Genomic DNA, 72,089 nt, shown 5'->3' on the forward strand with positions numbered 1-72,089 from the left:
TCTGTAAAGGAGTTTGAAAACGACAAGGATTTATAGCTGCTATGTGTTGGACTTCAGTGGGGCTTCAAGGGTCACTGCATGGAAAGCCACAATGCCATCCCCTTTCCCTCCCATAGGCAGCATGGCTACGAGCCGCACTGGAGCTGGGAGGGCTCCAGGGGCACAGTGCCATCCCTGGGCATGTGCCCTTGCCCAGCTGCCCCCATGGCTGTTTACACTAGAGCAGGGAGAGCAAAGCCCCAGAGACATCAATTTTATCTCCCACGATACCCATTCATCCCCTCATCCTCACATCACTCCCGAGCCAGGGAGCTGTGATCCTCCTGCACCCCGCTGACAGCAGGCAGGACTGAAGGACATTTGCATTTGCACAGCACTCTCCATGCACCAGCATCTCAGTGCTTTGATTTAAAAAAAAAAAAACATCACCAAAACACCAACATACAAACAAAGAAATAAAATAAATGCAACCAACCAACCCACCCATCCCACGGTAGAGATGAGAAACTACCAGTGAAAAGTGCTACCACTCCTCACAGAGCCATTCCCCTTTGCTTTCCCACTGTCCCACACAGACTCGCCTTCCACCTGCAGCTGGAAACACTTAAATTTGAAGTGCAGCCTGTATCAAAATAAAGCCCCAAATCTCTCCCTATACTAGTGATCAAACACTATCAAACCTTCTAGGAGGAACACAGACAAAAAGAGTTCCTCTAATCAAGGAAATACAGTGAATTATTGTGATAGAGCATCACCAGATGCAGTAGGACACCCCCCAGCTCAGACCACTACAGGGCCAGCTGCCTGTTTGACAGCCAGATTTTAAAGAGATAACGTGGCAAAGATGAGTATGATTAGCCCTGAAGTAAAGAGTTCCTGTGTAAGTGCGTTTTACTGTCACGTGTCTGAACGCTTTTCTAGATCCAGCTCGAACCTCTCCTTTCCCCCAGCGGGAACCCCCCAGTTTGTGTGTATTCATTAAAATCCTGTCCTAATTGCTCCCTCATCAGCTGTGAATCTTAAGAAGCTTAACTGCTAAGTGCTTAAACTGTGTTTACGGACAGAAAATAGAATATTCACTAATGACTCGATGGTGATGACGCAGGATTATTTCGGGGCCCTCACACCTAAGGCTTTGGAGATGCAGCAGTGAGGCTTGCGCTGGGATTTTTGTCCTTAAAGATGAAAGATGGGCTTTGTCCAGACTGTACAGCACAAAACACAACCCTGCAATGCTGCCGGTGTCCCCTCCAGCCAGGGCAGGCTGGAAAGGCAGCCTGCAACCCAAAAAAGCATCTTCCTAAGGCACCTACCTGCTCTGCAGGGACAGGGTCTCTGGCAGCTCAGCACAGGGTGCTCCTAGTTTGACACCACCTCTCCCGTTTCTGGGCCACACATACATCAATGAGCTCAGTTTTTTAAGATTTCACAATAAAAAGTCACTGTTGAACACAAATATTAGCTTCTTTTTAAAAAAATCCTATCCCCTGGCTTTTGCCCAGTGGCAGCTGCTGTAGGGCAGCCCTACGTCGAGTAGTTGATATATTTATGAAGTCCTAACTTCCAAAAATATTGCCAGCAGCAGCCCATAATTCTCTGACGTGTGACCCATGGTTTTTAAATACTGACCTGAACAGACTGGCTACTGGGAATAGATGTGTTTTTTCCTTCCCAAGTTCTCCTCCGAGACATATTTACTGAAATACTTTATTACCTCATCACTGAGCATAATTTAAAACTGCAGTTAAGCACTCAGCGTTTAAGTAAAAGCATGCATCATTCTGACAGCGTTTGGTTGCAAGGGTATAAAAATTTCACAAACATTAGCCCCAGAATTTCTTAAAATTCCCGCCTGTTTGCTCTGCAAAAGTGCTCTGACTTCAGCACCTTCACTGACGTGTATTTCGAAGCTTCAGCCTTCTGCCTTTCAAGGTAACTGTTGTGGATTGGCAAAACGTGTGAATTTAATTAGTGTAATCTAAACAAAAGAAGCATTTCAGGGCCGCTTTAATCCATATGAGACCAATATGTTGATTTGTCAATGTGAATTTAATTAATGTCTTTGAGTCTAAACTCCAACTCCCCCTTCTTTTATCTAATTATCACATTTATAAAAAACATTATCACATATTCGTTGGCCTAACTGTTTTGCCACGCAGTCAGACTGAAGTCCCAGAGTCAACATGCACTTCTAATAAGCTCAATATGTTTCGAGAGCACCGCGCTCGGCTCAATAGCATCCCATCCATCCAGCAACTACACGCTTCCTCTCGAGGGGCCGAGGACAACTCCGCCGTCATTGTATCCTTCCCCCATCCTTTGCCACGCAAAGAAAGTGAGATCCTTCTGGTGTAACCATCGGTGAAATGCATCAATTACGCACCATTCTGGGGACGACCACCATGAGGTATTCACTTATATATGACTAATTGAGCAGAGAACAATTGCTATTCATTTCACAAGTGGTTCCCAAGGGCTGTGAGGGGGCAGGGGGGACTGCATCAATTCACTCTTCATCAAGTAAACATTTGACTCATAAGCACGACCCAAATCTCTCCGGGGTGGTTAAAGATGTTCTCATTTCTCCCTGCAGCCCATATTTGTTGCATGTAGTGAGGGGGCCCCCAAGGCCAGCACTGCAGCTGCCAGCGGGGGGTCAGGCCCCTGGCAGGGGGTGGCAGGAGCCAGGGCTGAGGCTGGGATCCCACCGTGACCCCATCAAAGCCCTCAGCGGCCAGGGACCTGCAGGGACCCCCAGGGCGAGGTGCTGTACATCATCAACTCAGCTGACAGCAGGGAAGCTTCTTCCATGCAGAGGGAGACAACAAGGAGAGATCCAACCCGGCTACCTTGACCCCCAAGGGGTGGTACACCCACCCTCCATTTCTCTGTGTGCCAACAGCACCAGGCTCAGAAAAATTCTTCGACCAACATTTGCCAGAGGCGCCCAGCCTTTGGCTTTTAAGATGAGCAGGCAAACTTACATCACAGCGAGTAAAAAACACGGAGCTGGGCAAACGCACCTGCTGGAGCCGTGCAAGGACTGGGTGATGGCTGCATATCTGCACGAGAAGCAATCAACTCTGTTACCTGTGGCTACAACAGCCCTGTGCTGTACTTTTCCCTAAAGGAAAGAAACCCTTCTGCAGAGTATTTTTGAGGGAGCACAGTAATGTCGTTGAAGCTGGTTAGAAGTTCAGGCAATCCATTCTAGGTCTTCCAAGATAGATATATGACCAGCTATCCTAGATAATTTTGTTCCCCTTCACAACAGAAATGATGGAAGATCCTGAATTTCCCCCTTTCCCCCCCATCATAAGCTAAAATCCAGTGGCAAGGTCAAAGACTGGATTTCAAGAGCAAAACCAGCTCTCCTCCCCCATGCAGCAGCATCACATCCTCCAGGTCATTCTGCTGCCCGTTCTCTTAGGCGGAGCAGCAAGATACAGCACAACAACATGCCGAGTTGTTTTTCTTCCACATATAATTATTGCATTTGAAGATAAACTGGCCTTCTTGCTTACTCCGGTTGATTATCAGGCAGTTTGGCTAAGAGATACTGTCAAGAAACTTAACCACTGAGCTATTGAAGAAAATAGCACACCGCTTTACAAGAGCACTTGGATCAGGTTTCTGCTCAGAAACAAGTTGACAAGGGCTGCTAGAAGAGCAAAATCCTCGAAATACTCTTTACCGCACTTTAAAAACTAAAATACTGCTTGGACTGGTGACCATCTGAGATGCTTGGTTATCTCACCTGTGCTACCAGCAGAGATCTTGCAGTCCATACCAGGGAAGGAGAGGAACTGAGCTAATGGAGGGGAACTGCGCACCAACCTCAGGAACCAGATGTTGAAAATCAGAGAAGAAAATGTGAGAAAACTGGTCTGGGAAAGTTATTTGGGTCAAAATTCTCTTGACCCATGGAGGACTGAGGAGCTGTTGCCCTCTAGAGACCTTGCCTCATGCACGCGGTCCTTGTGAATTCAGTCTCCTGGAAGTCAGCCTAGGCAAGGGCATAGGGTAGAGCAGAGGATTTGGGGGAGCTTGCTTACACAGCTGACACAGAGAGCAAAAGCCTACTCTCACTTTGGATGGAGACTAAGAGTTAGGGAAGCATCCCAGAAAAGCCAGATTGAACCGATGAACAGCCAAGTCACCACAAAGCTTTCCGGAAAGCAGGAAAACTCCAGGACAAGGGCAGTGCTGGGCACAGGAGGGCTGTGCAGCCAGCCATCTCCTCCAGCAACTGAGCCCAAGTTGCCCGATAGCTAGCTTGAGGAGCAGGTGTCAGAAATCATAGGAAACAGAGCTAGAAGAGATGCCCAAGCCCGATCCCCAGCTTCAAGGCAGTTTGTACAAGCCTGCATGTCTGCAGACATACTTACTGTGCTGCTCTCAAACCCTCCAGTGCCACAGATGCCCTGGGCAACCCCACCCCCGGAGATGCCTTACATCTAGGAAGGGTTTCTGAGCGTGGAGCCTACCCATTCCTGCTGCAGCCCAAAGCCCGCACTTCTTGCCTTAGCCCCAGCAGATACAGGGAGCAAGTTACTGCCTGCAGCAGTTTTGGGTATTTGACTGCCACATGTTTCCTCTTGCGTGTGTGCGAGATGGGGTGGCAGGAGAGAGGGAATCTCCATCAGCGAGAGCCAATCTTTGTCATGCAAAAAGATGAAATTCTGCTTTTTGGCAAAAGTGAATTTTCATTAATTCCCCCAGCTGGAGGTTCACCATTTTCCAGAGGAATTTGGCCATTTTCCCAGCGTGCAAAGCCTCTGTGGGTTAGCACCAGCAGGGTTTCATTTTCACAAGATCAGCCTCCAAATATGCAACACAGCCTATTGTCTAAATACAGTATGAGCACAGCTGAAGCCACCTGATCGGGGCCTGGGTTCCTGGCATCTACTTTCCCCATCTGTTGGCTCTTAGCATAAACTAAAGCGCGAGTGCCTACTAATACTAGTCTCGCATTTGAACGTGCTCACAAAGCCATAATCTAACATGCAGAGAGCATATTGGACAGAGTTCAGTTTCTGTGAAACGCAAGGCACATCCCCAAGGCAGAACTGGAACTGCTTTGAGGGCGTGTTCTTTGCCCAGACCCCTTTCTGCTGCACATGCACATGCTGGAGACCTTTTTTTGGAAAAGGAGAAGTGCACGTAAATGGGAACTTTCCTCAGGCTAACTCTGATCCTGCTTCATTTCTCATCTGACCCCCAAACACATCCCAAATGAGCTTGGAGAACTCGAGGCCATTATGTGGAAAACAGAGTTTCGAGTGATGATCTCCCAAATTTCCTTGCACGTTAATGACTTGGATGTGCAAAGGAGTGACGCAGCCTTGCACAGCAGGATGGCTCCCTGCAAAGCCACACGCCATCCTAAAGCCAGGTTGGTGTTTCTAAGCTGTCCATGGCTTTTGCAACCTCCAAGGATCCTCTCTGCACAAGGGCTGCAATAAACCTGAGCTTCTGGACTAGGTGAGAAAGCAGCCCTCCTAAAAATGCAGTGGGTGGGTACAGCAACCAAAGCTACCATTTCACCATCGGTCATTTCCAAAGGGTCCTCTCTAAGCATCACGGCTCTGCCTTGTCTTGGGAAATCGGGAAACTGGGACTCTTAGCAGTCGGGGTTTGTCCTCTGCCATTGGCCATTTGCTTCACTCTTCTGCCATGTCACATCCCCGTGGAGCCGGGGTCCCTCGCGTGCCACCACACCGCCTCAGGGATTGCCATGCTCATCCCAGACCCCGGTTTCTGAAGGTCAGCTTCCCCGTAGCCTGGGCAAGGAAGGATCATGCTGATTAAGAAGCTTACCAAAATCAGCACCTAGATCTAACCCACAAGGCTTTTCTGGATTTGTGTGCCTGTAATTTCAATAAAGGAGCTTCTTCCATATGTGCACCTTCTCGGCACCTCAGTTTGCCTTTATCTCTTCGACTCATCCTTAGAAACAGCCATAAAGGCTTGCTTCGCATTTCATCCTCTGTTTCTCAGAAGTGCCTTCCAAGGACAGACACGCACCATCTCCCTGCTCAGGGATGGGCAGGGCAGAGCGTGACTGCACCGAAAGAGTTTGTACATCCACATATCTTGACCAAGTCAAGATATATATTAGATATGTCTAACATTGTTCTGAGGGCAGCCTCTGGGCACTGCCCTTTGAACATCCAAGCAGCAGCACTGCACCCTTGATGGGTCCCGTTCAGGATGTTTTGCTTTGCTTTCTCCACTCTCAGAAAAGCACGCTATTTTCTACTTTATATTGCTTGGGATTTTCGGTCAAGGCCTTACCCACATCCCTGTACATCGACAGCAGACAACCCCTTCTGAGCCTAGATCTCCACTCATGTCCTCCTCCTTCCAGTGCCACACGCACATTTTGTCCTCCATCAGTGTTGCACGTGTATGAGCAGCAGGCAGGAGCAGAAGCCGAGCAGGCACAAGACGAACAGGCACCATGGAGCTCGGCAGGAGGGGCGGCGCAGCATGGTCCCAGGAGAGCCGCAGCACAACAACGGGTATGATCTGGCAGCTCTTGCTGCAGACCAACCCCAACCCCCTGCCTGGGGCTTGCAGCCAGCAGAGAAGAAAAGCAACCCGGATCATCTGCCCCCCATGCCATGACACACACCCAGTATGCTTCGTCGCTGGGAGGTCTGACAGGTCCCGCTGGGATGGTGCTGTCCTGCCTGTCCCCAGCCCAGGCAGCTGCAGGAGGGGGCCCAGCCCCAGCAGCTCTGCTGCGTCCAGTCCCCACCACCACTTACTCCTTCTGTGGGATCTCCCTGACCCCTGCACAGCAAAACACCCTTGGAAGCACAGGCTTCGCAAAAAGGGTGTCAAGGCATCCCCAGCCTCCTAGCAGCCACTGCCAGACAGAGATACATTAAAAAAAAAAAAAAAAAAGAGAGGTATTTCATTGCCATCATTTTATATATTGCATTGCCATCAGGCTGCACCGTTGCTTGCATAAGCCTGACCGGCCTTATGCAAAAGGTTCAGGGACAGACCCAGCACCATGCGGGGGTGCTGGGGAGGGAAGCCTGTAACACACAGGGACAGCAGCAGTGGTTGCAACCATAAAGCAGTTCCGGGGCACTCCCAGGGCTGGGGCAGGTGAAGGAGCTCGAAGGGAGCAGGAATGTCCCCAGACAGTAACAATTATCTACCAGAAACCCCTCTCCCCTCTTTCTGCCCAGGTCCCTGTCTTTCCTAGAAGACTTCTCACACTAAAGCCGGAGAGAAAGGCAAAGCCACAGGTGCCTCGCGTCTCCCGAGGCTCTGCCTGGCAGGGCAACAGCACAGGCAGCTGCCTGCTCCTGGCACGGGGCCCCCAGGACAGGGTGTCATTCTTCCAGAGAACACTTCTTTGGCAGGGAACGTCCAATTCCTCCAGAGGAGAAACAAAAGGACACTGGTTTGAACAGCGGCACAGACATCTCCGTATATAGCTGTGTGCTGTTCTCACCACACGCGGTCCCTGCCTAGGGAAGCCTCTGCCTGACCCATGCTCGCATGCAGCATGAGGCGCACGGTCAGGGGCTCACCAGGAGCATGCTGCAGGGCACTGTGGCAAACCAGGAAAAAGCTCCGCAGGGTCAGGGCTGTTTCCCATGCCTATGCAGGGTGCCTCACATCCTAACCCTGCTTCCACCAGGAGCTGTGCAAACATTCACCAAGTGATGCCACATCCTGGGAGAGCCTCCACACGGGCTTTGCCTCACCAAAGGCTGAGCCCAACTCGACCAAGCATCTCTCCAGGCACAGAACTGGGGGTTTGGCCTCCCCATGCCCAGGGCAGCTCCCAGCTCCCCACAGTCTCATCTCTCCCTGTCGGCACAGACCACACATGGAAACAGCCACTGCTTTGCAATGCCAGGAGATTTGCTCACCAGCACAACCCACCCCGGGGAGGTTTGCAAGCTGTGCAAGACCACCACACGGAGGGCACACGCCACTTCTGGTCCTTAGCAAACTCCTTTTAAAAAAAGTAGTAATTCACCTCTTAAAGCAACAGCAAGCGCTAAGCAGTCTATTTAACACCATCATTAACAGAGCTGAATGGTTCAGTCTGCCCTGGACAGAGAAGTGCACAGGATACAGCAGAGGGCAAGATTCATTAGCCTCTACTTTGTTTGCTTTGGGTTGCTCAGCAGAAAAACTTACTAAGTTGGCAGTCATTGACTATGGGAAGTAGTTTATAACTCTTAACAACTAAGAAAAAAAACAATTTCCAGAAATCAGTGGAAGTAGGCTTGGTCACCCTCCAGGTGATGCAGACCCAGAGGTGCAGCCACGGAAGTCCATGCTGCTTTGCCATCAGGGAAAGCCCCCATCACCTGCCACAATCATGGGATGGAATCGCTCATGCACAGCCAAGAGGGAAATCCCAAAGAACCAGCAAAGTGGCAAATTATCCCCCAAAGCCTAGGTAGGACTCCAATGCCGTTGTAAAGCTGAGCTTCATCTCACAATGCCGGGAGAGAGCAAGGGTCTGCTGCCAGTTCAGGCCACAGGAGCCACCCAGCCAGGGTGGGACAGGAGAGCAGCCCCACGGTCCGACCCCAGCACGGATGGGTGTGGAGGTGCTGTCACTCCGTCTCACAGCATGGAGAGGTAACCATTGCTGACTTACTTCCCCCAGACCAACCGTTTTCATTGGAATTTGTCCATGTCCAGCACCTTTCTGACAGTAAGCCAAACACCAAATTTTCAGCTGCCAAAGTGTGTTTGTTTTTTTTTTTTTTAATGGTCAAACCATAAATTCCCCCCTCCCTTGAATTTCCCTTGTGCTGTTGCTGGAGCCTGCCTCCAAGAAGAGGTCTGCAAGATCTGCAGGGTTCAAGCCAGCAGGTTCACCAAGCCAGGGTAGAAAAGACTTTGCTGGTGTAAAAGGGAAAAAACAAGGTTCCACATTGCACCACCCTAGACCTCCCCAACTAGAATAAAGCTCCATTTTCACTAACCCATCTCAAAGTAGGTGACCTCCTCTCCACAGCCCATCGTGACAGCTATGGGCATCACAGCCCATGCCAAGGCGTGTGGATAAACCCCACAGAGGCAGGAAATTTCCACCTGCAAAACCCACCCGCTTGAGTGGGAATCTGCCCACAGACGGCTCTGGGTGAGGCTTTGGCTGTCAAGAGCAGTTGGATTCAGTTGTATCATCACCTCCAAATGCATCCCTCGCTTTTATCATTTTTCCTGAGCAGTGCTTCACCTGGACAGACACATGCATGTTACTGCATGCAAGCTCCAGCCCAGTAACAGCATCATGGCTTAGGAGGTACTTACGCTGCAGGGGATCCAGATGAGTATTGACACCGCAGCATTCAAAGTCACATAAGCTTAATATTTCTGAGTACATACACTCTCTGCCAAAAAGAAAACATCACTGTAAAACTGGATTTCCTCCCGGCTCTGTCCTTCCCTACCCCAGCAGGCAGCTTTGGCTTTTGATGGCTATCAAAGACACGCGCCCTGAAGAGGCAATTTCACCAGCACAAAGCCTCAGTGGGGACACAGTCCGAGCTGGCCGCCGGCTCAGGTACTGCTCTCTGCCTCCTCCGTACGCTATGTGCAGCATGGGGAGCCCCTTCCCACTCCAAACCACTCTGGGCTGCTGCAGCTCTCCCGCAGCTGGGAGCGACTCCACCACCCGCCCGCCGAGATCCGCATCCCTGCCTAGCACCGCGTGCTCAGAACTGAGCGAGGTCCATGCCCAGGTTGGGTTCCAGATGCCACGGCTGTCCCCTAGCAGCAGTCCCATGCAAAACACGCTGCCTAGCTGTCACCTCTGAGGATCCCAAGCTCTGGCTCAGCCCTGGGAAAGATGTTCTGAATTTTGGTCAAGGGCACCTGTGTTACCCTACTACGAAGAGGCTCTTCAGAATCTGACAAAACAGCCCTTTCCAGCAAAGTACAGCTGTGTCCTCCTGCAAGCACAGGTAAATATCGCATGCCTTTTAAACACAAAGCACAGCATCCAGCCCTCAGGTTGAAGTTTTTAAACTGGTACAGCGTGATGTGAGCCAATATGCATTATGGAAGTGTCATTCGATAATCAAGGCTAAGCAATGAACTTTGAGTTGAGCTATAAAGATAAAAAAACCCCACTTTCAAACAGCAGTTTTGTTGCGACAGCATCTTTCCACTGCGGCATGGGAAGAGGCAGCCGTCAGGCATGGGACTGAATAACTCACGTACTTGAGAAAGTGCCTTTGCACACATAGCGTGCGGAGAACCTGGGAAAGCCTGCTTCAGGCAGACAGATCAGACTTACAAAAACTCACTCCTTTTGGGGAGAGGGAAGTGCAGGGAGGGGGCTAATAGCTGCTTTATTGCATTAGGCAGTATCTTCATTAAGGCAGAGAAGAGTAACCAAGGGGAATGAGCACGTAGCGTGACTTCTTTGCTAGAACCCCACAAACCACCAACTGGCAGCTCCTTGGCTCCCAGCCACCCAAATCCAAGAGACCATCTGGCAACTGGTTCAGTTATCCCTCCCCAGTTAACAGATGTACACTAGATGGTGTGGGAACAGCATTTTACAGAAGCAATTAGTTTAATCCTCAACTAAACAGTTTAAATTCCAAGTAATTTGGAGCAGGGGAAAAAAAAAAAAAGGAAAAGAAAAATCCAAAAAACAAACCAACTTGCTTCCAGTTTCAGTGAGAATAACAAAAAGCCAATTCTGCTTTTGCTTTTTGGTTTTGCTACCAATGCACGCCCACGGGGCTTGTTCCTATCCCCGACTCCACGTGCTGGACACCAGAAAACCGCCAGATTTACTCTGAGGCTGCAACTGGGTGGCCACCACTCGCGTGGCCATGTGATAGCTGCACGCGCCGTCCCATAGCCAAACCCCAGCTGGGTAGGGGCTGATCTTTGAAATGCAAATCTGTGCCGACTTCGGCTCCTCATCTGACCTTGGGCAAATCATTTAACCTGGTTAAAATGATTTGCCTGGCTCATGCCTCCCTGTCTTCAGAAAATGGGGTAAATTACCTGGTCCTGCTACAGGGAATGGTAAGGTGGAATCAGTTAGGGTTTGTGAAGCACTTAGTCTTGAATGGGAGGAATCGTAGACATACAGAACATTGTTATTAATTACACTAACTGATTAATTATTATTAAATTACGACAATTTTGTTCTCTTGAGAGAAGAAAGATATGTTTTCCAGCCATTTCTTTTACTCACGTCCTTAAAAGAGTGACTTTCCAACTGAAGAAGACTGAATGAGGAGCTTAACCCAAATAAAATAAATTGCCAGTAATTTCTGGTATCCCCTATGCCATTATTGAACAATTTGCATTTGAATCGGGGCTTTTTCCATCACAATCCAGCTTCACCTGATCCTGCTCTATAATCACCATCCCCATTTATGAAATCCCAGCATGTTGCCACAGAAATTATGTCACAAATTCATCATTATGACTTCCCCAGCAGGAGCAATTGGAGCTGAAGATTGGCTATAAAAGTTGCCTTTTTACCAGTCCTGCTTTAAAGATATTTTAATATTTTTTTAAGGTACAGAAGTAAGATTAGCTACCATGGGGAATTAGGCGAACATGTCATGAATATCCCAGGGATACAAGATTACACCCATGAGTCACAGGAACCATAAAATATGATCAAGAGACTTTACGGAGGATGATCTTTGAAATCAACTCCTAATCTCCGAGCGGTTTACATAAAACAGACTATTAGTTTTTTTTAAAAAAATTGTAATTCAAAATTCAAAAGTGAACCAGACTGTTAATAGCCGAGTTACATCTATTTCCGTCAGGAAGGCTTATCTGTCAAACCACTCCAAACACCGAGGCTTACAGGTTTGCACGCTCCTTTGATAAGATGATAATTAGTCAGGTACTGGTGGCAAGAAACATTCAGAGTCAACTTTTGAGGTAAATAATTTATATTTAAATATTTTAGACTCTTCCTGCTAGGCTATGCTCCTCTCACTGCCACTTGTCAAAGACTGGCATGTGTTATATTTCCTAACGAGAGCCACTCAAGAACTTTGACACTGGGGAAAACCTTAAAACAAAGACTATTGATGCTATAAGGAATGCACTTTGCCAGCAATTGTCTTATTATTCTCCTTAATTATTGAAAATAAACCACATTGGAATAAACCCCTCTTTCTATCACTGCTAGGGCTGAGAAAATATTCAGCAAAAAATTAAAAACACCTTATAGGGAGTGTAACGCCTGGTTTGGGGACCACATGCCAGGTGGTTTGGGGACCACCAAGCTTAACATGTGTTCACGTTAAGCTTGGGGCTGGGCTGCCACCGTGGGATGCTCACAAGGCAGCCCTGAGGGGCTTCATGTTTGGTGCACGCTTTCTCCATGTGCTTTGTTTCTTCTCCACTAAACACCTCTCCATTGCTCTGATGGCCACTGGCATTTCCCGGAGGCCAGGCGAGCCCTGTGTGCACAGGGTGGGCACCACCATGGTGCCAGCACCGGTCCTGCCCCTGCCGCAACACTGGCGCCCTGCTCCAGTCCTGCTCCCATCACCTTGGGACTGGCCCTGCTCCACCTCCAAGGCATGATGCTCCTGCCCCAGCCTCTGCATCCCTTCAGAGTGGGGCACGACGGAGGTAGGGCTGGGTAGAGGGTTCCCAAATAGTCCCTTGGACATAAGCAAGGGAATGGAGGGGGAAACTTTCCCATTTTTTCAATTGTGCTGAAACACTCCAGCTCCTTGTCCAGTAGCCTTAGCATCACGATGATGCTTGGTGGCCATGCCTTGGTAGATGACTACTGTCCTTGGCTGCTTTATCCATGCTTGGAGGAGCAGCGTGCGATGCTGAGGAAGGACACCACACAGGGTGTGGGTGCCCTGGACAACAGAGGAGCACGGTGTTGGAAAGAGCGAGCAAAGAGAGAAATCCAAATTTCCTCCCAGCCACACCAGGCACGCACTGGGCTCTGCTGCCACAGCGCTGCCCCATTCACAGCCCTTTCCATGTCACGCCTGGATCCATTTGCACCTTCCCCCCTTTCTCCCAGGGGCCCACCCCTCCACGCAGCTGGAGCCCACCCACTCCTCCAGGTTTCGGCAGACGAGCCTGGGTGGTTTGAGAAGCGGCTGCTCCCGTGGCAGAGGAGATCAAAGCTACCATGTGCCAGCTCCTTACTGCATCAGCTATTAACTCAAACTGCCATCAATTCTCATTTGCACTAACACAAACTATGGCAGCTGGAAAATTACCCAGCCATAAATCACCGCCGGTTGCTTGTCAACCATCAGCCCTCCAGTTGGATGCACAGATTTCTCCCCACCAGCTTTCCACCTTTTCTAAATTAAAAATGAGCCAAGGAGATGGCAGATATGTCCTGTATTTAGTTACAAGAAATCTTTTTGTGATGTTGTTAAGCAGTCTGGCAGGTTAATTAGTTCTTTGATGTTGCCTAGAGTGCAATGTTTGACTGGTAAGGGAGACACCATCCATTTTAAGCCAACCGAAAACATTCAGGATGAGCAAGAAACCACAAGACCGCCCCCCCACCCCCAAAAAAAAAACCACCAAAAAAAGAAAACCAAGAAAGGTGTGACACGGGAGGCTCAGCCCTCCCCACGTCCCCAGAAGACCAGCACTACAAGCAGCAAGTAACCACCGGCCGTCAGGTCCCCACAGCTGTAAACAGGAGTTATTTAGCACCAGTAAGCCTGTTACACCGCAATTGAGCCTTTCCATTTCTGAGCAGCGACAAGCAATAATTAATTAGTAGCAAACACTCTAATGGCTATTTGATCCTTACTCCAGCAATTAGACTCTTTCAGCTGAGAGGTCTGTCCCAGCGCAGCACAACTCATTAAGGGAAAGAGCAGGAGGAAACCTGGGAGTCAATCAGAGCGGGAAGAAGAGGGAAATAAAGACCCAGTCCCACGTGCCCCATGGCAAGATCCCAAGGAGCTGGCTAATTGAATCACCGCTGGCGTGTGGTTTCATATGCAGTGAACACGTTTCTGAAGCCCGGACACCTCTAGTCAGTATGTAAAAAGAATTACGTATCATATGCAGGCATGGTGGTTTAAAGTTATTAGTGATGTGATGCGCAGGAAGGCGTTTCCTGAGGGACACCTGCATTGGGCCAAGGAAAGCATGGGTGGTCCTGCAAAGCGCATGCTGCAGCATCTGTCACGCAAAGAGGGAGCTGGAGATAACAGCTGCCTGCTGGGTTTGATCTGCAGCCCACGGACCTGTTCAGGGGCCTCAAAGGGATCTGCTTTCAGGCTGGTTTGGGGTTGAGTCAGAAGTCTGGGAGGTAAAAGGCATTCTCCTCCCTACATCACCCAACACAATGTTGTCCTGCAAGGTCAGCAGGAGTTCTCTGTGCCCACAGCCACCCCAGTCAGCCCTTTCACAAAGCACAAGCCCCGAACACGTTATGGATGTATCTCCACTGCCCACAGCACACCCACAGCATGACAGGAGCTACATATGGCACGTGGCCCTGAGGGCATCTCCCGGGCGAGCAAAGCCTGGTGCCACAGGCACCTTCTAGCCAACATGGCAGGGGCATCTTTGTCCTACCATCTCTGCTGGTCAAGCACTTTCCCCCAATTTAACCATGGGACAAGTGCCATCCTCCTGGGTTTACACCCGTGGCACAGAAACACCCCAGATGACGGGAGAAGCCCACAGGGTTTCATTCCCTGCTTTAAATTTCCCAGTTTGGCCACTTCACCGTGAAGCCATTTAGTCTCAGTTAAGCCTAGGGTAAGCCACTTCCCCACCCTGAGGTCTTGCTCTGTTCCAGAAAGCTCCTGGGGAGGTACCTGGCCTGGGGGTCCCCAAGCTTGCTGTGACAGCAGCATTGCAGCCTGGGGACTCCCTGTGAAGTAGGACACACCACAGCACAGCCCCTGCCCTGCCCAGAGACGCTCCCTGCTCCAAGGGAGCCTCAGGAACCAGCTCCCAGATGACCACGCAGCCCATTTTTGCCCAGGAAACCCCTACGCCAAGAGAGTGTCACCACAGTGACCACCACAAACACCCCCTTTCCCCCCCACTCCCTTCAAAGAGGGGAAGCTCAACAGCAGAGGTTTGCTGAACTCACATCGTGTCCTGCTCCTTGGGATAGAAAACCAGCAGAAGCTCCAGCCGACAGCCCAGCACACACACCCTTCCCCGACTCTGCTCCTCACCACACCTGAAAGCCCTAAAAGCGTCACAAGGTCTTCTCATTATCCCAACCTGGGCTCTCCACCAGGTGGGCAGGAGTGGAGGGATCTGTTTATGCATGTCTGCACAGACGTGGGTGCTGGTGGTAAACCCACACAGCCAGCACACCTCTGCACACGCGGTAAAACTTTTAATACGCTTTGAACAATTGTTTATAATTATGTTTAGTCACACTTAAGTGTCCTTGGTTCTTACCAGCCTGGTGGCCATCTAAAGGTACAGTGGGGTTTTTTTACACCATGTTGTGTGGGGAGGGGGCTTTGTTAGTAGGGGGGTCTCTTTGCTGGAGGTTGCATCTTGTAGTATGCTAATTAGGATAGTTCACACGCAGTTCCAGTAATTTTCTGTTTAGTCTCATTAACCATTTAGTTCTCCTTGAGCTTATCTTGTTGTACCCCAGCTCCACAGTTATGGCTCCGTTCCTTCTCCCAAGGCCATGTCTTGCTAACCATTTGTAAGGATTTAACGAACATCCTCTGTTTTTCAAATTCTTGTTTTTCACTACAGATGTTTACTTCCCCCCCCCCCTTTTTTTTAAAGTAAATACTTCTTATTATGGGTTTTGCTGCTTAACCACCCTCAGCTGCACAATTAATACCAATTCACTGCTTTCCCTCTTTGATGCTGGAGCTCACTCAGCTCCCCCAGCCCACCCTGCTCGAAGCTGTCCATGCAGCGTCCTGAGACACCTAGACCATTTAACGTGCTTTTCCTCAACCTCTGCTTCAGCCTCCCTAATTCCCTTGGATTTCTTCCTGCAGTACAAGCTTACCCTGCAATGCATGCAGGATGCTGCGCAGTTGTTTCATATAAAGTATCTGCCTTTTTTTTTTTTTTCCCCTTCTGTCTTAACCAAAGCTTCCCTGCTGATGCAACCTCCAAAGGAGATGCTTGGAGAGGAGAGGCAGGAGAAAGCTGGAAGCCAGCTGAGCCTGTGTGGAGCCTGAGGACTAGCAGTCACCTGCATGACCTGCATCCCTCTGCCTGGTCAGGAGCTCCCCACTGCCACCCCATCTGCACCCCTCCTGGAGGGATGCCTGGCCACATCTAGCCATTCCACGCTTCTTGACCATTACAGGACCCCTGCAACATTAGCAACCCTCCTCTTTCTGCTCACACACCACCACCACTAAGAAATCCAGAGGGCGTCTCCTGCTGCTGCCTGGGAGCATCAGAGAACATTTACTTGATGCACCCCACATATCCACAGCAAATGATAAGACCAGCCGAGAAAGACCGAGTGGAGTAGCCATAGCAGGCAGGTTGGGGATCAGCCTGAGATGCCCAGTGCCGGCATCAGTAGGAAATTTGTTGGAAAAAGTACCCCACACTAACCTGCAGGTGAAACTACACATTGGCCCCTGCCAGTCTGATGGACCGTCTCTTAATCTAGATTAAGTTTAACCCTGAGTGCGTGACCAGGCCAAACAAAGCGAGGACCTGTGAATGTAAAGGCAGGAGCAGCATCTGTCAGATGAGCCGAGCCAAACGCTGCCACAGCTTTTGCGCAGTTTGGAGAAACCACTTTCTCTCTGCTGGTCACAGCACCCCCGAGGTGACTGTGTTTCCCTGCAAACCCTCCCAAAGCACCCAGATGTTACTCACATCAGTACTGCAGAAAACCCAAAAGGAAGAGGCAGGGCTGTCGCAGCCGGTGGTCTCAGGATAGTGGTGGGAAAAGCTCTCCAGGCAGAGGGAGTGTCTTATTAAGCCATCTAAGACAGCCAGGACACCCGGCTGCAGGCTGCCCTCCACAGCCCCGCTCAGCTGGCCCGGCTGCCGAGGATGCTGTGGTGGCCACAGCCCCGCTCAGCTGGCCCGGCTGCCGAGGATGCTGTGGTGGCCACAGCCCCATTCGGCTGGCCAGGCTGCCGAGGATGCTGTGGTGGCCACAGCCCCATTCGGCTGGCCAGGCTGCCGAGGATGCTGTGGTGGCCACAGCCCCGCTCAGCTGGCCAGGCTGCCGAGGATGCTGTGGTGGCCACAGCCCCATTCGGCTGGCCAGGCTGCCGAGGATGCTGTGGTGGCCACCATGGCCGAACGCTCCCACCCGCTGGGTCTGGCACAAGCCACCAAGCTCCAGCTTCCTCTGCGTAGCCATTCCTGGTCCCTTTCTAAAAAGCGGGGTTTCTTTATTGTATCTCTTTTTGCCTGCAGCCATCATCCTTTGGGATGAGCATTTTTGAGGTGCCGACATCGCACCAGTAGCTCCGGCACAGACTGGGAGTATCAGCTCTCAATCCATCCACCAACTGCGCTACTGGGATTTCCTCCATTGCCCTTCTCCAGGAGAGGTTAAAGCCTCATTGACAGCTCAGCTGCATATGTCTCTTCTCTATTAATGATAGCTCAAGAGGGAGATAAACATCCTCTGGATGTACAAATATAATACTTGTCCCATAGAGTCCAAAGGACTTTTGCCAGGGCTCCCACGCCTTTTCATCTACTACAGAGCCTGTCAAGGAGCAGCACAGGAGGGAAACAAAACCAGAAAATATGGAAGGCACATGTGCACGTCTGATTAACCCGACTTTTTATGATAAACAAAGCAGCTCAAGGGCCCTGTTCTCTCTGCCCCTGTAATAAATCTCTGGGTTTTACTGTTTTATGATGTCAAACATCTGAGAGTTTTCCCTGAGTTGCAAATAGAACATAAATTACCTTGGGTAAACTCCGCAGACGCTAATGTTATCTATAAAAATCCTGGCACTAATAACTTCACAGAAAGTCTAAGGGCTTCCAGTTTGTATGAGCACAGCTAATTAGTGTGTGTAGCCTGTAACAAAGAGGCATCTAGATTAGGGAGATAAAGTACCATGCTGTGAACTCCCTAACTGTAGTTACTCTGGGTACCAAAACAGACCGTGACCCTGACCTGAAGTTTTGGGTACAGACTTGCAGCATCCCAACAGAACATGAAAGACATCCATCCTGCTTTTATCCCAGCAAAGTCAAAGACATCCCACCCGGGTGCAAACTAACCCTACTAAGAAGGATGCACCGTGTCTCCAGGAGAGTTGCATCACTGGTTATTATCCTAGGGGAAAGCCTAGGCTGTTGCTAAGCCTTTTCCCACCTGCTCTTTGCCATAAGAAAAAGTCTCTTCCCCTCAAGCAAATCACACTGCGGTCAAGTCCTGACTTTGGCCTTAACGGAGAGGCTGCAACAGTTTGGTCACTTCTCGTGTTCGTGGGCCCTCAGGCGCTTGCTGCAAGGGCTGCGCCCTCCAGGACCCCTCCTGGGCTCCGCTGCTGCAGGACTGCACTGGAAAGCTCTGGGAAATGGGGTCAGACCCTCTTTTTCACACCTCTCTGGCAGGAGGAGCTCTGCTCAGGGCAAAAATGGTGTCCCCAGATATGAAAAAGAAAAGGAAAAACGAAGGCCACCTAACCTAAAGCCACCCGCACCACCCTGAGTGCCTTTCCTAAAAATAATGGTTAGCACACATAGTTCCTAATTAATAAAACCAGTAATATTGAAATAACTCGGCTCCGTGACATGACTTTAGCAGACACTGTTTTAAAGACTTAAATCTAACTTTAGTTGAACAAGTCATAGTTGCAGGTGAAGAGCACAGCAGCTCTGCCTCGCTATTCTTAAGCCTGGAGGCACCAGCAGTTGTTCTGCAGAAAGGCTGTGATCTCATTCCTGCTTGCAAACGAAGATGCAGAGTAATATAGGAGAGCTCAGAGAAACGGGGACACACTTCGCTTTTTCCCCACCAGCTTCAGTGCTATAGCTCATGGGAATGGAACTGGGCATCCGAACATTTGGTGTAGGACTACGGAGGACAGATCTCTGTCAGGAAATCACACGTCTAAGAATCATCCCTTCTTTACGGTTTCTGACCAGCATGACCTTTTTCCATCTGCTTCAGCAGCCATTTGCCTCCACCCCAATTCTTACAATGCAGAACACCTAACATTGTTTCTTTTATGTGTGATTTTCACAGCCGGACCTTCATGTGGTCAGCGTTGTTAAAGATCTCACCACTTAGGTTCCAGAAGAGATCCCACGTCTACACTAGCATTTGACTGCAGGCAAAGTTTGGTTTAAATTTCCTCTTCCCCAGTTCTCTGCAACAGAACCCACTAAACATTTGAGCTATTGGCATAGCAAACTAAGAGACAACTTTTAAATATTAACTTGGCAAGTGTTATCGAACGCAAAAGCCCAACTGGTGTAAGGAAGATGAAGCAAGCCACTGAAGCCCAGGTTATTGCTGTTCATCAAACATCCTTCCCTCACAACTAACCATGAACATGCCACGCATCCCCAGCTCCTCCACCCTTTATAGTCCTCAAGGAGGTTTTCATAGGATGGGCATGAATCCCATATCCGTACTGCACCTGCCTCCCACCTGGCGGTACATCAGCACGGCCTCGTTCCTGGCATTTACATGCAGGAAAAGAAGATGAGGCTGTGCCTGTTCAGCACTGTTCAAGCAAGTGGAATGAAATGTAAAACAGCAGCACTGAAATCCCTTCTTCCTTTGAGGTTCTGTTGTAACTTGTCAAGTTTTACTTAAAATATGACAAACACAACATTTACAAAGTCTGCTGGATTTGGGTGGTTATTACAAGAAGAGTCTGACACGGGAGATGCTTTACTTCGTCTGCTGCGAGTCCATTACGGGGAGCATCACAAAATGCAACGTGGATGCCTATAGATCCACTTCGGTAAAACTAAAACTCCACCCGATTTTTTTCTTTTTTGAAGAGGGCGGGAAGGCTGAAGTGTCTGCAGCAGGATAGGGAATGCTTTACTAAGCCCGTTGTTCTAATGGGAGTAGACGAGTAACTGTTATTTCCACGTGACAGCCATTATTATTAAGTTAATACAAAATGGGTTAGAGATCAGACACCAGTTACCGGCGATCCGAGCACCTCCCACTCCCGTTTCCCCATACTGACCATCTCTTCTTCAAAGCCCATGGCTGATTCAACACAGAGCGGACAAAAATCTTTAACCATGGTGTAAAAACTCCTGAAGAACACCGAGAGTCACTGGAAAGCCACTTAATTACAGCCCATCCCTGGGCTCAATAAAATGAAAACTAAGAAGTTTGTCTACTGCTCCCTAGCTAGGGCTTACACCACCTTTAAATCGATCCGTGCTTCCTCTGTAAGTGCGGAGCAGAAGACAGCTTGCAACTTTTCCTCAGTCAAAAAAAGACGCCAGGAGATGCTGAGGGCTTATATTCAGATTCTCTGCAAACCGCACAAACCTTAGAGCTGGGGCCAGCAAAAATACTTTGATGTAGAAGACTTCAAGAGGCAGGAGGGGTAGTCGTCTCCTCGGCAGGGGAAGTGTAGCAGCAGCAAATCTCACAGGCATCCACAGATGGGAAAATAAGACTATTTTAGAACGTGCCACCATCCAGGTGTTAGTCAGTCAGGACAGTGCCTGCCCCAGCTCATCCCTGTAGCATGTAAAGATCGTCCTTAAAATTCACTCTAATTATACTCAAACGCAAAGCCCACGACAGACAGTAACAGTAGAGCGACGGCCCTTGCCATGACAGGATCCATCTATTTTGAAGAAATGAGACTAAAACTCAAGCCTTTTTCTGATTGTTTTAGATACACTCCGCTGCTCCACAACATTTTATTGCCATCACAAAGACTGCTGAAATATGAGTTACACCAGATTTGCATGAATAAGGGCCTAATTAAAAAAAAAAGTAAAAGTTCTCTGACAACCGCTTGAGGACGACTGGTTTACTTTCTCATGGCTTTGGCTCTAGACTACTGGCAAGCTTCAAAAAACTCACTTAACCGAGTATCTACTTTTTATCTCACTAGCAGTCACAGTAAAAGCCCCATAAATACAATTTTACACCTCATTTTACTTTTCCGCTTGTGAAATGCGTATTTACTAACCTGGCAAGATTTTCTGCTGGGAGTTTATGCCAACTGTGGCTCCAAATTCTCATGAATTCATTTCCCTTTGAACATGTAAAATTCAAAACCAGCTTCAGCCAACATTTTTTTTTTTTAAGTATCCAATAAAATCCCCCCAAAGTTTAAACACACAATTTAATAGGAAGAACCTTTTTAAACAGAGCAGTGCCAATTTCAAGAGTGTGAAATCTCTAGTAGAGTGAACGGTGCTCTTGAACCAGCAGATAACTGCAAGTTGATCTCTCTAATGGCAACTCTGTAGTTTTCCACCTCTGGAAGGGAAATGGAGATTTTGGTGGTAGGAGGGGAACACATTTGGGAGGCCGGGTTGCCATCAGGAGCACACCTGAACCTCATTTGAAACAACCCTTACTGTAGCCAGCTCCTCCTGGTTCACTAACACTTGGCTCTTTTTATTAAGTTGTCTAAAGCCTCATTTTTATGCCACAGGCATTGTTCAAAAGATGCAGGCTGGTACTCATCCCCAGCTTAGCCAGGTGATCTGTCCCACACTAACCTGGAACAACGACACATAGAAGTAAAACCTGAAATCCTCATACCAAAGATTAAGTTTTGGAAAGCATATTAAATATTTAGCTACAATAACCTGGTGCTTGTATGACGATGAAAAGATACAGAGTCATTTTGGGTCTTGTTAAATTGCGGGCTTAGACACCGAAAAGCAGCTTCCAGTGATGAATGTTTCCATATGCCAGTTAATAGGCTTTGAGTATTTTGCCCATTAATCTGAGAGAACATCCCCTTATTCATCTCCAACAGCATCAGTAACACAGCCATTTGAATTATACGTCTGCAGTGACTCCGCTCAGCTTCAAGTGCAATTCAAGATTTTGGGGAGCTTCTTTCTTTAAAGCCTTGCCATCCCTGAGAGAAGAACGCCTGCAAGCTTATAACTGAAGAGGCTATTAAGATACTCCATCTCATGTAATCCAGCATTTAAGCCCAAGCTCTGCAGAGCAGGAAGAAAGGCTTCGCCTTAAGAATCATCCATTCCCAAGCCCACTAGATTCATGGCTAAACTTCCTAACAAGCTGCATGCGATCTTTGCAGGATGAAGAACAACGAAGATGTGTGTTTTGGGGGGCTAGAAGAAAGAAAAGGTTTTTGCTCTTTGATAGAACGTAATAGTTTGCCCAGCAAAAAAATGTTTTGAGGAAAGTCAAAGTGCACAGCTGAGGCACAAGTAACAGCAGCAGCAGCTTCAGAAGCCCCTGCCCACCCTACAGCCCCATGGACTCAAGTGACCTACCAGTTCTGCTGCTTGCAGAGGCAATCTGCAGCCAGTCACAGCCAAACTGTTTATAAACTTGAATATATAATACAAATAAAATAAATACAATATAAAACTCAAAAGCTATCAACTGTCCAAACTAATGTGATCTGTGTCCAAGTGGTGAAGGTCTAATTAACAAGAAAGGAAACACATTAGAGTTGTGCAGTTTTATTTGAACAAAAACCAGTGTTGATATTTTTAATAAAGTCTACATTACACTAAATGAATGTACATTTTTAAGAAGATATCTAGTTGTAAAGAATGTGCAGGATAATATGTACAATCATAGTTAAGTTAAAAAAATTCACATTTTACATAGATTTACTTGACAGTCCTATGCTTTCATGGTACATAAATGTAACCAAAAGAGGTAACAAAAAAAACCCAAACCAAACCCAAATCCAAGGAATTTCAGCTGGAGGACTGTATAATGCATTCATTTTTCAAATAAACTAGGTAACAATTTTTATTTGTCCTAAATCGCATTTTGGATATAATTTTTTGAATTATTAGAATTAGCATGTTCAATGAGTACACCAATGTAAACATTTTTCCAATGGTGCTATTTCCTTCCATAAAAATCTGTATTTTATGCTGTAGTCTGCTTTTCAGCTTTTACAAATTAGAATAATTACACAGGATGTTTTTCAATACATGGTAAAAATTATCAAACAGCAAGGGAGATATGTTCTAAAGACACTTTGAAGCTTTTCAGTCCACTTTCACAACACTGTAAATCTTACTTACAAACCAGAAGCAGGCAAAAAATCCAATAGTCCCTAAAATGAAAAAGCAAAAATGGTTAAGTTTATCTTACAGTTTGCTCTGAGAGAAAAATCTAAGAAGTACTTCCCAGCAGGACAGAAAATAACATTGTATTCCAGCTAACTATCCAGAATAACAGTACTTGTTAAATTCGACAACACACATTCATCCCTAGGCTAAGTTACTGATTTAGATAAAAGATTACTTTTAGGACCAGGCTGCTTGATGTACATTTAAGGCACTGAGCGTGATGCTACTGCCACCACTAGCAGGCACACAAGCACTAGTTAAGAAACTGACTTTTATACGCACACAAAGTCAACCCCCACCTGGGTTTTTCAGGTCTACAATAGTTAACAGCCACCTAAGAATTATACCACAAAACACAGCCTTGAGAAAAAGTCACCTGGCCCAGTTTTCTGTTCATCGTGCTCTATTTATACTTAAGAACAGGAAACTTCTTACTCTGTATATCTTGTTGCTTCCTTTTGCTAAAATAACGCTCCGAGTGCTACAGCAGTTGGGAGCAAGCATCAAATGAAACTAGCAGCGACACAAACCAAAACATACTTTTGTGTAACATATACGTATTCAAGCTGCGGATTTTCTTGTCACAGGTCACTCTAGATAATAAAAACACACACTAGTTGGGCAAGTGAACAAGTTCACGAAAAAAGAAATCCAAAGGCTATGAATTACAGTGACACCATTTCAAGTGCTAAAAAAGCCCTTGAGCCACAGCTGATGGGAGGCTGGGAGAAAGTACCAGTGCATGCTTGTCCTGTTCTCATACTGCTTCCGACTGCTAGTAGGGTGCCTGGGTAGCGGACCTGTGGTCTGGTTTGGTAGAGCCTTCCTTTCTTTCTTACCAATCCAGTTTTCACTCAGCCAACCCAGGAGGAAAAAAAAAAACCAACAAACAAACCCATACAACTACCTTCTGGAGGCACTTTGGACCACGTGTCAAGTGCTGTGGCTTGAGTTAGTGCAGTGCAGAGTAAGATGAAGGAGAGCCGAGATCACACTGAATGAGATTAGCGTATACCAATTTTCTATTTTTACGCTGAAGAACAAGTCTAGGGCTTTCATCCCGCAGTTGCTATTCTAAGGCAACTGCAAAGACACTGTCCATCATATATACTTTAAAATTACTTTAAGAACTTAGTACACAAGGAGACATTGAGTCCCATACAATTAATTTAGTCTTAAGCCTCTAAGGGAAGCAATGCATTGTTCCTCATGCTTTTACCTAGGGGCAAAAATGCCACACAGATGTTGAAGCCCTACCAGCGGAAAAAAGGAAGGGTCTCAGTTTCAGCTGAGTTCACTCTACCTGCCAGCCCTGTGACAGCGCTTACCAGCTACACTACAGGCATTTGCAAAATCACACACTCTGCTTCTCCAGTTTTACATTCCTCCTTTTCTGTTTGTAGAGCCCATGTTTAACATCGGCTCCAACTTTTTTCACTATTTCATTGTGACTGGTTTATACTAACTAGAAGGTTCTTTATAGAGCATTATTCTTTTTTACATTCATTACTCTTCTGTCTTTCAGAGTACATCTACGCATTTCCCAAGTCAGGAGCCTGTCTTTGGATGCTTATTATCTATATGCCAATTCTTGTGTTCTTCAGGCTATCATGTATATTTGCAGTTAAAGGCTTTTTGACAGCCTACTATTATATGCCACAGATTACCCTTTCCCTCCAAGTTTGCAGTTATCATCCTCTGAAACAGTAGGAGACAGCAGATTTACTGCTGTTGATAGGATATCAGACACCAACCACAGAAGGAATTTAATTCCTTTGTAGGCTTGACATCACTAAGTCTTTGCAGTTTATGGTCAATTCTCACTCCTTCCTACTGTGTCCAATACTCCAATATCAGCATTGTTACTCCAAGCCTTACTCTCACGATTTTTTCCTAATAATGGTTTCTCATCATCTGCTTTCTAGTTGTTTTTATAATATAGCCTACTTTGAGCCTTTTATGGCTTTGAAAGCAATGTTTCTTCCAAATGTTTAACAGATGAGATACCTTACAAATCTATCTGCTGTTCTAGAACAAAACTGTCATATCATAACAAAAACATATAACTAGCACAAGAATGGGATTTACCACAGCTTTCTGAGCACGCCATAATTTTATATGGGAACACACCCTAAACCCACACTATTTTCCTCCCATCTTTGTCACTCTGAATCTTTGTGACACAGCAGCTTTCTATAAAACATGGCCTCATTCATAGCAGAACCTGAAGACTTCACACTGTGAACAAGCATTTCATCCATGAACAGATTTTCACAGGTTTCAGTAACATTGATTTTCAACTTCCCTCCTAAAAAGTCTGTTTAGCAAATCAAAGACCAAGTACCCCCCTGCTCCTTTTTTAAACTTTAACAGAATTTTGCCAATGTACTGGAATGAGAATAAGACTATATTTTCTAACACAAGTGGTAATGTTTGTCAGACACCAGATTTGAACCATGGAACTTACAAGCTCAGGAGAGCAAGTCTAGACTCATCACTAAGCTACAGCCTTAGGCAGTCAGTACCTTCTCTGGTCAGCAGAGATTCCTTCTGCTACTTCCACATCAACAGAAGGGCTTCCCTGTATTTTCATTTCTTCTTCCCTCCCATGAACAAACTGCAGATGTGGATAGCTCTATGGACCAGAAACTTCAAAATGAACATCAAACTAAGGACCTTATTACCCATTAGAAGCACCTCTTCTACATAGTATACATGACACGCAAAGATCAGAATGGTTTAAAGGTGCTAGCAGAAATACAACTAGGTTGAAAATCCACATCAAGAATCGAACTGCAAATTTAGAAGTGAGAATTAATTGCAGCAAATCAACTGGGTATTTTTAGTGCTCTCTTTTTAAAAATAACATGGGCCAAACAGACTAGAAACTTCCAAAGGCTCAGGTCAGCACAGAGTTGTGTTGCTACTACAAAATCAGTATTAATTGATAGAAATAAATGTAAATTAAAACAACATTATTTACAAGGCTTCCATGTGCAGCTACTTTACCTACATGATTGCTTGTGTTAATGCAACAAAAAACTTTTTTTTTTTTTTTTTTGAGAATGTAAACAGTACAGTGCCTGGTTTCACTGAAATTCAGTGGCTTTTTTCCACCTCAAACCTAGGGGTGCTTTCGATTCCACGAACCACTAAAAGGTCCACAAAAGGCGATTTAGAAAAAAGCTTCCAACTTTCTATACAGGAGTAAATATCCCAATCAGAAAGGGATCTGCAAATGAATAACGATTGCGGAAGAACAACTCTGAATAGTTTGGTTTGTTTGAAAATTCTAGCTTGAATGTGTTTTCTTCATTTTAGCCCATTTTCACAAATTTGCCATTTATTCCAGATTTTAGCACTTTAGATGGGGAAAGCATCAACATACTAGATCTTTACGCCAGCGCTGGCTAGCATATAAGGGTAAACTGAGAACCCGTTAACTACTTTGACTAAGGCCAATCTTAAAACACAGGTAAGTGCACGACCAGTTTCCTGCAACTGGTACCTCTACCCAGTAAAATTGCCATTATTAGTTATAGTAGTTAAACACAACCTTGCCATCTCGAGCAGCATGGCTTGAAATATATTTTCTTGAAAAGCCCGCTCAGCTCTCCTATCTTGAGCATTTTTCCAATCACATCTTGCACCAAAATTAGAATCATACTTTATTTAAAAATGTGCCTCTCATTAGAATAGTACGACTATTTAGGTAAGCTTTAGATAACACCAACCTAGGATCTTGTTTATATTTATTTCTTTCAAAATACATTCAAATTGAAACCAAAGTTTTGAAGCACTACCAACAAGGAGCGCACCTCTTCAGCTTACTGCTTCACTGATAGACATCAATGATCACTGCATGACAGAAAAGAGACACCAAAGGTGTTTGGTTTTTTTTTAAAGCTGCTAAAATACTCTAACAGTAAGTACTTAAAAAAACTCACCCACCCCAACCAATCAAAAAAACCCCTCTAGCTGAAAGAGTGGAGATCTAGCCTTTTTTTCCAATTTGTCTAAACTCCTTTCCATTTGTAAGGTTTTTACAGCTTTTATATGCACATGTCTATCAAATGACAGAGCACAAAGATACCAAGCCTGACACCAATTCCTCCCATGAGCATGTAAAAGCTGTTTGTTTTAATCTACTATTACAAATCAGTGTCATAGCTAATGTTTACTTTAACCAATCCTGACCACTCACCAGCTTAAATTAAAAGAAAACCCATCTGAACAGCATGCATTTAAGAACTTAAGTTTTGTCGGCAAACCTTTATTTTTCCTTCGTATTTTAAGATTCTGCCTTTCTAAATGACCTGTGCTAGTCTAGGAAAGCGATGCCATCCTAGGGTGCTGCAGCCCACTGTACATCACTGACCATCCTAGAGTGGCACGGCTAAAAAGATTGTGTTTGCAGGAGCTATTTAAAATTCAAAACCCCAGTTGTTAAGATGTCTCAAGTCATTTCTCTAGCCAATACATCCATTTATACTTACTAGGGAGACAGTGACACCTCAGTTTTTAAATCTTTTTGTCCTCCAGTTTATACACCATTGAATATTCTGGTCTGCGATATATATCCTACCACTCAGCACAAGTTTTCTTATACACAGAAAGATCTTCTACACAGCAAGCTAGCATCTGACTGGGTGAGAGAAAGTTATTAGTAAACTAGTTTAAACTCAAAATTAAAACCAAGGATTATTGCACAGAATAATGCCAAAATACATTAAGCAGACTGTTCTGCTCTATTTGTTTCTTTTAGCTTTATTGTTTAATGAAGAAAAGAGAATTCAAAGCACGAACAGATTGTAAGAAAGCAAATAGAAAGGCACTCTGCACTTGGCTGATACTTCTTATGTACCTTAAAAGCTCTCTGTATCATACTGGTTTCAATCACCGCACAGTGGTGGGTGCTTCAGAATCTCGGATTCTAAACACAATCTACCCAGAAGATCAAAACTCAATTTTGAAAATGGCATTAACTCACAAGTGAAAATGATGTTCAAAAATAGAGGTCACTGTAAAGCAACATGCTTTGACTATATTCAGCATTTTTTTTTGTCTCCTAGCATAAAACACATGTAATCATGCGGCTATCCCCATTCAACCGCATGTATTATTTCTTGAAAGATTAGCCGCACTTTGTACATTAAAATAAAATTGTCCTGTTTGGGTGTGCACATTAATCATTAGATTTCACCAGTCAGATTATATTATTGTCGTTGTTGCCATACAAGCATTCAGTTCCTATTTATGTATTCATTACGATCTCTTTTGTAATGTCCACAGTAACCAACACACTGCCATGTAGGAGGTATTAACGCTGCCCTTTATATTTCTGTCACAGTGGCTGAGATCTAATAGGCAAGAATAGAGAAAACCAAAATACCTAGTGCTAACTTAAGTGGAACAGATCAAGGTCCCATTTTGGAAACATACAGAAGAATGCTATTAATGCAAACAGTGTGTAAAGTTACATTAGCAAACTCCCTCACCTCCATAAACTTGTGAAGGACTAAACCCATACTTTCCAAAGCAAGTGCTATTAAGGAATATTTTACAAAACAAAGTTAGGTGTCTTCTGCTTGAGTAACCCATCTAAAATACTGTACATTTCAGTCCCCAAAAATCAATCAAACTAAACACGCAGAAGAAATTTATTACAGCACTTTACATTAGTAAGGATGTGTTACACACTCCAAATACCTATTATACCCTACTACCTTTCTAGTGATTAGGCATTCTATTAAACATTTTTTTTTAAAAAAAAAAAAGGGAATATTAGTAGCTTTCTTTATGAACTAGAAATGCAGCATAGCTATCACTATTGCAGTTCTATTTAAAAAAAAAGGAAAAATGAACAAAAAGAGAGACACTGCAAAAATACCAGCCGCACAGTTTATATAGCAGTACTTTGGGGCCTCACTGGCCTCCACATCAAGAACTCCAGGATCAGCACATCTGAAGCTTTTAATACCATTTCAGCAGCTGCCATGACAACTTCAATTATCATTTTATATATGAAAGGGATATTTTTAATTCTACCAATTTGCATCTTGTAACTGAAATTGAAATTGGCAGAATAGCAACTAAACTACGCTAAAATCCAGACACATATTAACATATTGCTTTAGTTTAAAAGTAATTAAAACATTTTAGACTATACTTCGGGAGGTTTTTTTAAAATATAGATCTATATTAGAAGGGACATCTGGAGCTTGTCTGTTTCACCAGGATTTAAACAGGGGTTTAACTGGCAACACGCCAACTTCTATGTTCACCTTCTAATAATTAAGAATTGGAAGAATTAAATCCTCCCTCCCCCACTTCTTTTTAAAACTTTTTCTTTTCTTTTGAAGAGACTTCTTTTGAAGAAGGTCTAAATAACAAACAACAATAAAAATCTAGCAGTAAGTGCCAGTTAACGTTATTAAGTATAATTTCTACAGAGTAATTGCTTTGTTCAAGCACATACAGTAATTTGCTTCAGTGTTCTATTATGAACAGTGTTTTTTTCCTCATATCAACCAGTATTAGAGGCAATAAAGATGAAAGAGGCCCTTCTCACTGCTGAACTGACAAACTTGAAGTCTGATGCTAAGACTTACTTTCATTACTTATTTTAGCAACTCTTTTTTAACTGCATCAAGGGAGTTAAGTGATGCATTTCATAAAGCCAACACAAAGTAATTACAGCAGGTTTCAATAATCAGGTAGAAGATATTAAGAAGTAATAATACAAACCATCATGCCATCCACAGCGAGATTCTCTATTATAAATCTTAGGAATGAACATAAACGTTGGTTTTATGAACAACCCATTGTGAACTAGCATTTTCTTTAGTTCTGCCACTGCAGTACTTCATGATGCTAAGCAGAGTGATACATAAAAATCTGACTTCATGTGTTAAAGCTAAATACACAACAGCAGCAGTATGACAAACACCAATATGAAGTGCTCCTGGCTATTTTTAAGGGCCAGTACCCTTCAAAGAGCTTCTAATTTCTTCTAACACATGCTGAATCTGGCACAGATTTCTCATCAAATCAACCTCGAAATTATAGTTTGAGTCAAGTGATTATGAACATTAGAGTTAATTCTGTAGAAGACACTTAGTCTGCATCAGTAACATCAGAAACGTTGGATGACTAAAAAAGGAGAGCTGTTTTTCAAATAGGTTCCTCCATTAAAGTACATTCCTGTCATTAATAAGTGGTGCTTAATGAGTAAGTAAGATCACCTCTAACAGTACCAGAACTCTCTATTGTCAACATTCACTTTTTTCCCCAGCATCAACCCGCCTCACTTGCTAACAGTGAAAGCAGAAAATATCTTTTCTTTTCCATATACAGAGGGCAATTGTCTCTAACTATAGAGCTTCTAGAACCAATTGTAAACTCCAGAATCAAGTTAAGCACGCAATATCAAATGAACAAGAACCACACTTTGAAAATGTAATGTTTTCAACTCACTCCTAATATAATATGCAATAAAGGAAATTTGTTTTACTGTAAATAAATACAATTTCAAGTCAGGAAAAACCAAACCTTAAAGAATATCTTCCTGTGATGTGTGGTGTCACAAACCAATACTGACTAAGAAGTCATAAATTATATTTAATGTTTCAGACAGTCTAAATTTCACCTGATGTTTCTCATTTTAAAACCAGAATCCCCTGCATTCATTCTACTTTGCACATTGTACTTACCTGTGAAAAGGAAAAAAATCAAGACCATGATCATTGTGTAACCGAAGTATAAAATGGTGCTAGCGGTTCCTGTTATCTGGAGTTTAGAGAAGAAGTAATGAACTGCATAGATAAAGAGATAAACTGCTGTAAAGCTACTCGTCAAGAATGATCGCCACCACCAGTGATAATCCTGAAAGAAACAATAAACCATTCAGTAAGACACATCACGGAGAAAACAGAATACAAATAAGCTAGTTAAAAAATTAACATTGTCTTAGGAAATAATTTAATTCTTCAAAATTTATCTCAAAAAATAAAAATTCAAACATAGCACATAGCTACTTTTTTTTTTTCTTTCTCAAAGCCAGCTGTATTGCTTCCACTATGAACATGAAATTATGCTATGATCAAGGCTCTTTATTTTTGCTTATCTGCTGCAAACAGTGGATTTTGAAGGAAAAAGGCACGTGTCAAAAGAGTGGCTAAGATAAGCATGTCAAGGGTTGACAATACAATCCATTCATAGTGTCCAGCACATCACAGCATATGTGAATATCTCAACTCTATTTCTAACATCTTCCAGCTAAAAGTGGTATCTGCATCAAAACTATACTTTATACCTCTGCACACAGATGGAAGTAGCACAGCAAAACTGTAGCTTCCGAACACGTAATTAGAAGAATTATAAAAACTAGGAACAGGAATCCAAACATATAATACATCTGATGAGACCTAAAATAAACAAACAAACAAAGTTTCATTTTTGGTTAAGTTCTGAGTTTTACAGTGTCACACTGCCAGATACTAAGCTAATCAAAAAATAAAAACAAAAACCGAAACCCAAACAACCCACACCACTAGGGTAACTTTGTCTATACCACTACTGGCTGATTCATGGAAAGTTTTGTTTACTTGAATGTACTCTGTAAATACCATTCATTTAAGCGGTAATAAATCCACTGCTTTACAGAGCAATGCTCCAAGTCTTCAGTTATACTTCCCCTGAAATTAACGTCAATAAACTTTCACAGAGAACAGTTACAGACAATTTCCACCAGAGATATTTATCACTTCAGGTCATTTGCTGAGAGGACCTTTAGCTTCCCTGCCTGCTGCATCACCTGCACCCTTCCCGAGTTACGATACCCATTCCCTTCCTCCTACTGCACCTAAGTTTTCCAGGTGTCTCTGCACGTCCTCACTAGATCCAACCAGATGCTCCTCCACTCCCGGTCTATTCCTAGACCAAGTCTGACTCCAATCCAAGGGTTAACAAAACACAAGAACACTCACAAAAATAAATGCAAAGGAAATACGTTAATTTACTTTTAATCTGGTCTTTCAAATAAGGAAAGTAACCAAATCTACTTATTGAGTGATGATAATAGGATGATTGATTATAAGCTTGGACAGAGGGAGTATTAATTGCACATTCCCTCCATGCTTCCCTTCTATAGGATAAATAATGAGAAAACAATTTTGGAATTCAGTAATTTCAAGTACAAAAGTCTAGAGTATACCTCTTTGTCAGCTGATTACGTTTTTCAGCATATCTGTATTACACAGTTTCTACTTTTGTTGAGGACTAATGTGAAAGGCTAACATATCCAACGTATCTGAGTTTAAGAACTGATTTAGAAAATTGTTCTGTAAGAAATCTCAACATAAAAGACAGGACACATTAAAAAGCCAGCACCTTAGGTTAACACTTCCCACTGACCAACAATATATTAAACATTTCATATTTACATTGTGAAAAGTTATGAAAGATTGCAGTGGTTTAATTTGCCATGCACCTGCTTTTTTGGCAAGGTTTTGACAAATTTAGGAGAGGTGTGGATGCTTCACAGGGGGTGGAATCTTCTTTTTGCAGAACATGGCATCCCAAGATCTTGAACTCATTCTTATTCAGCAGTTGAAACTATTACGATTTATGAAACTAATAATATTTAGCATAGTTACATAACAGATTATGTTCCACCTAACCACAACAGCATGAAACCATGTTTGTGCTGTTCAGAGCCAGAAAGATAAAATAAGGCAACAGAACTGATTTCACACTTCGCAGCTGTCAAGAAGAACAACTAGTTTTATAAGTTGGAATATATATGCAGATTCTAGAAATGCCACAGAAGTCTGCACAACGACAAAAATTTTAAAACTTGTTTTATTCCTTATATTAATTGGCTTGGGATGTTCAAATTCACCATGTGTTTATTAACAAACCAGCATAACTAGAAAAAAAAAAAAGTGGTACTCACCAAATGCTGTTCAGAATGAAGAAAAGTTGAATAAAAATACAGCCAAAGGGCAAGATACCACCCATTATGATACCAGGCAATGGCTTTGTGAAAAAGGACTGTTCAGGAATTTGGCGAGGAATCTGATTTGTACGAACCGGATGTTCAATAGGCTTTGGAAGAAATTAATATAATTAAAAGATAAGTTGTTACACCATTAATAAAATTATAAAATCTTTAATGTTAATATTAGGGAAAAAGTAAACAACTTTATTGTCATCCATAAGCCATCACAAGTTACCAAACCAAAAATCTACAAACTTAATATCCATCATTAGGAAAAACACATATACTTTAGACATTCCAAATACTAGCCAGTAAACAAGTCGGAACATGAGGGAAAGAAATTTGTTCAGTCTTTAATAAAAAAAAATAAAAAATAAGGAAACCCACAACACAAAGAACACCACCACCCACAGCTTGTACTTAGTTATCTGGCATTATCTCAGACTAGTGAAATACAAATTGAAGTACTTCCAAAATGCTACTTTTAAAAAAACACTGCTAAGGTATTGCTGAAGCACAGAAGGCAAGCAAGAGCTCCGAAAGCACTATTAATTTCTGATTCTAGTGAACAGACAGAAAAAAAAAGTTTAATGTGATATTACAAGCATATACCCAGTTTCAAAATCATGACAAAGTGAAACATCATTTCACAATAATAGGGCCACAGATGTTTCGATCCAACCAGTTCTTGCACGCTTAGGGATTCAGAGGCTCAACTACAGAGGATCGGTGTATTTCAAATTTGTATTCAGAGAGCCCTACCTTCTCTTTGAAGCCAAAATAGGCACCAACAAAGGTCAGTGGGACTGAAATTCCAAACCACATAGCTAGGATCGCAACCAAAGTACCAAAAGGGATGGCAGCTGAGGATCCTTTCACCCACAGAATGAGATTCATAATGAAGAAATCAGCGAAGACAATCCTGAAAAAATATCCGAGAAGATACTAAAATATTAAGGGAAGAATAAACATCAGTTAGCATTAAAAACGATAAACAGTTAAAAGCCTGCATCAGAAAAATGTAGCTTCTTGCTACATTAAGCAATCTTAATAATAAGCTTAATGCTTGCTACATAAGCAATTAACCAATTAAGAATAGAAGGAATCTTCCATTCCTTAACAGTGCTAGTTACTTTCAGCAATAGTGCAGTTTATGTAAAAATGCCTGCAACATCCAATGCTTCTAATGCAAGTTTCTATGGTAAAGCCACTGTTTAAATAAAGACTGCACATAAAACCAAAAAGTAACAGAAATATTCCATTGTAAAAATCTATACAAAGAATGCAAGAAGATAAAACTAATGAAAACCCTCTTAGCTGAATCACCTTTCCTATTATTGCCAGTCATTTAATTCTTTTATTATCAGTAAATTCCCTCTGAAAAAAATGCAGTGGTAACAAAGTCTCAGATTTAGGAAGCCACACATCACTCTTACAACAAACATATACCCTGCTGCAGCATGTGTCACAGCAACATGATAGCAGAAGCGTGGATTAAAGAGGGCTCTTTCCTACAACAAGAATTTTTGTATTAACACCTCACAGAGTTACAGCTAAGTAGCCCACACCTTTGGAGGATTTAAAGACAGCATCAGTCATGACATGTCTCCAGACCTGTTCTGCCCTCCCCAATGAAGCGCATCTACCTCACTTTCTAAACATCCTGGGAAAACACTAGGAAACAACTCCAAGACATATGATGAAGATTTCAAACACCCGTTCTGAAAACAAAGCAAAATGTACTGCAAAGGAGCCCCACATGAAAGCCTGCTTAAATTGCCATTATTCATGGATTCAGAGATGCATCACAGAAAACTCAGCCTCAGGAAGGGCCCCTGTGAAGTGCACCATTATCTGGGTTTTGTTAAAAAAAAAAAGTGTTCCTGAGGCAGAATTTAAACTGCCCTGAAGTGAACATGCATCCTCTACTGTATTTAATTTAAAAAGGAAGTATGGAGGATCAGAGCAATAGGCTCCTTTTTTCTTAGGAGAGGCCTTACACTTGCCAAAACTGTTTGGGGGAATAGACTTATTAAATAAGCACACCCAAGCGACCCCTGCTGTAAGCATCTTGTTCAACAAAAAATAAAAATCAAATCCATTTTTAGGAGTCTTGCTAATCTTTATCATCTATCCAAGCTCATAACACAGACCCCACTTTACCCCCTCCAAAATTAGAAAAAAGTACTGCAAATATGAATTCCCATCAGTCTACTGAGACTATAATGGCCTCAGGCTGTTTATGATATTATGCAAATTCACTGAACTAGCATAGCATAATCAAGACATCTGTTCCTATTCTACCACCCCCAAACATTTTACTTCCTCTGTGAAACTTAATTTATTTGGGAGTTTAAATAATCAGCATGATATTTTTCCACTGATAAATATTTTCTTCTCTCTCATGATAATATCTAAATGACAGCAGGGAGACTGAAGCACATTTTGTTTAGAAATAAGATTTCCTCATAGAAATACTACACTCAGTTGTTATCAAATGCATTACATTTAATTTGATAAAATTCTACTTTAGTTGAAACCAAGTCATGTTTTATTCATTCTGGGCTTTTGCAGGGCTTTTTCACCTTAAAAAAATATTTATAACCTTCTCCTCAACTTTTGTCAAGATCGTTTGTCACAAGATAGCTTCATGTACCCAAAGTTGCAACCAAGAAAAACAGTAGACTTGCAGAAGGAAGTTTCTGCTCCCTTTCTTCACTGACCTAATTCTCACAAAATGTCTAAGAGCTATGAGAAAACAAAAGGCAGGAGAGCTATCATCCTTCCCAAGCACAACAGTATTGACCATAGTATGATATACACTACAGTCATATCCAAAACTGGACACTACCTAAATTTATACAAGATTATTACCAGTTTAAGAGAATCTCTGCATCATTCTCACCCAGAAGCATAATAAACATCTACTGTTTAGTATAGCCATTTACTTAAGAAAAAAACCCACACCTAAATTATATTTCTTCTGTCCTTTTCCATAACATGGTTACAAGAAAACACTGATACTGTAACTAAGGTAACAGAGGTTCTGCCTAAAGGGCTGCCTCCCTACTTATAAGAAGAGCACTCCAGACACTACAAGGTTACTACAAAACCATGTACTTCCTAACAAGGTGTCCATACCTATTACCAGTTAAGACAGGATCACCTGGAACATACCGAGTGCTGTGATAACAAATTGGAATTACCCCATCACTATGCCTCATGTTCTGGTGCAGCAATTCTCAAAGGCTGTGACACTACCTTGCAAGAGCTACATCACCCCTCTTAGCCCCACAGCTGATTACAAAACAAGATGCTAAGAAGCTGTGTTCTAGAGTCCTGGGCTTCAGCTCCTCAGAATTCTTTTCTTTATATTCACAGAAGGGCAATACACAAAAGGAACAGCAACTTAATAACATTAAAGAAAATAATCACACAAACAATTCATTTTTTTTGCCCACTCCTTCCCACCTAGGATTCATTTATACTTAAGAATAAAGGAAAGAAAGAGAAGAAAATACTAACCCAGGGCAAAGCAGAGCTGTAAGCAAAACGTTTGTCTTCCACTTCTCGCCTCTAAATGCTGAAGGAAAAAGTAAAAACAATTTTAAGTTCAAGACTTTTTCCAACTGTTTTGCAGTATGGCAGCAAGATGCAGATTTGTTGTCTGAGACACCTGCTCCAGATTGAGGTTTATATTAAGCCCAAAAATTCTGAATTTAACATGCTGTGTCACATTAAACACACACATGTACTTACTCTTGTACATTCTAGCAGACACATAACCAGCTGGAGTTCCCAGTAAGACCCACAATACAACTGCACAGGTCATCAAAGCACCACGGTTGGCAGGAGAAAGAAAACCAAGGCAAGCTAGGACTAAAGAGACGAAAAGATTTAGTCATTTGTGGGCACATCAAAATTCCCTATTAACACATATGAACAGGTTTATCCCTTTCACTACCAGATATTTAAATTAAAACTACCAAAGTTTTATGTGCATAAGATCTCATACAGCCCTATCACATGATCATACTCCCAATGTCATTTTTTCATTCAAAATAATGTATTATTTATTTCCACCTCATCTTTTAAACAGAAAGTTTCTCGAGAGCAAAAGACGGAAAAATAAAACGCCACACAGAGATAAATAATGAATCTGAACCAAACTTCAGCCTGAAAAACTGTGCTTCCAAAATCTTACAGTCCTCCTGTAAACATACGTGGTCAATACTTACGCATGCTAAGTAACAACAGAAGTTTAATATGTGGCATAAAGGATACCCGAGGACAGCAGGTCTGAAGAAACCAAGAACTTCAACAGCACTAAGGGTTTTTTTGTTGTGCAGGGAAGTTGTTAGGGGTTTGGGGTTGGGGTTTTTTTGGGGGGTGGGGAGCAGAGGGGGGAATATTTGTTTATTGGGCTTTTTTAAGGTAGAAGTAAGTGTGAAGACGTAAGATCTTAGGAGGTATGAGTCACTTGCTTGAAATTCCACAAAAGACTCTCAGCCGCTATGATGGACAACACTCCAGTCAAGAATGCACTAACTTGAAAATAAGCCTCTTTTATTAAAGAAGGCTGCCCGTGCCCAAACTAATTGTAGAGGCCAGCCTGGAGATATTCTCAGAAAAGGAGTCCATCAGTGACCTCTAGTAGGGAGTTTTGTTTTTTAACAGAAAAAGGACTCCCACTGTCTAATTTCTTTCTACGCTACAGGAAACTATCACAGTTAAGTAAGTTACAAAGAGTTGTGATCAACACTGAAAGACAAGCACATCAAGAAAATTCTAATAATCTTACAGCAACACGTAACGAATAGAAATGAAGCAGCTCCTCTATGAAAGACCAAAAAGTCTGAATAAAACCTGGAGAGCAGAAATCAGAAAAAAAACCTTCCTTTGTAATAAGTATCAGTATACTTCCCAATTCTGCTGTACAGTAAGAAAATGAATTGTCATATACTTTATAGATAACATATAATAAACCATCAACCTGCGACAGGTTACATCATCGCATGTATATATAGCTATTTATGGTAGGCTCTCATATATCTCAGTTTTGTGTCAGTATTATTTCATTGGCATTCATTCTTGCTCTTATTTCTGCATGGCTGCAGACTGTTGTGTCAAACGTATTAGACAGAAAGTGTTCCGAGAACATTACAGCTTTGATTAGGTGTCTTGCACTACTGGATCCTTAGATAATTTACATCATGACAAACTGCTTCTGTTTAACAGTGTTACTAAAACTACCTAGATTAAGGTTAATTAATAGTACTACTATATATAGTGTATTAACAGCACTAATATTTTATTTTACTAACGGATGGACTTCATTTCCAAAAGAAGGCTTCTATCACCTTTAATAATATATTGCACCACAAATATCACCTTAATAAAGTTACTTACATAAAGTAATAAATGTCATAATGAAAATTTGCGTTCCTTGGCCCAAAAAGACAGAGAGTAACATTCCCTTCCTTGGAGGTCTAAATACATCTCCATGAACCAGCTTCCAGCCAAATTCCTCTTGGGCATCTTCCTGTATAAAATCAACAAAGTCTTTAGCAAAGATACATAATGCAGTAGTGAATTAACACAAACAAGATGTAAAATATACATTTAAAGTTTGATTGGCTTCCAGTTTAGATCCAAAGACTGACTAACTGCATCCAATGAATCACTCATTGATTTTATAACCCCCTAATGGTTCAGTGAAAGAAAAAGGCAGGATTTTTCAAGAAAATCTTCATCTCAAAGCAAAAAAAACCAAAACGTTATATGGTTTGGCTAATTACATCATTCTAAATTTAAACAAAAACAGCATTCAATTTAATTTAATTCAGATTATAGCATTGCAACGTACTTCAAGCATTTATCTTTTTTGCTTCCACTACAAAGAACATCAGTCTCAATGACAACATTGGAAAAGAATAAAATAGTCTCTGTACTCCAGAAGGAAGTTTGCTCCCTAGAATCACTGGGGGCAAGTACCAACAATCTTTATCCCACTGCCAGAGGTGAATGGATGGGTGGCACGGGAGGGATCTCAGTCCAGCAGCTCTAAGGAACCACTGCTGAAGAATAAAACTTTTAAATAAAGTCACTCGCACATCTTCCCTCACAAAAAAAACCCAAACACACACCCGTGACCACAAACAGTAAACAACATGCCAAGACTACCACTCTCTTCCTCACAACGTTACAAACTACACGTTCAATTCAACCTAGGAGTACCGAGTTTAGTTTAATGAACTTCTTACCCCTAGAATTACAGTACACAAAAAAATAAGGCAAGAAAGAATAAAGACCAAACTGGCCACTGACATAACAGCATCTTAACTTGTGACAGATTAAGTAATTTTTTATTTATTTTTTTTTTAGCAAAAGATTTCATTTGCTGGCTAGAATTTACTCTCAGAAGTCTGATATACTAATACAAAAACTGAAAACTATTAAACTAATATAAAATTTGATTAAAAAAACCCAAACAAACAAAAAACCCCAGACTGTGCCTGCAAAGACAATTATACCAGGTATCTAGGTATAATTTCAATACACCAGCACTCTTCCAGTAAAGGAAGGTTTGCTTGGTTAAAAAAGCATAAAGTTCAGATTTTTCTGAACTTGAACTAATTGTGACAATGAGAAAATTGTCAAAGTAAGACAGAAGAAAAGATTTTCCCTAGGTAGTTGTGAAGAATGAAAGAATTTAAAAGGTTACCATCTGAAGCAAATCTTTATCCGTTTTCAAAATGGTGAACACTAAGCAGAAGTAAATGCTTAGTACTTTAGTTCCTGACAGAACAAGGAAAGCGTTGTACAAATTTGGAATGGCTGGTATTGGATTTCTTATCAACACCTAATCTGGCAAATGCACTCAAAACACACCCTCTGGTTCTAACACAAACTTTAAAACATACAGCTACATAGTAAGTATCTTTGTTTAAGAAAAAATAGACAGAAAACAAGCTTGGCAGATCGAGACCCCTGATTTATCTTTTACGGGCCTATGGGCCACAGTGTTTGTCTCAAAGCCTGATTTTTAATAAAACTCTTCTATTACAGGCCAATTAGCTATGAGACAAAGTATTTTCCAGACTTTTGTTTAAAGAAATCAGTAGTATTTTATATTGCTAACCTTTAACGTTCAAAGGACAAGAACTGTACAACTAATCCAAGTAGGAAGCTATACTTTATAGTTACAAAAAAATACTTCAGGAAAAACTAAAAATACGCTTATGATTCTTGGCCAATATTTTAAAATTTAGCCTAATTTTTAGCAAAGTGCAGTAATCCTCATCTTACCCATAAGTTTAGCCTAGTTCTCAAAATACTCTAACAAAGATCTAAGTCCTCTACACTCAAGCAGTCATGGTCAAAAATTAAACAAACAAACAAAAACAAAACAAAAAAAAAAGAGACTAGTTTTACCTTTCACTGTTGAAAATATATTGACATGAATTCTCTGCAGCTCAGGAATCTTCTCGTAGTCCTAACACCCTAGAAGTAATCTAATGATTTCTAAACACTTCATTAATTAAAGTATGACTCACTAAATCTACATCTTGCTAAAAGGTATTAGCTGAACATTAAATGCATATACTTAGACCACAACTACTGGCTTGTGCATTGATCTCTTTTCAAGTAGAAGCACCAGCATTCCCTAAGTGTGAGATATTAACTTGCTTCACTGCAGCTTCCTCAGCCCAGGTCTTCTTCTGCACAATTACTTCACATCTTTTTAAATCAGTTCCTTGAAGTGCAAACAGGTCTTTAAGTGTCTTACAACTGGCAAGAAAATAAAAAAAGTGTGGTTTTCTGAAAGTCACACCTATCCCTGCTGTTAGCCATAAAAATGAACCAAGCTTCTACAGGTCATGTTCTTCAGCACGTTAAGAATGACCAATAAGGATAACACAGTATAAGATATTGAACATAATTTAATTGAAAGATCAAACAGGAGCTTCGCAAAAACGATCAGTTATAAGATGTGCAAAAATTCCTCCACTTTACTGAATTTGCATTAACAAAAGATATTAAATATCAAAACCACATAGAAGAATAAAATACTTTCAGATGGATGTTTTAGTTTCAATATGAAACGTTTTTGTGCATTTTAAAGTATTTCTTTATCCAGACAGATAGCAACAACAGTGAAAATTCAAGCCTTTCTAGTATCTGACATTATTTTTCATCTTTGGCTTGCAGATACCACTTTTACCAATGACAAAGAGTAATTTTTACTCGGCCTTTCACTCACAGTCTACTTACTGGTCAAGTCTTTAACGCACAGTCAGTTATATTCTCTTCCACCAAGGCAGCAAGCCACTGTAGAGGCCTGCCCCCTTCCCATTTTAAGAGGCACGTATTTCAAAAAAACTTCCAACAGGTTCAGTCAGATGGCAACAAGCTTCAGTCACTACCTTAAGTTAGACAAACCAGGCTCTGTTTGACAGTGATCACCAGGAGAATTGTATTTAAAAAAACCTCACAACGTAATTTACACACACACACAAAGTAGTTCTAACACAATTAGAGATCGTAAGTTGTCTTGCACATAAACTGCAATATTAGAATTTCCTAACTGCAGACAAAGTATATGATTTCATCACACTTTCTAGCCACAGACAAAAGGCAACATCAATTTGTATTAGTCTATCTTAATCAATCTCTCCCCTAACATTTAGCAAAACTACTGATATTCACACTGATTTCACTCCATTATTAGTCGTTGGTTTAATTTTTGATCCTTTTGCAATAATCATCTGTCATCGGGGTTTTTAAAAAAAACACTTTGCTTTATGAAGTTGCATAGCATCACACTTCTCATGAAATTTAGACCACAAACTTTCCTAACTTCACAAGTCACATGCTAACACACTTCCTTTCTGGACAAGGCACGCTACAAACTACTATAACGAAACACCACCTTGGAATCTGAAAAATTGCAGCAACTGAGCTTCCTAACACAGCTTCATTACAGTGGGGGGACAATACCTGTCTGCAGCACTTTTAAGCCTGATCTCCTAACAAGGGAAAAAAACAGTGATCAAAAATAACTGTTCTCCTCACAAGTTTGGTTGTTCAGACTATAAAATGCAGTTTTAGACAAATATTTAGACAAAATAGGCCAAAGTGGGTAGCAAGTCTTTGCTTCTGCATTACAAATGTCACTGCAACAGACACAGTGCAGGTCCTTTCCACTAAGGCTACATAACATTACTTAAAACAGGGCTGCGTTGACAAGGAATCTTACATATAATCCTAGGTGGCACAGAATCACTCAACAGATGATGATGGAAGGGACCTCTGGAAGTCATCTTGTCCAACTCCCCTGCTCAAGCACGGCCACGTACAGCAGGTTACCCAGAACCATGTCCGTATCTCCAAGGATGGAAATTCCCTAAATAAAACACTGGCTGCTTAGGTCAGCGTCATACCACCAGCTACATGACCTGACTGACTGCACAATGCAACCATACGACTCTGGAGAAACCGCCGCATCTTGCTGGTGAACCAGCACCAGAACACTTCTCAATGTCTGCACTGTGTCTTGTGGCTGTTGGCACTGTGAAAGTATTTATCAAAAAAAGAGGCTTTCCTTGGTTAAGGCCTTGGAACAAAGGGACTTGCATTTCAAATACAAGTTTTTTCACTACCAAAAAGTTTCTGTGAATCACTCCACATACTTCTAAAATCTGAAGTATGTCCTCGCACATTACAAGTTCATTGAACGATGCTAGAAAAGTACGACTGTCACATCTGCCCATGTATTCCTGCTTTAGAAAAGCTGAACTAGCAATAAAGCTATTTTTAACCCCCACATATATTAGCATGTATCAGATTCTTGGTATTTACACATCTCTTTAGACTGATTCAAAACTAATTGGTAGACAGCACTATTACCAGAAAAATGTGCTCATGTGGAAGCTGTAAATCTTACTCACAGAAGAGTCAATCTGGTTGTATCTTGCAATATCTTTATGAAGAGTCCTCAGAATGATCATAGCCACCATGCCAGATAAGAAGAGAACAATTACGAGGGAATTCATTATACTGCAGATAAAGAAGAAGTCAAACTTTCAATCCATATTCAGGTTTCAGGACACTCACGCCAATGCATACCACATACATGTACAGCTCAAATCTGAGGAATAAATAAAGTCTGAATATCTACAGTTAAAGTAATTCAGACCTTTTAGTATTTTCCCACCCAGAGACAGTAGACTGTTTTAAATTGTGTACATATATGACTTCTTAGGAGAAAGAAGTGAGAACAATATTCCATAATATATTGTTAATTCTCAAAACAGTTACATACTGCTTTTATTTTCCCCTTACATAGCTAAGAAGTGATTTCTCTAGTGAAACAGCTACAGCTCTTAAAGCAGACTTTGTCAAGACTTTATAACTATCAACTAATGAAATCTATATCATGCCATTTAATATTTTGTAGAGACATATTTAACCAGATTAGCCTTTTCAAACATTTTATATTGCAAAACATTAACATTTCAACATAAATTACATACTTGATATCATTTCCATGGTACAGAGGGAAATATATAAGAGCTTTTCATATACTTTTTACTCACAAAAACAGCCCTTCTTTTTACTGTAAGCAGCTGCCGAGTACAAAACACGCAGTACACATATGTACCTCTCACTTGGCAGAGAAAGCCAGACAGTAACAACAGGAACACTGCAGAGCAGCAATGTGTCAAAAGTTCTACAGAATGGAGATGATAAAATAAAACGATGGAAGCTGCTTTTCTTTTGTACACTAACAGTGCATTCCTTTGGTGAAATGCAATACTGCAGTTGCTCCCAAGAGATGGAAGACTGATAAAAGTTACTTCACATATGAAAACAAGAACATTTTCTTGCCTGAAAACTAACAGACTTTGTTCTACCACAGCTGAAGTTATACATTCCTAGCAGCACAAATAAGAAATCTCTGTGCTCCCCTACAGGGTTATTCACTGAAAGAATGCAAATCTTACCTAAACCACTGGATGTTTGTATGTGGCATTGACTCCAAAATGTAGTCCCATCTGGAAGCCCACTTAATATTATTCTTTTCCTATAAAGAAATTAAACGGCAATTAACAGAAACAAGTACAAGTTTGGTGCGGTCTCTGAGAAGGAATAAGCACATCAAATCTCCTCCACAAACCTTCCATTCAGCATTAATACCTAAGCTTGGTACCGACCCTGGATGTTAAATCTCCCTCTTGCATTAATTCATCTCTTGAGTCTCTCAAGGAATATCTTGTTCACCAAAATCTCCTATCCACATCTTCCACCCTCAACTGCAGCTTCTCTAAGCCTCATCTTTCCCTAATTTGGTACGTAGCTGCCTGCAGCTGCCAAACACATGCTAAAAACCAATCATGCCATCACTACAAGATACTCCCAGTATAGCACACTGATACTGAAACTTCAACTTTGTTAAACATACTCTATGAATATGTTTCTAGTTTCCCCTGGAATTTTTCTCTCTTGCCATCTTTAATGTATTTAGCACAGGCTTCTTTGCTCCCTGTCATAATGCTGTCTGATACAGACTACTTTCCACTCTGATTCCTGGCAGACAACTTTCATTTCCAGATACCCCTCTGAAGGATTTAAGAGGAAATCATTCAACAACTTTCACCTTTGAAAGACACTTCCATTCCCTTCTATCTCCTCCTCTAAACACTTCATGTGAAAGCTGTACAAGTGATGGTTCTCTCTGATCCCCAAGCCTTGCTCTCTACAGCTTCTCTCATGAGATGTACACCTGCTGCCCCGTTAACAAATTTTGTCTCCTCACTGGCATGAAGTCCTGCTGAACTTCTCCATTTATTCACCAGGTGGTAAGTTTGTACAGATAATTCTCAAAATTTAGACCATGTCTCCAGCCTAGAATTTTTTAGTTCCGATTCATGTTTTGGCTCAAGAACATGTAACAATGAAGAAATGCACCAACGAGGTAGTCGAAATGCCGTAAGTTGTTCTTTATCAGCCCAATCAGTAGTTCACAGGTAGTTGGGACAGTTTCAGAAGTGTGGTTCTAAAGCTTGTTACTTGAGTACCAACCTGCTCACATGCCTACATTTTTGTGTACTTGTGTATTAAACATTAGAGGCACAAACATGTATACTTTCCACATACACAGAGCTGAATACCTCACCCATTTCAATGAATTAAAGCAGACAATGTAGCTTTTTATCAGAAGTCAGCTGCCATACTGGAAAGGACAATGAAACAGTTACGCATTTTACTAGTTTACATATTTGGGCTTACTGAAACTAATGTTCTCCTATTTAAAGATACTGTGAAACACTGATAACTGCTCCCCTTTTAAGTTCTGTTGAAACTAGTAATGAAAAGTAAAACATAGCAGGTATTATTTCAAGTGCAGGGTCCCAGGCAGCGGAGAAAGCAAGCAGGGCTGAAGGGCCCGTGACCGAGATGTGCCCAGTGCCAGCCGGCAGCACAGGGCCCACGGCAGCTGCTCCCCACCCATGGGACAGGGAGCGGGGACCTGGAAGCCCCACGGGTGACACAGCACCGCTCACGCTGCAACTCCAAATGGCAATCCATCCTCATTTGAACACCAATGTTAAAAGACAGGAGGCTCATTCATGTAGTAAAACTGGAGAGTCTGAGGAGGACTGGGTGTCTCAAGGGAAAAGTAACGGGATATAGAGCCTCACACCTCCGGGTCACTGGTTCAAATCAAATTCAATTTGGTAGAATAAAAGTTGTTATCGTATGACAGCTGCTTGACTGCCTATACAAAATAAGCTGGTGGTCTCAAGCCAAATCCAGTAAGATTGGTGCGTTACATCAGAAAAACAACCATGCTTTTGGGACAGACTGGGACCAAAGTACCAAGGTTTGAAGCAGCTTGAATCAAATCTTTCGCATCCCCCACGGAGGCTCACTTTCCATGCTGGGGTAAAGACCCAGTTGCGAGAAAGTCTAGTTTCCTCCTAAGTCATAATAGGCTGAATAAAGCATGAGAGTATTAGTAGACATTAGAGTATTGACTCTGAAAGGCCACCTACTTGAAAAAAAGCTAGTGAATAAAAACAATGGAAAATGAGACAACACCTGCAACTTCACTACAAAAAAAAAGAGCTTTAAATATTGATCTTTAGCATATTGTAACACAAAAGTGCCTCCAAATATAATACAAACCTTTCTTCAACACAAGACTTTCAGTATCCTGACTGAACTGAAAAAAATAGAGCATACCTCAAGGAAGACAACTCTTGCAGTTATTCAACCTACTACCTCTATTTCTATTAGTAATAAAACAGGGCAAAAAAAAAAAGCACCTTTATTTATACATTCCAAGTGTCAAACTACATTAATAGAAAAGTAAGAGATTTTGGGGAAAGTGCTTCACAAGACCATCCTTATGGAATTTACACTGCTTTAATCCAGTTATGACTATTAGCAAATTATCCAATTGTCTTGATTTCATTCTTTTGGGGAATTACATATTCATGTAACAGATTCAATACTTACTTCAAATGTCACAGAGTAAGTGTAGATCAAATTCAGTTTGTTGGTGAATTCTCCAGGAATCTCCATAGGTGGACCTTCACAACTTAAGTTGTTCTCATCTGTATGTTTGTAGCTAAGGGGAGGAAGAAAAAAAAGTCAAATATAATTGCATATGCTCTACAGGATGAATTTTCACAAATTCTTTTCTGAAATAAAAACTTGCTTTAATTACTTAAAAGAAAAAAAAAACCACCAAACCACAAACCAACAAGGAGAGCTGTGTATATAATTTTGTACCAGCTATTCAAGTTCTTTGAGAATCTGTTTCCTGTTCTATCAAAAGTCAAAGATGTTAAAATATATTTTTATTAACACTTATGTTTGCAGCTAGAGATAATAAGAGATAAATAAAATCACATATACAATTAGGTATCATTATTCAGAATTTTTCTAACAGCCTTAAAGCCACACCAGAACTGAATACTATTTTTCACAAGCAAGAGCTAAAAAATCCACAGAAAGCACCCTAGTGATTTGGATCTTGGATCACTATCCTATATTCAATTAATATCTGTTCACACTTCTAGGTATTTGAGAACATTATAGGTAAAGTTGTTTGCAAAGTGTATGGGAAATGAGAAGCACAGATCTCTAAAGGTCATGAGATGTGGTGTCACCCTACCCAACCTTCTGCAATCATCAAAATGAAGTCCTAGCCCTAAGCTAAAGCACTGCATGGTTAACCGGGTTGCAGTCTGGAGATCTTTACCTGGTAAGATTGTAAGTTTTAACATAAAATATCCCTTTTCTGCCATCATTCCTCTCTTTCCCGTTTTAACAACACTGTGTTACTGGTGAGGGACTCAGCCTCACTGTGTGATCGTCAGTAAGGAAGACTGAGAATTTCTTAGCAATTTCCCACAGGTTCTCACCTTCCCTCAAGTTTCATAAGGAAAAGGGTGTTTATTTTATTTTGGTAGATTTGGAAGTGTCTTTTTTTTTAATTACTATTATCTTTTTTTTTTTAATTACTATTATCTTTTTTTTTTTTTTTTACCCTACATAAACTTCAAATACATAAACCCTTCCCTGTAGTATCTTAGAAATACTGCAGCTATAGAAGCACAGTGTCAAAGAAACCTTAAAGTTTGCTTGAATTTACTCCTGTGAACCTCCTCTAACACTGGAAAATAGCTTCCCTCTCACAGCCTCTTGGCCAAGTTGTATATACCCAATTTAGGTAATTCTACTTTACACGCATTATTGTATGTCAACAACTAAATCAAGCCACAAGGTAGCAAAAACCTTCATGAGCCTTTCAGGGTTCTCCAACCCTGGTGCTCCAACCACAAACACTCCCCATCTCAGGAGAGCAAGGCTGAAGCAAAGCAGCAAGCGAACCACCAGGTCAGAGACTGACAGAACTGAGGTTATGTGCAACCTAACTGTGCCCCCTTGTGGTCTGCACTACTAGTGAAAAGACAAATTCCCAATTTTCAACCACTCTGTATGCTATTGATAAAGCGTTAATCAGGAATGGAAAAGACTGGTAGAATCTTCTTGCCACTACCTCGGAGCATATGTAAACGGAAGGAAAAAACTTGCATAGCAAGTATAATTCACTAAAAACACACTGTACCATTGCAACAGAAAAAAACAGTATACCCGAGTCATATTGTACCATACATGACTGTATGACTCGCAAAACTGGAGGAGTGTAATTTAAGAACGTACTTAACTCTGTATAAAAAAGAGCTTAGCTAAAAAAACCAACACAACTTGCTTTGATATTTTATAAACAGATTGTAGTTTTCAAATACAGGTAAGTATGAACCAAGCATGAACAAACTGACAAGAGGCCAAAGCAATTGCTTCAGTCTGTTTCTGACCTCTGAATTGTTGCATCTCCTCCCCGACCAACACAGAAACTACTGTTCGAGAAAGTCTTAGGAAATCGGTTGTCATCTTCTGCTGTTCTGAATATCAGTACTAACCTGATATTTTACCTGTACTTTAGTATCTGAACTAACACAGGAAAAAGTACACCTGTACAAGTACTGTACACTCATACAAAGTACAACTGGGACACAATGCAGCAACGGTAAGAGAGATGACATGGGAAACTTTCTCAGTTAAAGGATGTTTCTCAGTGTATCTGAAAACATGTATTTTAAAAGAAAGTAATGCACACCCAGATGCAAATCAATAAACACATGAAAAAGCTTCTGTTGTTTGTGTCAGGTTCTAGGAGTCTGCATAAACAGTTTTCCCATCAGGAGAGACTCTGGGGAACATTTTTAAAAGCAACGTTAAGGTCGTGGAACTGCTCTCTTTGTAATAGTTCCAGCCACGAACCAGTATACTGAGAGTTTTATCAGAAGTCAAAGTAACCAGTTCCTCAGAACTTACGGACACCAAGTATCATTTCTAAGTTTACAACTACTATTAGGACTCCCTAGTACTACAGCTTGCTGCTTTAATACACATTACCTTTGCGGTCTCAGTCTTGCCATCACCAGTCTCGCACCAGGCCAGTTTTCATCCTTCCCACTATGGTACATGATCGTTATGTCAACGTGGTTGAAGAGGTAGAAAGTGTTCTTCTTGTTAAACTCTGACTACAAAATACCATCAACAGATTGAGAAACTTCTCCAACAAAGAGGGCATAAGCAGTCAAGAACTTTAAAATGAGACCACTGTCCAATGAAGGAGCAAGAAAGGAGGGGGAATACTTCAATATTTACTTTTAATACACCTGTATAAAATATTTATATATTTTTCTATGTATTATATAAATACAAATGTATATAATAAAGCATCACATCTGTGTTACTAGGAAAACTTAAATGCATTTGACACCATTTTTGTATTTACCACACAAGGCTGCCAAAACAAGTTTGAAGAAGTATATATTCAAGGTACAAGTAATTCAGATTCACCATTTCTCCCTGCCCCCTCCTCCCAAAATTTTCCTGGTAGACATTCCGGCTACCAAAGCTTACAAACCAGGTTCTGCTTAAAAAAAAAACTTTCAGTAGCTATTCTGCTTTGTCATTCCTATCCTTTCAGAATCTGGAATTATGAAAAACTATATAAAGCTCAGATGACACCAGAGTCAATTAAGTTGGCTTGGATTTTCTTTTCTCCTCGACACTGTCATTGTTAAAAAAAACCTTGATTTGTATTAGGGGACCAGGATAACAGACTGCTCATTGAGTTTCCAAGTAAAATAATTCCTCAATTTATTGTGTATATTAGCCATTTTCCAATTGCCATACAACCTCATCCCTTGCCCCCCCACCCCCAGCAAAATATGAAGGTGTCCTGCATTAAATTTATCTGGATTGCTCTTCTTTCACTATGATCAAGATTCCCATCGGGAGAAGACTAGAACCATACCTGTGCCATACTATAACCCTATCTTTAGCTACCTGTTTCCTCCTTTTCCAAAGCAGCAATTGAAGCAATAATATAGCTCACCAGCTGCATAAGTGTGAGGATGAACTGTAGTTCTGCCATTGCATGATGCCCCCATTTTTAAAGATAATTATGTCTGCTGGAATAGGTATTTGGGTATACATCTGAAAGATGACATTCCCCAACTCAGCCCAGAGGTTACACTTGTACCCACTGTGCTACATTCTTATTTGCCCATGTAACAATCACCCCTCTAGCATGGTGCCATGCAACATTCGCATCCCAATTAGAAGTCACAGACTAAAACTGACACTGGGTATGACAGCTACACTGGCAGAGCATCCACGCCACAGCTAGCATACATAATTTGCACAGCACTTCATAGATACGCAGTACAAGCTCCTTATGCACTCACTAGGGAATTCAACATTGATGCTGATGTACAAAAGCCTCCCCATAAAAAAAAACAACAAACATCAACTTCTCATTCAAGTTGCTGACTTTGCTGCAACTGCTTTCTGTGTATCAGATAGCTTCCAACACAACATACACTAGTATCAATTTCACATAAAACAACCTCACTTAAAGTAAGCAAGTTGAACACCCAACTGGAACAAGTTACTCAATTCACAGACCATTTTTAATACTCTAGGGAGCCTCAGGACTTCCAGCCTACCAAGCTGGAAGGTAACTGCAGAGTAAACTGAACATGCATGGTAATGCATCACTTCCAAGAAGCACCAGACCTGCTGAATACAAATAAATTGACTGCACTGCAAAAGAACACTAAGTCATATGGCAGAGCAGAGACATAGCACAAATGCTCCCCCCTCACTGAGAGGAGTGTGCTACCTCACCCCAAGACAGATAAAACTGTATCGCTATTATCTGTAACTGTACTAGTTCACCATGGAACTCCCAGGATGACTGACACATTTCAAGTTGTTGTCAATATAATTCTTTCCTTGTCACAGCTGTGTTTGTTATCTTCCAGCCATCTGGGAAAACCTCGACACATTTAACTTGTAAACTGTGCTAGACGTAACTTTTGCAACTAGAGCACAGCTCTCATTTCTAGGTCTTCACTAGAAAGCTTCTATCTGAAATGGGTAAAAGAAAGTCTTGCATGCAAATACGACAAAGAATGAATAGGTACAAGGACGGATACACATGAAATTTCAGAACAACCCCCTCAATTTTCTAAGGCTTTTAGACACAAATACAGTTGGTTTACATCTCTACCTATATTGCTCAAAAGATATATGAACTTTTTTTTTTGGACAATCGTACCAGCAAGACACCGCATACAGAAGCAGCACTCCATGTTGTCAACGCCCATGTCTGAACATTAACCATGTTTACAAGGCTATCTGTTCTTTCTCAGGAAAAGAAAACTTAAAATTAAAATTGTAAATGAAATTATGTCTGCTATACTAACAAAAGAAATTCCACCACTTACATTTATAACACAAGCATCTTTAACTCTACCATCTGGAGTAACAAAACATCCTATCGGAAATCCTGGATTACAGTACTTTTGTCCATCTTCCACATCATAGCACCACGTTACAGGCATGTTATCGATAATCCTAGACAGAAATCATCAAAGAACACGTCCTCAGCAAGGGATGCACCTTATTTCACATTGATATTTAACATTCATGTAACACACAGTTTTCAGTACTGCCCACAAGATGCACAGTAGAGGACAACTATCACATTGAAGGAAGAAAGCAACCACTTAGAACATAAATAACAATGTAAAAAAGCAGCAAAAAACCCCACCAATCTCAAGCACACAGCTTACCAGTGATGCTGATAATTCAGCTGCATTCCTTTCTTCAAAAAAGCCAGTTTGCTTTTATCCGCACTGTTTCCTGGGTCATATGATCTTGTGCAAACTTTCTTGCATGTTTCTTGCTTTTTGAAAGTGAACTGATTAAAAAAAACACACAAAAAGAGTAATTTCAGTTTTGCTTCAAAAATCCAAAGAGGATTTTTTTTAAGTAAAGCTGACTTTTTTGAGATACTTCACTTCCTTGCTATTAGAAGTTTCTAAAGCCAGAATTTCCCATATAACAGTTTTAACTTAAATGTCAAGATTTATGTATATCCAGCACCAGTAATCCCCTTGAATATTGCTCAAATTAATTCTCTTCAGATAAATTCTAGCCCAGATAAACCTTGAGGACTGTGCAACCTGCCCAAGGTGGACCTGCTTTAGCAGGGGGTTGAACTACATAATCTCCAGAGGTCCCTTCCAACCCTGACCATTCTGTGGTTCAGTGACTGAAACTTAAAAATTAGTAAAAAAGTTATTTTTTTCTTTTACCATTTTATTTTTGTAATTTCATCATCTGCTAAAACAGGATTAACTACACCCTTTTTGAATGTTTCACATTAATTTTAACTGCGTTTCCCCACCATGACTAAGTTATTAGACAAGGCTGCCAAAAATGCAACAAGTTGCACAGGATCTAAAGTCCGAGTGCAGACACCACCTAACACAAATGTGCTCGCATCTGTGTATCAGACTTCTAGTCTAACCCAGTTAGGATTTACCTGTTTGTGAGCTAACATACTTAAAATGTGACTTAAAATTCTAACATTATCAAGGCCTAAGTGCTAACCAGTAACAGCAATTTCTAATTCCTGCAGCATGCAGCCATTTCAAACAAGTGATTGTTATAATAATCTGTTCCATGGGTATCCAGCCCAAATGGTCCATCATGCTACATATTCAAAAGCTTCTTGTGGCCAGCAGCCATAAGACTTAAAATTACATTAGCTCAGAGCTTCAAAGAAAAAGAGACTTCTAGGAACAGTTTACACAAGGGAAGAGGCATCACCTCCTTAACAGTCCTATGAAAAGGTGTGACTAGGTCCCTAATGGCTGAGCTGCAGTAGACTCATAAACTCTACTGCCTCTTTTTCTCACAGGTATTTGGATTATCTAGCAACCCATGCATACAAACACAGCCCAGTTTCCAGTTTCACCATCAAATCCCAGTCTGGAAACTGCTTTTGAAAAGCGCATAGCTTTCAAGCATTAAGAGCCAGCATCTGACCATATCTCTTTACTGCTAATAATTTTCCCAAGCTGATTGTACAGCTTTTTTAGAGACGCTCCATTTGGTCATTGCTAATGCAGGGCATGAGACAGAAAATTATTACATACCTAATCTACAAAACACGTCCATATATTTATTTTACAGATTTCAAGTGGCATGCATCAACAATGAAAATTTGGTTTTAGACAACAGGTACTAAGTGTGTACAAACAGGGAAAAGCTGAAACTGAGCCCCAAATTCCACCTCCTACTCCAGAAGTTGCCCAATAGTACAACCAAGCATATGAAACAATTCTTGAACCACCAGTCACAGCCTCCAACATTACATTTTAAAAAATAATGACTTCAGATCACCTAACACACTATACAACCTGTACACAGCTGTTAAAGAATTGCTTAAGTTATAGTTTCTGAACTTCTCTATGACAGAGGAACAGGAAAGAACAGCGATTACTGGCTCAGCTTCCTAACTCTAATTAGCCACCCTAAGATGCCTTTGGGGTGGTTGGTGGGAGGGGTTTTGTTTTTATTACATAAACACTATAAGGCTGATATTGAAAAAAGTAAAAAAAAAAATATCACACAATCATCAAATATTCAGCTATGTCTGTATTACAGTCATTAAAATGACAGTTATCAAATTTAAACAAGATCAACTTCAAGGGATACAATAACCTTATATGGAGATGATGCTATTCTCTCCCCAAACAGCACTTGTCCAAGATTTTCTGATGGCCTCTTTTCTTCTGTATCTTGACAGAAGTCAAATCTGGAAAGAAGTGGAAAACATTACCTTTGATTTTTAATTGACATACAAGTCTAAAGATGAGCCTAAAACAATTTCTTGAGTTATGCCTTTAACATGGCAGTTTTCATGCTTCTTTTGGCAGGTCAGATACTGTTAGTAAAAATTTGAGTGCCTTTGCAAAGAAATTTGGTGTATATTACACAGAAATATATCTGCTTTGATATCTCTTTCAACCAAGATGTATCACAGCTGAAGTATCTTTAACAAAAGGTACAATGCTTGGTACAAGCACCCTTTTCAAATGGCAATCTAAAACAACAGAATGTTCCATAGTAGGAAAAAAGAAGACTATGCTACAGCCTGTCCATTTCACTTGCTAAAAGGTTTCAGAAAAACAACCGCAATCCTATCTTAAAGGAGTCTTTACAAATAGTATTTAACCAGAAATATGTTCCAAACAAGGGAAGCACTTTTAATATTGATGTGCCACAGTGCCAAACACCATTCAGCAGTTCTTTTCAACTACATACAGTCTGAAACAGCTGAATATGGGAGAGAGAACATGCCTCCTATTCTGGATATTCATTATTCAAATGTGAGTAGTAGTAGGTTGGGAGGTGCGGGGGTGGGAACCACTTATAAGTACTTTTGCTCCTTAAGTGGCCCTAAATTCATTGGCTTCCATAAAGCTGAATTAAAATAGAGACAAAATCGGCTTTTTGAGCTAGTCTCTGATCTTGCTGCTACTGTTGCACTGCACAGGATAAGACGTATACCACCTACATTTTTCTCTTTTCTGTATGCCCAAGAGCAAGAGTGCAAATCATGTTGTGTATCATTGCTTTGTAGGCCTATAAATATCTGAAAAAGCAGATAATAGTTTTCACAGACAAAAATCAAAACAAAAAACAATTAGACACAGAGCTTTGGTGGAAAAAGGAAAAAAAATAACAGTAACTCTTCTTCCAATTTCTTTTAGTTGCCAGAAACAAAGAACACAAAGCTCCTGTCTTCCCAGATTTGACTAACAGGAAGAATTTTCAACACTAATTCTAGTACTGGGCTCAAAAATACACACCCATCAGAAACCCAGCAGCCTTGCCTTTAACAATAACAGAGGACGGTCAGGAGGCACAGGTGTGGCCTTCATCCACTCCACACCCATGTATTTTGTTCCTGCCACCAAGCGCTGGATTTACTCTTCCGCCCCTACATCCAAAACACTGCTTGCAAGAAACATGCGTGCTGTATCAGGAGTTTCACTGCTGCACAGAGAACAGACTTTCCAAACGCTTCTGGAAGCCTGTTGCAACGTACTTACGCATCGTACTCGTAGGGCAGGACAGATTCAACCGAGTCCAGTCTGTTCACGAAGAGCTCGATTAACGACTGAAACAAGGAAGGGCAGGAGGAGGAAGAAGTATGAAAATACAGGCTTGTGAAAACACACGCGTGGCCGACGCCAAAGGCATAGCCAGCTGGCAAGCGCCTTTGCAAGTTCCGAGGCTATCCCACGGCGGAGTTACCACAGACCCGTGACAGGCCCCGGCCGCCGCGGCGGCGCTGGGCCGCGCCACAGCCGCCCTCCCCCGCCAGCCCCGCCGCCGCGGGGGGCGCAGCAGCGGCCAGCGACCCTCCCGGCGCTCAACGGAAAGCTCAGCGGCAAAAGGGAAAGCTTTCACCCGAAAAAAACACGGGGTGAAAGACGGAAAAGGGCGCTAGGGGTGGCTGGGCTCCCAGAGCGAAGGCTGCCGCCTGAGGGAGAACGCGCGGGCCCGCAGGCGGCAGGGCGGGGGGTACCCGGCGGTGCCCGCTCGCCGCGGGACGGGCCCGCTCCGGGCTTCCGCGACTGGGCGGGGGGGGCGCCCGAGCGGGGCCCTCCCATGAGGGCTCTCACCTTGCAGCCCTCGCTCTCCTCGCCCTCCTCACAGAAGCTGACGGGTGCCAAGCCGGGCAGGTAGAAGGCGGCGCAGAGAGGTGCCACCAGCAGCAGTCCGGCCGCCAGCAGCCTCATCTTCCAGCCTGAAGGAACCAAGGCACCATGAGCCGAGACCGCAGCCCCGAGCGCCCCGGCCAGCGCCTTGCGGAGGCCAGTAGCGGCAGCGTCACATCGCGTTGGGGCCACGGCGCCTGCGCGGTGAGGCGGTGAGGCGCTGGGCGCCATCTTGAGGCAGGGCACGCTGAGGCACGGCGGTTGTTTCCCTCACGGAGGCCGCCGTTGGCTTCGGGACGTTTGGGCGGGCTGTCGCCTCTGTCTCGCTGGGCAAGTGATTTCCCTTCTTGCCTTACACGCTCACCTCAGCCTTTTTTCCCCAAGTCCCCTGCAGTGACTTGTACCAGAACCTCTTGTCAGGTTTTAGCTTCCGGCGAAGCAGAGGAAGACTCAAATGGGATTTTACCAGCTGAGAAAATTAGGGGTGGAAATCCAAGATTTTGTATTGCAACCTTTATCTGCAATCCTGCAATTTTTAAGAATTTTATTTGATTAGTTTTTTGATGCCTGGTTCAGCAGCTTGTGATGTTTGCAGCCGACAACAGCAGGATGCGCACCAGCTCCCAGTGTCCCGTGGCTCCTTGCTACAGCACAGCCACTATGGTGCCACAAACCTGATGCCAAGCTCCAGGCCTGCTCGTTCAGGTGGCAATGGTAGGATCAGCACTCTGGGACAGCTGCAAAACCCGTCTGAGAAGCTGGGTAGATACAAATGACAGGTACGAGCTGAGCTCCGTTCTACCATGGCAAGACAGATACTACTGTCTAAGACATGGCTCTAATGGCATTGCTGTCGGTACTGGGTAGACACCACCTCCACCATCTTCTCTGTATTTCCTGTTTAGGCAAGCTGTTGCCACTCAGGTTTCCAACCTGTGACATTATGTTTGCATTACTCCTGAAAAACCTTCAGGTCCAACAATTTTACTCAACTCGTCAATCAGTAGTGAGTTGCTCTTACCATAGGACAGCACCAGGCAAAAGGGGAAAGACTAAAAGGTTTATAATAATTGTTTTGCCTGTGTCTTTTCAGCTGAGCCTGGAAAGCTGTAGTTATTTCAGGCAGCTCCAGCTATGTCTTAGTGACCTGTGGTCCACCTTCTATTGCTAAACCAAAAGGGACCACAATTAGATCCCAAACAAGTGATTTGGGAGAAGCACATGAGGGAGTTCCAGTTTAGAAATGGCTAACAAAGTCACTCTCAGAAACAATTACTTTGTGCTGCCCTCATCCGCTCTAGTCTGAGTTTTACAGAGGAAAAATGCTGAATTTCTATAAATACTTACCAACTGACAGCTGCCTAGTAAATTGCTCTTTGTCATGACAGTATCAAACTGATCTTTTCAGTTATTAGAGCTGGACTGTATCTCTAGAGGAAATTACATTCCCTTTTTTATTCATTCTGAATGAGTCTTATGTGATCAGATTATTTATGTATTTATTAGTCCTCATCCCCCAGCTCTCCTGAACCCTTTATCCAGTTTAAAGCCAAAGCATGATGAAGTTGGTAAAAGGCCAACATGGTTGATGAAAATATGCAGCATTGTACAAGGGAGATCCAGAGTACTGCCCACTGTGTGAACAAGTTTGTAGTGTACATTCAACTACATTGTTGAACATCATAGGATTTATTCAGGAGTGTGACATTTTAGGTGAAAGATAGCACAAAAATTCATGAAATATTACCCTCATGGAATGTTGTCCACCTCTCCCATCTAGTGGGCTCATTTTTATGGTTATCACTGAAAAGGTACGAAGGGATCAGTTTATATGTATTGGGTTTGTAAGTAACATACTTAATTGCATTTCTTCTACTTTAAAAAATGTAAGGAAAATTTTCTAAGCTATGATAATGCAAGGGCAAGTATATCTGTGCTAGTTAGATAGCAACTGTCTTCTCTGTAAAGGTTGGTAGAGTTTTCCTGGTCTCTGTTTCCCCAGTTATCCAATCTAAGTCTGTTCCCTATTCTGTAGGGACCAGTACTCAGACCTCAGAAAATTCAAAGTTGAGAGATCATTTGTGAAAGAAACTGTTATAGCTCTTCAGCCTTGAACTTCTTACTGAATGAAGCATAAGGATTAGTTTCTATTCAGACTGCAGTTTGTTCCCTGAATATTTCTATAGTTTTTCTATAAAAATTCAAATGTACAAAAAAAAAGGGGGGGGGGGGGGGAAGAGGAGAGGGAAGAATTAAAAGAATTATATAATCTCCATTCTAGGACAAAAAAATCTGTCTCACTAAACCTGGAGCAAGATCGTACTTAAACTATGTAGTAGAATAGATTAAAATACTGTTCCATTTTGCAATGGAAGTAAGGTTTTGATAAGAAGCATGATGAAGATACCTTTTAGGACAAAGGATAGAAAAATTTGTTCCTAAAACAATTATAGCAGTTATGTTCAAATGCTGTTTCCAATGTAATTATGTTCATGCTAATCCCATCTAGCTACATGTACAGTACATATAAACAGAATGTTAATAAATCCTGGAGTTACCAATTTTACTCTTCTAAGCAGAGGAGGAAAAAGATACTTTTGTTTACATTTGCTTATCTTCCCAATTATTTGTGAGGCAGTCAGCAAATACGCTACTGTAGGTCATAGAAGCACACAGAGACTTCACACATAGATTCTGTCTATTTTTAGCATGTGTCTTACAGGACTAATAATTAGCTTTAGTCTTCACTATCCATTCCAGGGAGGCTCTGATGTTTAAATTCTGCTGTATTGAAACTAGAATTTGAACCTTTTTTTCATATGATAATTGGATGAGTATCTAGCTATGCCATTCTTTGGCAACTGCATTATTATCACGTGCAGTGCCCTCCCACTTCGTTACCCAAGGTCATCTTTCCCTTTTCCCATGCACTGTAACAGCATCCAGTAACTCTTAGCATCTATGCAGGAAAGGTAATAATCTTTAACTATGTACTACAGTCTACAGAAGCATTTGAGAGCTACCTTCTTTTGTATTCTCAACAGATCTTTGAGGTAGTCTGAAGCAATGTTGCCTTCTGCTTTCCCTAACACAAAGAGCCGTTCAGTATCAGGATGAACAGAGGAGACGGAAAAACTGAAGATAAGCATGGAGTGTGATGTTCTCTTGCCAGAATGCAACAATTTTGCAGCTCTGCCACTGTAACGGCATTGGGCAATAGCAGTAGAGTCTGTAGATTATTCTGTGGCATCTCTCAGAAATAAAAGTCTGTAGAATACCACAAGGGAGAACAGAAATCACAGAGAAGTTGAGCAATGTCCATCCCATGCATTAAGTGGATAGGGTAATATGCTGGTGAACCATATTCTTTGTCTCCTGTGACTTGCAAGACAACACGGCCTAGGGAACTACACAGTTGCTGTTTGCTTCAACCCCACGCATACCATCCTACACACCCCCCTGTGCAGCTGGTACAAACAGCAGTGTTGGAAGGAGTCGAGGGCAGTAGATACATGTGGGAGAGGCAGCGTTTTTTTCTTCTTAGTGCCCTGCAGGTTCGTTGTAGAGCCTGTTAGCCCTAGGGACTTCTCAGTAACAACATGCTATGGTGTCTGGAAGGACATGCATCTGTGTATGTACAAGCAACAGACTGAATAGGTACCAGGCTCCGCTGCCTACTGTCCAGCATGAATATCCTTTGAAAAGCCCTAGGAAAAAATACCTGTTAACCTGCCACGGCTGATGCTGGTGCAGCACAGGAACATGGAGTGGCTCTGGGAACCAGCTCCTCAGACATGACAGGCATCCCTCAGCACCACAAACCCCCAAGAATGTGCAGGGACTGGCCTTTGGCATCCTATTACTCAAACCTGGAATCAGGGGATTCACTTGAAGTTCTAAGTCCTCTGGTCAATCCTAGTGGGATTTCACCATTGGAACAAGGTGTATTAAATAATCTACCTGTGATACATCTTGGCACTGTTCCCTCACTGCACAAGGATGAGTCAGGAGCTATATGAAATCCCCAAACATTCAACAATTCCTTAGCTTTTGCATCTTCTAGAGATCAACTCTAAGGGTCCTTCTTCAACGAGTGGGAATAGCTGTTATTTACAGGCCCTGGCTGCCAGTTTTCAGTGACCAAGCTACCATGCTTCTGGAATTTTGATAAAATGTAATGAATGGAGACAGACAGACTTGCAAAATAGCTGTCCTGTTGAAAAAGGACACAGGATACAAGATCAATTTCCCTTTTGTTTTGCCACTTAGTTTTTAAGAAGCCTACAGGAAAATTAGATTTTAGATTAAATCTAATGCTTTTAGATTAAATCAAAAGACTAGGTGGTGACTAGAGTGGGTGACTCGAAGAAAACAGGCCTCATTGACGGATCAATACCTGTTTAGATCATCTACAAGTTCAAATCATGAAAGCTTGGCCAATTTTTGTATGTACAGATTTCCTCCTAACTTTCCAGCTATCAGGTTTAGCCAGCAAAAGAAAATGGCCACGAACTTCAGGTATAATTAAGAAATGGAGTTAGTTGCACCAGTGCAAAACTTGGCGCTATGGACAACATATTTCATTTTAAACCGCGCTTACTGTAGTTTACTGTAAGTCTCCAAGGAAGGGGTATTGACATGCACAGCTATTAATTCAACTAACGACAACCACTTTTAAGATTGTTTTAACACAGGCACGTCCCCAACGTTAAAGTGACGCTACGGCGAGCGATTGTGCTCGCAGAGCCGTGAGGCAGCCACCCCCCGGGCACCCCGCTCAGCAGCGCGGCGCGCCCGCCCCCGAGGAGCCGGCAGACAAAGGGCCGCGTTGCCCGCCTTTCCTAGCCGGGAGGGTCAACCCGTGCTCCGCCATGGCGGCTCCCGCTCCCGGCCGCCGCACACCCCGGCCCGGCCCCACGCAGACCCCGGAGCGGCCGCTGCCGCAGCCGCGGGCGGGCCGAACCGGCCCCGGGGGACCCCGGCCTCCCCCTGCCGGGCCCGCCGCCGCGTGCATCCGGGGCTCCAGCCGGCAGGTGACGTCAGCGCTATAAAGGCCTGCAGCGCCTTTGTTCGCTCTCATTGCGCAGTTGCAGTTCGGTGTGCGCGGAGGTGAGTGCCGCCGGGCGAGCCGGGCCGGGCCCGGGGGCTCTGGGGAGCGGGAAGCGGCGCCCTGCGCGGCGGGAGCGGGCAGCGGAACGTGGCGGCGCGGCGGAGGGCCCGGGCGCTGGGCGGGGGAGCTGCGTTCCGGGCGCCCGCCGCTGCGGGCCCCAAGCGAGGCGCGGCGGAGCCGGGCCGGCCTCCCTGTCCGCCTGTCCCTGCGTGGGGTGGAGGGAGCGGTGCGGCTGCGGCGGGGCGAGCGGGGGGTCCCAGCCGCGTGAGGCGCGGTGGCCGCCATTTTAGGTGCGGAGGTTTCTGCGCGAGGTCCCGCCGCGTGGGCCCCCGCATCCCTGAGGAGGACGGCCGCCGCGCCTGGAGGGCCGGGCGGATGTGCAAAGCGGGGTTGAGGTGTGCGGCCGGCTTGGCGCCGAGGCGGTCCGTCGGCGCCGGGAGGGAGAGGAGGCCCTGCCAAAGGTGGCCGCCATTTTGTGGAGGTGTCTGGAGATCGCGGAGGGTCTGACGCCCCCCGCTCCCCCCGGCCCGCTGCGCGCCGTCGCGGGTAGAGCGGGGGCTGCCGCGCGCGCGCCGCAGGCTCCCGGTCGGGCCGGCCCCTGCCGCCTCCTGCGCCCCGGGGGGGGGGGGGGCGCTTTGTCCCCGCGCCCCTCGTGTGCGGGGGGGGGGGGGAGGGCGCCGGCCCCCCTTGCGCGGCGCTGCGGGCTTCCCGCCATGGGGCAGGGAGCCGGCGGGTAACGTCTGTCCACAGGCGCTAGGCGGTTTGCCAGGCACTTTGAGGTTTTGCTTTGTCTTCGGCTGCTTTTTTATTTATTTTTTTTTCTCGGCCCTCCCACCTTGTATTAACCGTGGCCTTGCTTTGTAGAACTGCCGCGATGGTCTGGTGTCCGTTCGGGCTGACGTGTTGTGTAGGCAAGCGCTTCCTTGTAGTTTCGATGTACTGTAAATAATTTAAAGAATGACCTCGATTTGGAATGTTGGTCCAAGATAGCATTAAAGTTGATATTTTGGGTTTACCTTGACACATTAAGTACTTGTCTTGAAACATGATGGGGTTTAGAGGGAGTAAGTGCTAGGATTGCCATCAAGGGCAAAAAGATGGTAACCCTGAAAGACATTCACCAATACTGCTTGATTTTAACAAGAATTCTTACGGGTGCTTTGTTCCGCTTCTTAATCTATTTTCAGTAGGCTGTGTAATGTGAAGTAACTGAAGGCAGTAGTGCTTCTAGTTGCTTCAGTATAAAAATGTGAAGTTCTTAAAGTTCTTTGTACTTAATACCTCTTAATTGACATCTTTCTAAAAAAAAAATTGCACGTTTAAGAAAAGTAATTTATATTCCATGTGGTGGTATAGAAGTCTCTTGCAGGCTGATGTTTTGTTAATAATAACCTTATGCTTTTAATAGGTTATTTGCAGAATCAAAATGGTAGAAGCGGATCGTCCTGGGAAGCTGTTCATTGGGGGCCTGAACACAGAGACTAATGAAAAAGCCCTTGAGGCTGTATTTGGCAAATATGGACGCATTGTGGAAGGTAAAAAGAAAACTCTATTTCAAGATAATAAAAAACAAACAGCAGCAGCATGGCAGTGATGACTTTTTTGGCATTGATCGTGTGAAATGATGGTGCTTTCATGTCCTCTAAGAAGTTCTGAGCTTAAAAGGTTAAATAAAAGTTAAGTGTTGGCTGCCTAATTGCAGGAAAGGGTAATGTGGCTTTATTTCTGCAGTCCTTCTGATGAAAGACCGGGAAACCAACAAGTCCAGAGGATTTGCGTTTGTCACATTTGAGAGTCCAGCAGATGCAAAGGATGCTGCCAGAGATATGAATGGAAAGGTAGGAATTACGACCAGTTATATGTTGCTGTTGCTACTGACCAGCAGAATTGATCTTTGGGGTGAATTAACTAGTAATAAAAGTTTGGAAGACAGTGGGTTAGAAGGTCCTTGAGACAAGTTGTAACTTGAGATTTGGCAAAATGTGTCTTGTCTCCACAAAGCTGGAATCACTTTCTCCTGATTATGGATTTGACAGTAGAAAGTGAAGTCTGGTTGTCAGTCACACTTGTTTTTTTTAAATTGGTTACGGAGGGCTTTTTAGTAGTCAGCTCTTCATTGTTGGATGTCTCATACAATGTTCCTGTTTTATCGTATTTTAATGCAGTACTGTGTAAATTACACTTCAGGGAAGTGATTTGTCTGAAAACTAATGGTTCCCTTAACATGGGTTTAATGTGACTTCCCTACTGTACTGGAGCATTGATGTGCTATCTGGTAATCTGTAGATAACCTCCTACGTTTGTGAGTGGCATTGTCAATCCACTTGGCATGTATGAGGAGCATCTTGCCAGTTCATGTGAAACAGCTTCGCAGTTAATAAATTTCTTGCTTATGTTCTGCAATGCAAGGATATGACTTTATGAGGGAATAAAAATGGAATACATATGTAATGTTTTCAGAAAGGAAAACTAGGAAGTGGGAGCAAAAGTTCTGAAATAATACCAGGAGTTTGTCAAAAGGATTGTAGGCTATTGAGATCTGTGTTCTGGCATGTGTTTGAAAAGCTAGGTGCAGGTTTTTTGCAATTTAATCATCAACAGCTGCATATCTTCATAGAAGTGCTGTCTCTTCAGGCAGTGAAAGCTGTCTCTTCTGGTCTTTTAATGCATAATCTGAGCAGTCAAGTTAAGGTCATGCTACAGTGGCCTATTTCTAAATAGTGTTTCTGAGATGCCATTCATGTAAGGTGAAGAAGCCTTTACTGTTTCTGGTTAATTAGCACTTGGGATTTTGATAGCTGTCATGTTAGTATAAGACATGGAAATGGAAGAAAAATGTCGTTTGTTGCAGTCAGTGAAGCATAACGAATACTTGCACATAAAATGAGCTTGCAGTAGTGTTCTCAGTGAACACAATTAGTAAATCTTGTATTATAGCAGGCTTTCAGCTGTGTGTACTTAGTTTCTGGGTGCATCAGGACAACCTCATGACAATTAGTATTACTTTCTTTGGAGACTTGCTTCCTTTTTAAACAAGTTTGTAGTTCTTGTAAAGGTAGAGTGACAAGTTGGATAATGTCCTTTCTGTACCAACCTAAACATCTTTAAAGGTACTCTTTCTGTTGAATTTCTCCATTGTGTGGTTTGCTACAGTTCTGAAGACTGACTTACTGTAGTTCTTAAATGCTGATTTCCTCTGAAGTAGGCATTACACTGAACCCTCACATAAGGTAACTTCAAGCACCAACAACTAATTGGCAGACTGAAAGGAGTTCAGTCACTAATCCTAAGTGTTTGTGGAGTGCAGCTTTCAAATGAAAATACCTCTGAAAATAATTGCCAGCTGTTCTAAATCTTGAATGTTGTGGCATGTATTTGATCATATCGGAAACGTTCAGGAGGGTAATGTCTGGTAAAGTAGCTCAACGAGACTGAGGTAATGTCTGCGTTCTGGAATGCACAGTCTGCAGCACTGGCAAGAAATGCTAGAAAGTACTGCCTTGTGGATCATCATGCTCGTGGTTTCTGTTTTCAACACTACAAATCTCAAAAGTTCCTTCATCTGCTTTGAAATTTGAACAGCAAATAGTGTATGAAAAGAATGCTATGTATAGCTCCAGTTCTATACTGGTCTAGCTTGGTTTGACCATGGATATGAAAGATGTGGAAGATGTTCATGAGGTAGTATCTTGTCCTCGTCTTCAGAAAGCCTTCTGGACAAGTACTGCTTGTACCTTAGAAAGACTCTGTGTTCTAGATCTGAGGAGGAGTGACATTTGAGGCATGCTGTGGGAAGAGATCATAGTAATAAATCTGCACTTCGGAGTTTCTGTCCAGTTGGAAATAATGCATTGGAGCACTCGTGAATTTCAGGCACTTAAGAAGCAGCAGCAGCAGAAGTACGGTGCAGACAATAGTTCAAGCAGTCTGCAAAGAAGTTAGTTGACCTGTCTAGCCGGTGGAAGAGTTCTGCGTTGCCAGTGCATTGCTTGTTCTGTCATTCCAAAAGAACTCAAAGTTGCAGCCAGTAGAAGAGGCTGACTTAGATTCTGCAAGAGTGAATTTGCATTAGATTTTTTGCTTTGTAAGTGTGCATGAAAAAGCATATAAAATATTTTGCTCTTTCTGGGTGGGGTGAAGGAAGAAGGTTAATTATATTCCATTCTAAAATGGGACAAGCATGGACTCCTCTAAGCTTGCTTGTTGAAGATCCATTTCAGTCCTACAGAAAGAGGTCAGAAGATAATGATTTTTGGAGCGGGGGTGGAGATTTTTCACTTAAATTACTTTCTCTGCAGAACTGGATCAATGTTAGTATGTCTGAGCAGCACAGAAGAAATGTTTAAGTACTTTATCATAGCAAATTACTAGCCTTTAAGAACCTTAATTCATGGCAGTCATCAAGTCCACATCCTGATGTCATGGAGTGCACGTGCTTACCTGGACACAAGTGTTAATACTCCCAAGTCTATAATGGCCATTCTGTGCAGTAGGCTGTTCTCAAGATCTTTTGATTTTTTTTTTTAAGTCCTGAGGACAAAATGGCTAATGAAAGAGAGGATATGACCTTAGAGGAAACATCCAGGACAAGCCAAAGATTTAATTCCAGTGTAGACCTGCCAAGCCAGCTGGACTGTGTTAAAAGGTTGGCAGCAAATATTACAGTCCAGTCAACAGTCTGATCTGTACTCAGCGCTGCAGAAGGTTGTTGTCCTCTAATCAACAGAATGTGTTACCAGTTCTTTTGGTGAAGAAGAGATGCAATATGTAGAAGCTCAGCCTTGGTAAGAAGTGATCTTCAGTTCTTGAATATATTTGGTGAAAGGAAGCCCATTTGATGTGTTGGTCAAGGAACATGCAGAAATGGAGTTACTGCAGCATCAACAGTAAAAGATCCATTGGAGAGGAAAGCCCTATGTGGTGTTAGGTTGCAGATCCATGCAAGTTTTCTGTAACAGTTTCTTCGAAGTACTTTATTTCTGCCCTACTCCGAAAACTTTCCAAATTTCATTCATCAATTTTGTTGGAATGTGGAATAGTTTGCAGGACAGTTCTCTGATTCTGTTTGGTTAAGGTTCCCTGGTTCACACTAAAAAGCTGTATAGATTGTTCATTCCACATACAGGAGTCTTTATGATTGCCAGTCTATTATCCTTAAATGACTTGACTTCAAATTATTTCCTGCTTTGTAGCACCAAGGTGATTCCCACTTCATGGTGGCCATATCATACTAAAAATGCTACTGTAACACTCTGAATCAAGGTTCTAAACACCAATGAATGAATGTTTGTGTTGACAGCTGGTGTTTTGGGCTCTGAAAAAAAAAATCCTTATTCTGAGATGGCTTGTGTAAGTTTCTGTTTGGTGAGATGAGAAGTTTCTTCTTTGAGCTAAAAACCTGTAACATGAGTTTTCCCCCTCTGCTTTAAAATAGGACAGACAAGTATTTTCTGATTTACAAAGGTAAATACTCATCTTGGACCTATTGAAAGGTCTTTTTGGACCTTGGGCATAGCTTTTTAAGACTGCTTGTATAAAGCAGTTTCAAAAGAAAACCATCTTTTGCCTGGGTAAGATAACGCAAGTGCAAGGCAGAAGGAAATAGGAGGAGAAATAATAAGGAAAACACTACCTCCTGCATAAAAAAAGGAAAGAACTTGGACCTAGCATCCAGGTTTTCAAAACCCAAGCCTAGCAGAAGGGGATGGTGTTTGGTGTCCAAACTTCAAACAAGCTGTCAAGAATACGCCATGCAATTGAGGATAGCAGTGGTCATGATGGTGAACCTTAGGGCTTCAGGCCCACTAATTATTCCTGTTTTGAGAAGGATGACTGAGGCAGATGAATGATGATGAATATGATACAAACTGAGAAGTTCCAGTGATTAGAGGTACTGATGCTCGCTCCAGGAATGTTTCAGATTGTCATGCCAAAAGGCTTTTTGAGGAACCTTCCATATGTTAATACATCTTTATTAAGTCAAAGCCAACAAGACTAATATGATTTTGCTAGTATTTTTTTTCCTCACAATGGATCGAGTTGGACCTGTGGGTATACACATAGTTTTTTCAGACAGTAGCTATAACTACATATGGTGGCAGAATACATAAGCTGCTGAAGTGGATGATTTCAGAAAGACCTAGTTTCAGTGAAGAGCAAGAAAGACTCAGTACCTCGGTAAAATACTGTCGGCAGTTCAGAGGAAGGGCATTACTAGCAGTTAAATTTCTGTTTGCTCATTGCAGCAAAATAGTGCAATAAACAACACTTTTTGCCTGTATAATTCATCAGTTGTTACAGCAGAGTTAAATATTTAACTGCTCAAAATGGCAAGTAAACTGTGCCTGGATAGATGTGCAGTAACTTAACTTGAGCAGAGCTTGTGATCTTGGCTTTGCTACAGTTACTAAATGTGTGGTATCTGAAAGAATATACAGAAATTTGATTAATTAGGTTGAGCTACTCAGGGTGTCTTAACCAGCTGCACATGTTTGAGGTATAATTGTTGGCTGCAGAGTTCCTGTTACTGCAGGTCCATGTTCCAGAAAAAGATTCTACTTTTTTTCCACCAAAAAAACCCCACCACCAAAAAAACCCCACCACCAAACCCTATACAACAAAACCCCCAAACAAAAAGACCCCCAACCCTTAAACCACAAAGCACCTCCACTGTGGAAAAGCAAGTAATAGAGTAAATCGTGACAGTCACCTTTTTTGAAAACCCAGCTTGAAACAGTAGGAAGGAGGGGTGAATTACCATACTCAGTCTCCTTTATAGATGCTGAAATTCTAAATACTTCAGTGATCACCGTTTTATGAGGACATCAAGAGAATGTACTAAACGGCCTCCCCATTGCCAGAAATCCCAACTGAAGCTAAGATATCTTCAGCTTAATCCTGTAACTACTGGTGCGGTCCTAGTTTGGTACAAAAGTCCGTGGCAATTGAAAAGTAAATTGGAGATCATAAATCGTGTTTCATTTACAGAATAAATGACATGGGGCTGCCGTAATCATTGGACGCTTGTGTTTTCAGTGAAAGTCCTTTCTGATGCTGCTCTGTATTTTTTTTTCGTCAATACCACAAGAATGAAGTACTGTAGAAATTAGGTCCAACATGCCGCTGAGTACATGGGGACTAATACTGAAGACTGAAATCAGTTCTAGAATTGCTCTAACTTTATAAAATGGAAGCCCTGTAATAGTGAAGCAAGAGGGGCTTAATTTAAATACAAACATGACTGAGCAGTAAGTAAAGCAGCTTCTTCTTTAGTCATTAGATGGGAAAGCAATTAAAGTGGAACAAGCAACCAAGCCATCCTTTGAAAGTGGTGGTAGGCGTGGGCCGCCACCCCCTCCACGAAGCAGAGGTCCTCCCAGGGGCCTTAGAGGTGGAAGAGGCGGAAGTGGCGCGAGAGGACCACCTTCAAGAGGGAGTCACTTGGGTATGTATTTACCTCTCTCATTATATACTTGGACAACATACAAGAGAATCCCATTGGAAGATCACAGTAATCCTACTGGAAAAAAAAAAAGCCAAACAGCTGAATAGTGCACTCCTTGTTCTTTGTTAAAATGATGAAATATGATCTCGGCAGTTTAGTCAAATTTTTGATTAGGCAAGTACTCCTTAAGAAAAGGCTTCCAAATATGAAGATTCCCTTCTACAACTAACACTCCACTTGACTTTTGGCTATGAAAGAAAAGCAATACTCCTGCCCTGCACGTGAGGAAGGAAGCTTTCTGGTATTTCAAGTTGAAAAAGTGATTCTCTTCCACCAGGGAAAGGGAACTGCCTTTCGTTCTTACTAGCAAGAGGTCTAAACTTACTAAATTCTAGGACTGATCCTTCCAGATTATAATGGGAGTTAGGGAAGCTAAGCCTTGTTGTTATAACATATTAGTGTGTTGAGTTGAAGCTTTCTGAAGTGGAAGAATAGTATACTACTTGATACTGGATATTTTTTAACTTAAGATATGTCTATTTATTCGGAGACTTTTCAGTATCAAAACAAAACTCTTGCTTAACAGAAAAAGCACCTGAGGTATAACAGTAAAAGCTGTAATGCACAGAAAGAATTGCAAACTTGAAATAGTGAAAACTCGTGTCTTGAAGAGTCTGTGTAGTAGGTTCTGCAGACTCTCTAGTGCCTCTGTTACCTCTCTAGGATCTTCTCTAGTACATCTTCCCAGGTGGCTCTTGTCTTCCGAGAACAGTAACTTGTTGAGCATTTAAGCTGTGACTGATTACATGTGTCAGCTGTCTTTCTGCCTTGTGTCACGTGCTGTGGCTTTTGGATAAGTTCTAAAAGACAGTTCTTGACAGGAATTTAGGCTGTGGAAAGTTAACTTGGTGGGCTCTCAATTCTGCCAATAGCATCAAATAGTGACCAAAACACAAGAGAATGCTTTGAGGTCTTAATATTAGAGATGTCTTGTTGATCACATGGTGGTAATAACAAATAATGCCTAGGTTATTGCAGCTCAGGCTTTAGGGGTGTGCAGGTAAGTATCATAGAAATAAAAAGTTGGTTCATGGCTTACTCTTCTAGGGTCTTCTCGAGGGCCACTTCCTATGAAGAGAGGTCCACCTCCACGAAGTGGAGGCCCTCCACCTAAAAGATCTGCACCTTCAGGACCAGTGCGTAGCAGTAGTATGGGAGGAAGAGGTAAGGACTTGCTGAATTACTTCTGTTGCTTGGTCAGCTGTAGCACCATAGTCTCTCTTCAGGAAGTGTTGCAAGTCATTGATTCTGACTTAAATGTGCTGTGGGGTAGTGTAGTGTAGCGTGGTGGGGTTTTTTTAATCTTATCAGTTCTTTTCATGCCTACCAATGTAATTTTGTAGCTGTGTGGAATTTGTGATTCAGTGAGGGTTCTTTCTAATGCTGCTTCAAAACAGTACAAGCAGAAACGTATTACAGATGTAGGCTGGAGATAGTTTGAAATAGCTGTAAACAGTCTGATAATACTTCTTTGCCTTGAAGAGTCTGTGTGGCTAAATGGTAATTAATTTTAAAAACTTGGGACTGTTTCTCTTAAGCTCCTGTGTCTCGTGGAAGAGACAGTTACGGTGGTCCTCCACGCAGAGAACCAATGCCATCACGAAGAGATGTCTACATGTCTCCAAGAGATGATGGCTATAGCACTAAAGACGGGTAAATTATTTTTCTAATTTAGTTTGACTTTCTTTTTGTTCAGAAAAGGATGTTGATCCCTGATATTTTGAGGTGTGACGTATGGCTAACATACCAATTCTTGTTCTTTGTAGTTACTCAAGCAGAGATTATCCCAGTTCCAGGGATACACGGGACTACGCGCCACCTCCACGAGACTATGCATATCGTGATTATGGTCATTCCAGTTCACGTGACGAATACCCATCTAGGGGATATAGGTACCTACTACTGGATTTTTCTCTCTGTCACTTTATTCTTGCTGTGATCTCACTGATTTGTACTAAGTCTTAGTAGTCTTTCCTCTTACAGTGATCGTGATGGATATGGTGGTGGACGTGACAGAGACTACTCGGATCATCCAAGTGGAGGCTCCTACAGAGATTCATATGAGAGTTATGGTAAGAATCCATTTTGAGGATTATGTAGTAATCTGTACAGGTGTCATAAAATCTGACTTTTACTAGGTTGCTTATGTTCTAGGGGGAAGTGGCACACTTTTTTTCCCCTACAGTGAAAGTGCAGTTGTTGGTTATCATTTGATCATCTTGTTAAATAAGCTGTAAGCTAAAGAAGCAAAGTCTACAGTTCAGAATTGCAACTATCTCTGGAAAATAATGGCTGAGTTTCTTCTCTAAAATAACAAGCTGTTCTGCAATACCCAGTAAAGAGCCTGCCTGAATAAACACCGTCTTCATTCCTTCAGAGTCTTTAAATCCACTCACTGCCTGATATGCAGTCCTCACTTTAAATACCATAATGTGGCAGATTATATTAGAACATCTCAATACATACGAAAGAGTAGCAGTAAACATTTAAATACAGCAATTCTGTAAATTCAGGTTGAAATTGTTATATATAACTTATGGTGTTGCCATATTACCTGACCATTGACCCTGCAGGTAACTCACGTAGTGCTCCACCTGCACGAGGGCCCCCGCCATCTTATGGTGGAAGCAGTCGATATGATGATTACGGCAGCACTCGAGATGGATATGGAAGCCGAGAAAGTTACTCAAGCAGCAGAAGTGATGTCTACTCAAGTGGCCGTGATCGTGTTGGAAGACAAGACAGGGGTCTTCCCCCATCCATGGAAAGGGGCTATCCACCTCCTCGTGATTCTTACAGTAGTTCAAGCCGCGGAGCACCCAGAGGTGGTGGCCGTGGCGGAAGCAGATCCGATAGAGGTGGAGGCCGAAGCAGATACTAAAAACACTCTTAAACTTTTGGACCAAGACAGATTACTTCTCAAAAAAACGAAAAGTGGAAGTTGTTCTATCTTTACTACCAGAGAACTACTAAAAGGAAACGTTGTTTTTACCTTTTTTTATTGTTGCCTGTTAAGTTTTCCCCTCCATGACTTTTATGCTTTTGTGAGGAAAAGTTAAACCAATGTTTAATTTCATTTCAAAATTGTTAACATTTCTTTCAGAAAGCAGATGTTAAATGTATAAAACTTGAGCTGTGTACTAGTGTTGTAATTTTCAAAGTAAAGTTTCCCTGAAATGCCACACTTCCCATCTGATTTTCCTCATGAATGGAACAAGCAGTTCTTAAGATCTTCCACACAACATCCAGCCATCTAACGTGGAGATGGATTGTTCTACATGTTCAGCATCTCATTCTTTAACAGAGTATTGCTTGTGATGTGGAGGGTGGTGGGGATATTCCACACTAAGTACAGTTGTGCCTAGAATTTGAAGTCACAGTTTTCCCAGTACAAATTGCCTTCAGATCCTTGTGTAAAGAAAAATAGAGGATATCATTCAATTAACCTGAGAAAGCAAGTGGATAATACTATTTTCTGCCTTTCTACTGTTTCATGGGGAGTTTGAAAAGGTCTCCCCTTCCATAAATCATGTACATGTAAGTGAGCTACAGAATACTGTAAAAATAAAAAAAAAAAAGAATTTGACCAATTCCATCAAAGAA

At 42.5% G+C, this 72,089-nt stretch overlaps 2 protein-coding genes and 1 non-coding gene across 4 annotated transcripts; 2 read left to right on the top strand and 1 right to left on the bottom strand.

Annotated features, from left to right (window-relative positions):
• Positions 1-22,556: 22,556 nt before the first annotated feature.
• On the bottom strand, positions 22,557-56,118 carry LOC130158708 (transmembrane 9 superfamily member 2-like). Its single transcript, XM_056359621.1, has 17 exons — positions 55,837-56,118; positions 55,261-55,328; positions 53,867-53,960; positions 51,928-52,055; positions 51,580-51,709; positions 49,193-49,320; positions 46,724-46,835; positions 44,206-44,285; positions 43,150-43,258; positions 38,609-38,741; positions 36,959-37,078; positions 36,725-36,782; positions 33,962-34,121; positions 33,155-33,306; positions 31,514-31,625; positions 30,912-31,083; positions 22,557-23,183 (listed from the first exon to the last, which is right to left on the bottom strand). The coding sequence occupies exons 1-17, from the start codon at positions 56,101-56,103 to the stop codon at positions 23,116-23,118; spliced, it is 2,091 nt and encodes a 696-aa protein (XP_056215596.1). The 5' UTR covers positions 56,104-56,118; the 3' UTR covers positions 22,557-23,115.
• A 4,714-nt stretch (positions 56,119-60,832) lies between these two features.
• RBMX (RNA binding motif protein X-linked) lies at positions 60,833-71,670 on the top strand. Of its 2 annotated transcripts, none has more exons than XM_056360056.1 (9): positions 60,833-60,981; positions 62,391-62,517; positions 62,714-62,820; positions 68,255-68,426; positions 69,534-69,650; positions 70,025-70,139; positions 70,253-70,378; positions 70,470-70,558; positions 71,060-71,670. In XM_056360056.1, exons 2-9 carry the CDS (start codon positions 62,409-62,411, stop codon positions 71,365-71,367), a joined length of 1,143 nt encoding a protein of 380 aa, XP_056216031.1. In that variant the 5' UTR covers positions 60,833-60,981; positions 62,391-62,408; the 3' UTR covers positions 71,368-71,670. The 2 variants fall into 2 exon arrangements, with proteins under 2 accessions (XP_056216031.1, XP_056216030.1); XM_056360055.1 differs by having other exon boundaries at positions 60,834-60,981; positions 70,455-70,558.
• On the top strand, positions 62,570-62,642 carry LOC130159045 (small nucleolar RNA SNORD61). The gene has a single exon (XR_008825603.1). It is a non-coding gene; the product is annotated as a small nucleolar RNA SNORD61 (small nucleolar RNA).
• Positions 71,671-72,089: the final 419 nt, after the last annotated feature.

The sequence above is a fragment of the Falco biarmicus genome, chromosome 14, assembly GCF_023638135.1.
Source record: "Falco biarmicus isolate bFalBia1 chromosome 14, bFalBia1.pri, whole genome shotgun sequence".
Taxonomy (NCBI): Eukaryota; Metazoa; Chordata; class Aves; order Falconiformes; family Falconidae; genus Falco; species Falco biarmicus.

Excerpts from the sequence above, each read along its gene's own strand:
- RBMX (XM_056360055.1), top strand. The coding sequence starts at position 62,409 with ATGGTAGAAGCGGATCGTCCTGGGAAGCTGTTCATTGGGGGCCTGAAC. Across the intron at positions 70,140-70,252 it reads GGCTATAGCACTAAAGACGG|TTACTCAAGCAGAGATTATC; the intron begins GTAAATTATTTT and ends TGTTCTTTGTAG. Across the intron at positions 70,559-71,059 it reads AGATTCATATGAGAGTTATG|GTAACTCACGTAGTGCTCCA; the intron begins GTAAGAATCCAT and ends TTGACCCTGCAG.
- LOC130158708 (XM_056359621.1), bottom strand. The coding sequence starts at position 56,103 with ATGGCGCCCAGCGCCTCACCGCCTCACCGCGCAGGCGCCGTGGCCCCA. Across the intron at positions 53,961-55,260 it reads CTGCCCTACGAGTACGATGC|ATTTGACTTCTGTCAAGATA; the intron begins GTAAGTACGTTG and ends ACTTCTTTCCAG. Across the intron at positions 44,286-46,723 it reads CTTACTCTGTGACATTTGAA|GAAAAGAATAATATTAAGTG; the intron begins GTAAGTATTGAA and ends ATTTCTTTATAG.